The following is a 68,310-nucleotide window of genomic DNA, read 5'->3' as shown; positions in this document are numbered from 1 at the left end:
AGATCAGTAGCCAATCCACTAATGATGAAGGAAAAAAGATAGCAGCTGTCTGTAAATGTAAAAGAATAGAGAACCACCCTCCATGACACATGAATGCATAGTTTGTAGCTCTGCAGGCTATTCCTTCGTATGGTTTTGGCAAATATTTCCTAATTCCCATTCTTTAATAAACTTAGTGGACTTTCCAAATCCAATGATCGATGAAAAATGGTGCATTGGTAACACTACTAGAAGTTATTTTTAGTAGATTCTCTTTTCAAATAGATGTTATTCTTGAGTATAAAGGGTGTTTAGGAACATTTCCTCATCATAACCACTAGACAAGTAAAAGTAAGCTAGAGGTGCCTAAGCATATGCAGCTATATTTACAAGATGTTTGCTAAAATTGGGGCTGTTAATCTTAAAAGCTGATGTCTAATAAGCATGGAGCCTTCATCTAAGGATGGAGTATTTCTAAAAGCATTGGCTTAGCAAGTGAAATACACTCTTAAGGTTATAAGAGAAATGTGATCTTGAGGCTGAATATTGAGAAAGTTCTGAGTAAATTTGTTTTTACAAATACATGGATTGGCAAAACAGAAAGGTGTTAGAAAAATTATTGGTTCTCAGCTTTGGTAAATGGTAGTTTCTGATTTCTTTTTAGTCCTCACAGAGGCTGCATCAGAGATATTCTCTCTTGTTGAGCATTTTTATCTTGGCAGCTGAAATTCTTAGTAGGGACTTCAAAAAATTGATAGTGTCGTGGGTAGGTGTGTTTGTTTGTTGGGAAATTGTGTCAAGGACATTTTGATATCATGTTAGTTGTGTTGGAGGCTATATTGACCAGAAAAGGGGTACTACCCTGTCCTTTCTATTACTTGTATGGCATTAGATGCCTTATGTAGCTGAGTTTGGCATCATGGGTTGATCATGAGAGGTAGTGGCATCTGACGGTCAATTATCCAGCTATTCATGAAAGAGAGATGGCTCGATGTAGAGACTCTTAAATGGCTTGGTTGCAAGAGGGGAATTACTATTATTTCCAAGAGTTTGTGGGATGTTCTGATCCCTATTTGTTCATGAATATAGATATCTACTCGTCACATTCCCAAAGAAAGTCAGACTAGGCGGCTTTCATTGATATTTGGGTGTGCATATATACATTAGAGGCCACAGTTTGGCACAAGTTTTTAATTACATATATGAGAAAAGTTTTTAATTACATATATGAGAAAAGACTATCTTGTATTGTGGCTTTGGACATTCTTTGGTCCTTAGTTCTTCGTCTTTGGAGTGTCCCAACTAAGAAGGTTGTGATAGCTTGGGGTGTACATGAATATTGTCTGTGTCGATAATGTGATGGGAACTCTCATGCTCGAGAATCGAAGTCACTATGGTGGGCATTACCCAAAAAAGCTAAATCCCTCTGTGCCTAGCGTTAAGATCACCGGGTCTGTGCCTGGCTATATGCATGGTCGTGAAAGAGGCTTTACCGTGGGTTATTTGCACCCATAGTTGTTTTTATGGCTAATGGAGAACTCCTTACTAGACATAGGAAGTGTTGGAAGTCCTGCGCTATTATGCCTCCAACTCTAAAACCATGGTTAAGAATAACTCTAGCCTTGGGTTAAGAGATGTGACTTATGTTAAGGCATTAATTTTAAACATTCAATAATACATTAGACATTCATCCAAACAAAATAAGAAGAAACTTTATTCAAGACTTAACGATAATAATAATGTCAACCATCCACTATTAAAACTGAAATTTGTCTCATTAAATAAAAACTTAAACTGTTTAAGCGTCATCCCATTAAAAACAAATAATAACTAAAGTAAATCATCAATATTATAACCATAATCGGGCCAACCTTGGAGAAATTTGACTTACTTCTTAGTCTATATTTTTCATCAATTAAATGTTATGAGGTAAAATTACCTAGTGAATAGTTCTGAATACAAAAATAGTTAACAAAATTTTTAATATAGCATTTAAAACAATAAGTGAGAAAATATTTTCAAAATAAAATCAACATGCATGAATATTCCGCATCTCAAGTTACGGTTTTCATTATAACACTAGGACTAATTCATTTCCATTTGGTATACAATTTCTCATCACCCATCACTCAAAATCACTCTTCTCTAGTTGGACACATAGGTGCCAAAACTGAAGTAACATTGGTTGTCTAACATGACACTACGCTATGCGGAAACTTACAGAGTTTAAAAGTCCTGTGTGTGCAGGGGGTGGGGGACAATTAACATTTAGGCTTCTAAGCCATGTGGGCTCATGCACATAAACTACAAGAGATACACCAAATTTAGTAATTAGTCTATGATGTAAGTTATGAAAATAGTGTGCTATAATTAACTGCCTAACATACAATCTATTTATGTATTCATAATACAAAAATTGAATACAAGCATAAATAGAATTGCAAACATCAACAATCGAAAACACAAGTATGGATAGTGGTTCGGTTAAATACCTACTCCACTCCCGGTGGACGCACTCTCCTCGAGTGTACCAGATTTCACTATATCGAAGGTTTCCAATAAGTTTATCTCTAACATGTAAAATGATTTTTAATAGGCTCACCACAAACCTTTGGTCCTACATAAGAACCTACACACACTCACCCATGTTGGTGGAACACATACACACCTGCGTCGGTGGACCATGTTTCCACCTATGTCGGTGGCTCCCGTGGAGACTTAGTTGGCTTTCTATTGGTTCACCAATAACCCTTATTGTCCTAAAACAAGGACCTACGTATACTCTCGCCAGAAGCTCCCTTGGAGACTAACATATATGCACTCGTGTCCGGTGGTGATCCTACACAAGAACTTATACGAGTTTGGGTTACAAAATTAAACTTACACAAGGAATGAGTATATGGACTCTAATAAATGACAACCTTATTTGTCGGATTGAGCTCGTTGATATGCCTTGCTAGAGACTATTAGACCCGATTCGAACCGTGTATATATATATATATATATATATATATATATACTACTTTTACCGCTTAAGCTTTACGTTCGGCATTAAAAAATCCCGCCCAATGTACACCTGAGCCTGTCAACTCTATCTCTCTGTCTCTCTCTATATCTGTGATTTTCTCTCTATATCTGTCTCTCTATTTCTGTTAAAGAAGAAGGCTAGCTAGATGTCTCGTAGATCAAATCCTTTTCTTTCTGTGGTTGGGTTTTGGAGCTTGGATTTCTCTGTTGGAAGAGAGAAAGAGGGAAAGAGAAAGAGGACTGCAGACAGACATGGAGATAAAAAATAAACGACAGAAACTAGTGGGAGATGAGACAGATCACGAGGTATGTTTTATATCCGAATCGTCCATTCATTTGGTGATCTCATTTTAAGGCTTGCGACAAAAAATAAGACAGATCTAACTATCAATTGGACCACACTGCAAAAACTAGTGGGAGATTGAACGTCTACCATTAAAACCCTTTTCAGGGTCACAGAAGTTTTGGATAATATGAAATTGGTTTTTCCTCTTCATTCAGGTAAGTGTGACATTAATGAAATTTATTTTTCCTTTTCAATCAGGTACTTGTGACCTTATGAACAGATTGGATGTAAAATAAACGTTATGGTGTGCCTACAAATTTTTTAACGGTGAAAATCATTATCTCCACCACTATTTGTGGTGTGGTCCAGATGATCTTTGAATATGATTCATTTTTTGGATAATGCTCTAAAATGATCTCCAAAAATAGATGAACGGTGTAGATATAATAAATACATCATTGTGGGGCCCATGTAACTTTGATCTCCTTTGAACCGTTCTCACAACTTAGAGCTTGAGGAGTGTCCGTGCTGTCTTCGCACGACACGTGCCTAGAGCAGCTAGACAACTGGTGCTAGCTACGGGCTAACTACAGCCTACAGACAACTTTACTTTGATAAAGCTTCTTCAAGAAGCTATGTGAAGCTTCTTCAAGAAGCTATGTGCGGGTGTAAAGCTTCTTTAAGAAGCTATATTTTTTATCTCTCCAAGTAAATCACGTGGGGCCCATCTTAAACTTTTTAGTTTATCCACACTGTCCATCAGTTTTTTCAGATCATTTTAGGGGTTGATGCTAAATTTTAAGTATATTCAATAATTAAGTAGATCGCACCATAGAAGACTGAGAATAATGATTTCCACACTGTTGAAAGAAATGAATGAACCAAATCTTACCAAATCCGATCCGACTCGATTTTCTTGACCGAGTCGGAATCAGATCGATTCAGGCCAGTAGGAGTTCGGATCGGTTCGGGTTAGATGGCCCAGACTCGGTCCCGGATTGGATCGGGTTCGGGTCAGGCCCTGCAAATTTCGAACAGAGTCAAGTTGGACCCAATCCGATCCGACTCAGTTCGGTGCCCAGCTCTACTTTGAAGTCAATCTTCTTCCACTCTAAGAATCGGCTACCTTAAGGATGTGCCTATGAAGCGAAAAGGTAGTAGGAGGATGGTTGAATCTCCTACAACTATGGGATAGCTGGTTCCAAGTGGAGATTTACTTAGATGGGCATTTTCTGGAGAATGTTTAGATAAAGGGTTTACTTATGGGATTGCTTTTAATCTCTAGAGAATGCTTAAGATCATGTTGTACTTGTAATGAAGCTTGAAATGCTCATTAGAGTGAAGAATCACGAAGAAAATATCATAAATCTCTTTGGGATAGAGCGTAGGAGTGTTGGTAAAGCTTAGGATATACTAGGTTTGTAAAATACTAAATTTCATCATTTTTGTAAATATTTGAATGCTAATTTTATAAAGAAAAAGCTCTAACAGATCTATAATGGCCAGTATTAATCAATTGAGCGATCCTTTGATCGATCAAACTTAAGTTCAATTTAGGGGCAAAATGTTGATGGACATTTTTGCGTACCTTCAATTGATTGAATGAAGGGCCTTCAATTGATCGAGACCGATTAAAGGTTCGCTCGATTGATCGAAGATCAATCTATGTATTATATTTTTCATTCTTTCCACGCACTTTACACATGATTTAGCTGGCACACACTTGATGAATAAGGGTTTTCTTATATGGAGCAAGTCATGTAAAGAATATTGTTTTGCAACTAAAAGGGTCGAAGGCTAGGATTACCAAGGCACCTCACTTCTATCTGTGTCTTCAAGACTTAATGCTTCGAGTTTTTGAATCTTCGGTCTTTCAATTGGGGCTCAACCGACTCAAGATTCCCTAGCTCATGTCATTAACAAATCGATGCACTAACAATCTCCTCTTTTGTGAATTACGTGACAAAACTAAACTAGACCCTATCATGATCCATACCAATGACGAACCTAAAAAACTCAAATTATTACATGTCAATATTACAATAATTTATAACATAAATATAAGACGTGACATTTAGACACTTGTTATACTCCCCCTAACTTCATCAAATCCCCACGACGAAGAGAACATACAAAATAATATTCTTTAGTTTTGTGGGATCTTGATTTCTCCCCATTTTTTATAAGTAAATAACAAAGATACAATTCCATAGATATGTTAATAAATATATAAATATGGAAATCTTTATAAGTTATACATTTACCTATAAAAACATACTAACAAGGGAATGTATAAAGGGTGCATATAAATATTAAATTTATGGAGCATGCATAATATGGTCATTTAAAAGATATACCTATCAAGAAACATGACCAAAATAGTTTAACAATGATAAAAATAAGAATGAAACAACTTAAGCTAAATTACCAAAATGAAAAAGATGCTACAATCCTCAGATATACCTATTAAGCTCATATAGATCTCTATGGATCACCTATCATTTTTTAAAACATATATGGGTGCGAATTTCCTAGGACCCTGATTGTTTTTGAGAGGAAAAATGATTTTCCTAGATTCATCTCCCTTGGGTGAATTTGTAATTGGAGATCTATGTTCGGTAGAGGATTTACCTATGTGTTTCCTACCTTAGTTGTTATTGTCCAAATTAAATTTTTTTTTTTCATTTTCTCATTGAGAATCACAATTTACTTTTTCAACTCCATCATATGATCGGTCATTTTAGGAGTTGAAAACTTCTTTTCTAATGATCCTCTAAGGGGCTTCTCCATTGGTGTGTTAATGTTTTAGTCATGATATATTTACCTTTTCAGTTTGAAACTGAGGTGGATTGTGACCTTTTAAAGATAATGAGTTCAAACTTCAAGTGGCCTACATCTCTACAATTGTGACACATAGGAGATGTTATTGATCTACTTCCTAAAGCAGACGAGTCATTTTGGATCACCAAAGAGGTAGAGGTTAAAATATGAGGTTTCTATTTTATTCAAAACCTCTCATATCCCCCAAAGGCTTATCCACACTAAAAGATTTTCCTGTTTGTTCTTCTACTTAGGCAACCTTAGCATTAGCAAGATAAGATTCAAGTTAGCTAACTTGAAATTTCATGCCTTGACTTTTAGATGTAACTTATGAAGTTCTAATTAAAAAACCGAACATCTCCTTAAAGTCTCCTCAATGTCAAAATTAAGATTTTCTTGTATTTGAATCAATGGGATATATTTATATTCAACTTATTATAATTGGCTAGCCAATTGAATCTTTTCAACCTTTACCAAACCTAACTTGTTAATGATTTTCAAACTTTTAACATAAAGTCGATTTTAGATTTCTTGTAAGTCCTCATCTCCTTCATCTTCATCCTTTTCATTGGAGAATGACTCTTGCTTTTCTTCTGAGGTGTCATAGTTGGGATCTTCTCCAATGTCTCTAGGGAGAGAAGTAGTAGTGGAGGTGTGGAGTCTGGAGGCAGATTAACAAGACATCGACTCTCTTCTTTACATTGGTTACCTCGCTCGAGGGATTTTGTTAAGGTGGTAAAAGAGTGTGATATTTGACTAGAGTCGCCATTAACAAATTGTTACGATTCTATAGTCGGTTAGACCCTATAGAAATGCTTAAGATTGAGAACTCAAAGATCCTTAACAAGAAGATGACTTGAGATTTTACTTTCCAAAGATTCCAAGTAAGGGACCACAGTTATAGAGAGGGAAGGTATTAGGAACCAACTCTGCCTGTATGGATATTTGGTCTTTACTTCACAAAATCTGACTAATTTATGAAGAATAGGGGTAGTTCTCGCGTGCAGAAAATATAATGTGATGCAATAGAAGTGATGATTGACTAATCTGAATTTCTGATGGGCATGATTCAACTATATCGGTAAGCCACAAAGTATACGTTCGAAAGATCAACAGCGGGGTGTAAAGTATATATTGATGGGATGTTTGATGCTGTATTGATGCTTATGATAAAACGACGGCCAATCGACTAAGATTTCTAGTAGACCTAATACGATTATATCGGCATGCCGCAGAACATGTGCCCACCAGTCAGATACATGAAAACGATGAAGTGTGATGTATATGCTAAAATGACAGCTAATTGGCTAGGGTTTTTGGTGGGCAAGGTCCGATTATATCGGCAAGCCTCAGAGCATACGTCCGTCAGTCAGATGTGTGAAAACGATGAAAATGCACTATTATGTTGATGTATATGAGCAGGGGGTTGAGAAGGGAATGAATATTTCACGATGCTAATGCGCTGATTTAATGAAATTGATTGAGGCTTGAATGACTGGATAAACGGTAATGTCGTAAGGCTAGATTGAGTGACTCAGGTTTGAACTTGGGTGGCTCAGGAGGCTTGGACTCTGTCTAGGTTGGGCTAGACCAGGGTTGGGCTCTCTCTCACTCTCACTCTCCTTGGCAGAGGAATGGACCTTGATGGGTGTGGTCTCTGAAATGAGAAGGGAAGGTTTATCATGTTTCTAGGATGTTTGAAATGAGAACGGGAGGGAGGGGGCTATTTATAGTCTCCCAACTAAGTTTTTTGGTAATTCCTAGTGATCATAGGGGTAAAAAGTGGTTGAAGGTCTGTGATTGAAGATTGCCACATGGCTTCATCTCATGGGTTAGATGAGCTGGTAAAAGGTTAATTTTAGGTAAGGAGATGAGCATCGGAGTAAATGCACATAAACTGCACACTTAAGATTTGAAAAAGGAGAATTCAACATGCTTGAGGGATGCTTCTTTAAAGAGGGGAGTGCTATATAGCTGGCGACAACCTCGCTGCCGTCGGCTCGCACTTGGACTCCCTGCTTTAGCAGGCAACATCCTCCAAGCGTATGGAGGCTCTACTGTGAGGGATGCTACTTTGATGTTTTTCCCATTTCTCCGATTGGGCTTACTTTTAGGCTTGGGTTCGACCTTGGTTTTGGGCTTAATTAGGTGAGTTGATTGGGTTATGGGGTTCGGTAGGCTGATCGGATAAGTTGACTCAATGAGATGACCTAGTGAGTAAACTCGTTGAGTTGACTCAAGGTTCTAGGGTTTTAGGATCATAGGGTTTAGGGTTAGGTTGACCGGTTTGATTGGGTTGAGTTTAGGGTTTAAGATTGGGGTTCATAAGGTTTAGGCTTCTAGGGTTAGGGTTTAGGATTGGGGTTCGGTTGTCTATCCATTAGTTTAAACTTAATCAACTTATCAGCATGGGGTAGGGTGTCTACATGAGGCTATTAGAACACATAAGTGTTCAAGGTCTTCATCACTAGGGGAGTTTCCTGAAACTTATTCAGACTCCTCCGTATTGTCCCATATTGTTTTCATAGCCTTTCCTTTGGATCTTGATTTACTTATACATTCCGTGACAACATGACCATACCTCTCACAGTTGTAACATTGGACTTCTTTAGATTGTTTAAAAGATTTACCTATATATTCGAGTTCAACTAATTTTTCCTTCTTATCATAGCCATTCCCTCTACTAATCTTGATGAATTTATTAAATTTTCTAGTCATTTCTTCATCCTCATCTTCTTCATTACTGTTATCTTCATATTAAATTTTTTTTTTTTTTACCAATATGAATGCTTGTGTAAAGATTTAAGAGCAATGAGTTTCTTTTTTCTAAATGGTGTTTCTCTAAAGTGTAGTTCAAATGTTTGTAAGGAACATATAAGTTCTTCTACTTTTATCACATCCATATCTTTGTACTCTTTTATTGATGTTATCTTGTGAGTAAATATATTTATAAGGGATTTAAGTATTTGCTTACATATACGACCCTCCAATATCTTTTCTCCTAAACCCCACATGGAGTTGTAAATATCATTCAGCTTACTATAGAACTCCATGAAAGTTTAATTCTTTTTCATTTTAATATTATCGAATTGTCTGGTCAAGAGTTGAAGCTCGAAACATTTTACTACGTTAGTTCCCTCGAGGGTGGTTTCTAAAATATCTCATTCTCCTTTTCTCATTTCACATGTACAAATGCGTTTAAATTCATCAGGGGAAACGTCATAGTAAATCGCATTGAGAACTTTGGCATCATAGCTATGTCTATCACAACTTGTTCTATATGCATATCCCATCTTGTTCGATAATAACCCAAATCATAGAGTCAGGGAATTTCAAGAATACCCTTATCCTAGCCTTTTAATAGGCATAGTTAGATCAATCAAAATAAGATGGTCGTGAGATGGTACTCCCCTCTTGGGTAGACATCATTCTAAAGCTCCTATAAATTTTACTATAAACTGTTAACTCCTGGAAGAGAAAACCGTTCTGATACCAATTAAAATTGTATCGGTTGTCTAACACGACACCATGCTACGCGGAAGCTTAAAGAGCTTGGAATTATGGCTAAGTCCTGGGGGGATAGGACCACCTAAAATATTTGCCAATTTAAAACAACTAACGCTTAGGCTTCCAAGTCAAGTGAGTCTAATCACATAAACTACAAAAGATACATCAAGTTGAGTATCTAGTTTATGATGTGAGGTATAAAAGTACAATTGTGTGTGCTATAATTAAATGCATGGCATACAATCTATTTATATATTCATAGTACACAAATCCAATACAAGCATAAATAAAATTACAAATATCAATAATCACAAATACAAGGATGTATAATGGTTTAGTTAAATACCTATTCCACTCTCGGCAGACGCACTCTCCTCAAGTGTACTGGGTTTCACTATCTCGAAGGTTTTTAATAGGTTTACCTCTAACTTTTACAATGGTTTTTAATAGGCTCACCACAAAATTTCGGTTAAACATGAGAACCTACACGTACGCACCTGTGTTGGTGGAACACGTACACACCTATGTCGGTGGACCACGTTTCCACTTGTGTCGGTGGCTCCCTCAGAGACTTAATTGACTTTCTGTGGGGTTCACTAACAACCTTTATGGTCCTATGTTGAGGGTCAAATATTGCATATCAGACCCTATTTATTACTTGGCTTTACGTACATGATAATGCTTAAACGTACCATTTTAATCATGTTTTTGTTGCAAGGTGAATTTAGGAGCTTGGACTGAAAAGGGTATTAAAAGCATAGATTTAACGTTAAAAAATCACCAAGTTAAGGGGACGGATCTTAGGGACTGAGATCGAAGAATTTACATGCCAAAGATCCGAGAAACCTCAGTTATTGAAGTTAAAGGGGCCTGAAAATAATCTTGAATACAAGATCACAGGGTTCCCTCCATCTGTTTGGCTCAAAACGTTATATCTAGCTTGAGAACCTTAAATTAACCTTACACTTCGAAATTTAGCTCTTAGATCATTGTGGAAGTGGTCCAACGGATAGATTAGCCAATAAATCACTGATTTGGGGCTCACCTGACATCTGCATATGCTTCAATTTTGGTTTCAACCACTTAAATTTGATAAGAAGACAAGTGGACAGCGTGGATTATCACAAAGCATCTAGGTGGGACCCACCTCATGTCGTTGGCGTATATAGCAACTGTGCGCGCGCAGTGCACAGGATTGTGAATCTCGGTCAAAGGAGGGTTGACCCGACCCAACTCTCCTCGCATAGCATCCGCACAACTGGACGCTGTGATGGGTTGTGGCCCACTGTTGAGGGTCAAATATTGCATATTAGACCCCATTTATTACATGGATTTACGAACATGGTACTGTTTAACGGCTCAATTTAATCGTGATTGTGATGCAAGGTGTATTTACGAGCTTGGACTGAAAAAAGGTGCTAAATGCATGGATTTGATGCTCCAGAAGTACTAAGGTAAGGGATGTACCCCAAGGGAGTGAGATCGATGGATTTACATGCCAGAAATTCGAGAAAATCGAGAAACTGAAGCTCAAGTGGCCCGAAATTGGTCCAGAATGCAAGATCACAGGGTTCCCACCATCTGCTCGGCTCGAAACTTCATACATGGCCTGAAGACCATGAATTAACCATACACGTCGAATTTCGACCGTTCAATCCCTGTAGAAGTGGCCCAATGGACAGATCAACCCCTTAAATCCTTAAGTGGGGTCCACCTGATCTCTGAATACTCTTCAATTTTGGACTCAACGCCTTAAATGAGGCGAGAAAATGGATGAACGGTACGGATTTCTCACAAGCATCACAGTGGACCCTAAATATACAATGAATGTACATAGTGTACAGGCACTGGATGTGCACCGGACGGTCAGCCCGGTCAAAGACGGGCTGACCCGTCTTCTTCTTGGTAGGAACAGCGGACGGATGCTATCTGTCCATTTTTCAGTAGTGGGGCCCACTCATCATCTAGTTCGATGATCCGAACCGTTCATTCGTTCCAAGGGTTAGCCACAACCGATGCCTAGGTATCCTTTCTCCTTTATGCAAACATACGTGTGAAGATCTCAGCCGCACGCAAGATGAACGGTAGCATAAAAGATCGTATGCGTTACACCGATTTCATTCCAAAAACAGTCCTTTCCGAATGGTTTTTCGAGATAATTCCAATGGACGGATTGGATTTTCCTTTATACCCTGATCATTGGCCCACAGAATTTCACAGCGTCGACGCGAAAGCTCTGTTTCGCAACAGAGCTTATGATTTTCCTTTGTGGGCCACCATTATGATGCGATGTTCTGATCCGGACCGTCTATTAGAATTTTATGGGTCAACTGGCCAAGGCCTAAGTGTCAAGTTTCCAAGAAATAGTGAGGATATGATTTCAGCCATTCAAACGAAGGATGGATGGTGTAATGAAAAACTCCGTGGGCCACACTAAATTTAAGCCATAACACGTCATTCCCGATTGGTTTTTCGAGGAAAAACTGTTGGGCGGGGTGGATTTCTTAGGGAATTGCAATAATGGGGCCCACCATCAACTCAGTGCAAGAGACTGACAGTTTATATCTCTGGGTGCGTAAAAGCTACGTACGCATATTGCTGTGCGTAAAGAGAGCTTCCGCACCGACCTCTTCATCTGACCGACCTACTTATCACTATAAAAGAAAGAGAGGAGAAGTGAGAGGAGGATCCAATCTTGGCTGAGAGCATCAGATCTGCTTGGAGCATGGGAAGAAAGAGAGAGAGATAGGTGGTTTCTTTATTTTCTTTATATTTAATTGAGATTAGCCTCATTATGTTTATGTGTGCCTAAACCTCTTAGCTAGGGCTAAGAGGTGAAGCTTGTAGCGTAATGGGAGACTTTACTTTATGCCTTTGATTTAATTTTAATTTGTGAGCTGAACTTGATATTAGTTTGATTATTAAGGGAATGTTTTTAGTTTTTAATGGTCTGTTGTGACTAAAATTACAATGGGTCTGCGATAGCTTTGAGCATGGTACTTTCCTTTTTGTGTTTAGGACGGGAGGAAGCCCTGTTGTTCGTCATCGTCTCCTGGGCATGGTCGGATGATGGTACCCTTCCTAACCTTCATACATTGTTGATTAGTTGTTAATTAGTTTAATTCTGTTGTTTACTTTGTCTCTTGGGCATGGTTTGGTGATGGAATCCATTCTAATTCATATACCTTTCATCTCTTTAAAATTATATCAAAAGAAGTTCAGTTTAATTTTCATGGTTACACCCTTTAACTGGATGAAGATGGACTCTAAGTCCAGTTGAGTTTTTGATGCAGCCATAAGATCTCCCTGATCTCTACAAGTGGATCCTCTAAATCCCTAGTTTCTTTTCCCTGAATTCTTTAAAATTTTAGATAATTATTTCATCATTATTCATCAAATTACATTCGATTTAGATTTTATCTTAGTCTAGTTCTAGTTCTACTTAGTTTCAGATAACGTACAGGTATCAGTCTCTTGGGATTCGACCTCGGTCTCACCAAGTTTATTACTACATCACAACCCTATACTTGGGGAGTAAACACCCACCATCATCACTCAGACGGACGATCTAAACCATCCATTCGATCCAGGGCATGGGGCTGATCGTAATCATGCTCTCCTTTTGTTCCCATGCACGCACACATATGAAGATTGTATGCAAACGCAGGAATGGACGGTAGAAGCAAAGATTCAATGGGCTGCACCAAACTCGAGCAAAAGTACCCATTCCTGATTGGCTTTTCGAGGAGAATTTAATGAACGGGGTGGATTTCTTCGACAACATCACCGTGGGGCCCACCGAGCATCTCAGCATAAGAACCTTGCATGCGTTACGCACGTCCAAGACCTAGACGATTCGGGCCGTTTTGCGACCATGACTAGTATCAGTCCAATGATCCTGGCCGTTCAAAACCTTCACAAGATGAGGCCGACCAAGCCCAAGGAGTCTGACTGGAATGGAGCCGCATCAGATCTGCGTTTTTTGCTAAAAACTTGTCGCTGCACAAGGAGTGCATGCTGTTGCTGCATAAAGAGCTTACACACGCACTACCTCTCTTTACCGACTCCAGCCGACCTCCTTGTGTTTATAAAAGGGAGAGAGGAAGAGAGAGAAAGATATCTTTGAACGTGAGCAGCTGTGGAGGCGTGGAGCAGGCCGGCAACGAGAGTTTTCCTTTTTCCTTTCTTCTGAGTTGTTTCCTCTTTTGATTTTTCTAGCCTAATCATGTCTATGATTGGCTAAACCTCTTAGCTAGGGCTAAGAGGTGAAGCTTGTAACGTGATTGGGATGTTTGCTTTATTTTGATTCATGTTTTGTTAAACTCTCTTGGATTCTAGTTTGATTATGAAGGAATACTTTTAGTTTTTAATGGTTTGTTGTGACTCAAATTACAATAATTTGCGATGACTTGAGATATCTTTTGTTTCCTAAATTGGGATTGTGAAATTAGTAAGCCCCGTTGTTCATCATCGTCCTATGGGCATGGTAGGGTGACAGAATCCTTCTTAACTTTCACAATTCTCTTATGATTGATTTTGGGTTTTGTAAATTGCTTTTGTTTGCCATAGTCTCTTGGGTATGGTTAGGTGATGGAATCACTTCCAAATCTTCACTACTCTTATCCATTGATGATTAGATCCATGATAAGTTCAGAGATCTGACTAATCTCTTCTTACCAATTGGATATGATAGGACTCTGATTCCAGTTGTGTCTTTGAATCAATGCAAGGAAACTTCCCAATTGCTACAAGTGGATCCTTAGCGCCCTACTTCCAACCTTTAATTTTATTAGTTCTAATTGTTTAATTCACCATTACTCTCTCAATTATTTTAGAATTAGGTTTCCATCTTCTTCTAGTTCTAGTTCTAGTTACTTTTAGATTGCGTACAAGGTTCAGTCCCTATGGATTCAGCCTTGGTCTTACGGAGATTATTACTACATCGCGACCCTACACTTAGGGTTGTGAACATCCTAAAAAAAAGGACATATGTATATTCCTACCGGAGTCTCCATTAGAGACTAATACATACGCACCCATGTCTGGTGGTGGTCTTACACAAGAACCTATGCGAGTAAGGGTTACGAACTCTATACTCAATCATACACAAAGAATGAGTATATAGACTCTAACAAAGGACACTTGTATTTATCAGATTGAGTCCCGTTATTGCGCATTGCTAGAGAATTCTTCAATATTAAATCTAATTCTCTTATTCCCCCGATATTTGAAGTCAATATTTTTCCTCTTTAAGAATCAGTACCATGACGATGTGCCTATGAAGTGACAAGGTATTGGGAGAATGGTTAAATCTCTTACAAATATGGGATAGTTGGTTCTAAGTGGAGATTCAATTAGATGGGCATTTTCTAGAGGATGTTTAGATAAAGGGTTTACCGATGGGATTGAGTCTAATCTCTAAAGAATGCTTAAAATAATGTTCCTTTTGTAATAGATCTTGAAAAGCTCATTAAAGTGAAGAATCACTAAGAAGATATCATAAATCTCTGTGGGATAGAGTGTAGAAGTGTTGGTAAGGCTTGAGATATACTAGGTCTTTAAAACATCAAATTCCATCAATTTTGTAAATTTTTGAATGCTAATTTTATAAAGAAAAAGCTCCAACGAATTTATAATGACTAGTATCAATCGATTGAGTGATCATTCGATCGATCAAACTTAAGTTCGATTTAGGGGAAAATGTTGATGGACTTTTTCACGTACCTTTGATCAATCGAGCGAGGGGCCTTCAATCGATCAAGTCCAATAAAAGGTTCGCTCGATTGATCAAACTTGTGTATTTTAGTTTTTATTCTTTACACGCACTTTGCACATGATTTAGCTGGCATACACCTGATGACTAAGAGTTTTCTTATATAAAATAAGTCATCTAAGGTATGTTGTTTTACAACTAAAGGGGTCTAGAGCTAGGATTACCAAGGCATGTCACTTTTACCTGTGCCTTTAAGCCTTGATGCTTCAAGTCTTCGAGTTTTCGATCTTTTAATGTCTTCCAATGGGGGCTTAACTAACTCAAGACTCCCTAGCTCATGTCAATGACAAATCAACGAACTAACATAAACTCCCGACAACCCTAAATTCCACAAGGGAGTCACTCTTCATTCATAGAGATTTCAATCCTGAGGACCCATAGTTCCCTCATTATTTTCATTCATTCATAATCACTCATAAACAAATATTTTCACTCATAGCATCACTCATGATAAATCCTCACCTTGGCTCATATCACTCATAATAACTCATTTTCACCCATAGCATTACTCATGATAAAGCCCCACTTTCACTCATAATAAAGCCTCACTTTCACTCATAGCATCACTCATGATAAAGCCTCACCTTCACTTTTATTATCTCTCATAAATAAGCCTCATTATCGTTCATATAATCACTCAAAATCAACCTCAGTGCCTCTCATATCAATCTCGCTGTCTCTCGTGTTGGTGTTTTGAACAAGTAAGAATGCATAGCTTTCCGAAAATAACTTTTCTCAAAACCTTCTAAAATTAGAACTTTTCATAAATAGAATTTTGTAAAAATAAGTCTTTTAAAATAAAATCTTTCCAAGTATATCACAATTAGAAAACACAAGTATCTTGAATTTAGAACCACGACCAATATGTTTCCACACACACTCATAAGGCACGTCCATCAATGTTCTTGGAGTATATTGTTTCATTTTCCTTTTATCTTTATCTTTTCTTTCTATAGGTCGGTTTATAATTCTTTTGGAAATGATCTTATCATTCCATTCTAATCTAGGGAACTTACTATAAATAAACTTTCCTAATTGGAATTTCTTTCCTAAATTATACTTTCCAGAAGAAAGTCATCTAATCTAACATAGACTTGGGTGTACTGGCGATCCATTAGTGCGACCTCTGAGTAGTCTTAACTTTTCTTAAGTTTGTTGCATTTACATTAATCACTTACATGAATTGCTCCTATATCAAGTTAGTCTAAGTTAAGTTATTGGCAGTCAGGTCTATAAGATAGCCTACATAAGTCAAGTCTATCATACCACTTAACATGAGCGGTCCACCTCTCATGAGAGTCATAATTAGCTATGGAAAAACATACGCTTTGGTCTCAGGTTGGTCTATTGGGCCATTAGTTGACTTTTACTAGAAAAGTAGCCCAAGACCACATTAAACCTGATTTACCATTGCCCTCTTATGTGGAATTTCAAGTGGACATGCACATATGATCTATGTCCCACTTTCCAAATATTCCACTTAGGTGGGGAATTCCTTATAAATCTATTAAAAGCCCAATATCACAACACTATGCTCAAAATTGATAGTTTTATACTTAACGGTCCAATTATAACATAGTAAATAATATTCCTTAAATCATGCACTTAGGTATACCAAAATTCCCAATTATGATGATTGAAATACTAGTGAGTCCTACTCCAGCCTATAAAGTCATTTAGGCCCATTTTAAAGGTTAAGCCCAAAGTGGCTCAAAACACATATTTTATAAGATGTTAGTGGGCTTAACTTAGGCCCATTGGATGGTGTCATGGGCATTCACTTGCTAATCTATATTGGGTTATATATTTCCATATGCATCCTTCAAAATGGGGGCTCACTTTAGTGTCCAATAATTTCAACAAAATATAGTGGAAGAAAAGTTTCTCTTAAATAACCCTTTATGCGCTAAATTCTCAAGCCCATAATTAACTTTTATGGGCATTTTAGGACTATTGGCGGGCCCCACATTGGGCCATACAACAATTCCCTTGATTTAACCCAAAAATCACTTTTATCGAGTTGAGACCCGTTTTACTGATTTCTTTAACATTGGCGGTGAATGGATTTAAGCCACACATCCAAATCCATGATCCCATGGTCCACTTGATGACTTAATCTTGAGATGATCATGGTGGGATTTATCATGACCAAGTGGGTCCCACTTTAGTCTTGTATATGCCCAAAAATCCAATTTTACAAATCTAATAATTTCATGCTTTACACATTAACAAAGCTAATAAAAAACTCAAAATAGGGGGTGATATGTTGTTGAATTTCTGAGATTAATAAATGGTCTTTTATGTGCCCCATATTTCATATACACCAAGGCCACAAGGGCCTTTGATGCCTTATCAAGAGGGGACCCGAATCAGGCTAAAATCAGTCCAAAACCGATTGCACGGTGGTTCACACGCTGACCACTATGGGCAATGTGGGCTGGACTCAAGGTCACCATGGGATTCTGGTCCCTACCACTTTAGCCTCCCATGTCATCCATTCATCCGATACACTCGGTTTTAATTTATTTATTTTTTTTAAATTTTTTTTTTAATCATAACAATCCAAACAAGAGGGGTTTCTCCATCAGTAGGTCCCATGGGCCAAGGACTCTCATCTAAGCATAATTAAAGGCTTGGATCGATCCTTAGATAATATAAAAACTCTAGCTTTTATAGATCAACTCGTAAACCATGCATGGGGAATAAAAAGGAAAATAACTACATGTAGTTACTATCTAAAACCATAAAATGAAGAAAGTTACTTGAAGGGCTGAGATAAATTGAGAGTTTGGGCCCCACGGACGATCAAGGGAGTGGATGAACTACACTCTTACGTAATCTCCAATCTCCCTATCCTCCTTGTATGAATGGGTTGTACTGGTACACTTCTATTTTTAGAGAAGAAAATAGATTTTTACTATTTTGAGAGAGAGAGAGAGAGAGAGAGAGAGAGAGAGAGAGAGAGGTAAAAAAATATTCTTTTAATGGCAAGGGCCCTTAAGCTAATAATTGCTTTTAAAAGAGTAAAAGAAATTAATTAGGTTATTCTCTTGGTTTTATGGTATTATAGTAAAATAAAAGAAAAAAATTGCTTAGGATTTGAAAGCATAACCCCTTATACCCTCATTCAAGCCTTTAACCAAGCAACCAAAGAGATGTTTTAAGCTAACATCTCGACAAATAAATATTTAACTAAGGCATGACACGATATCCTTCTACATAAGGCAACTATTGTTTTTATACACAAAAACACTGTTGATCACAAGATTTTATCTACTCCCAAAATCAATGGGCCTTAGGAATGAATGATCCGTAGACAATTTGAGAAATAATATGATAGGTTCACCTCAAATAGGTGATTTTTACTAGAGTTTAACCAAGGATATCATACGTACTATCTATAGAATAAAAGAGTAATGATTTGTGATATTTTCTAAGATTCATGATTGTGTGGCTCACATGCACCAGATGGTAGATGGAGGTCTCAAGTTTATAAACTCATGAGTAAAATTCAATTTTATTCTTTTGAGATTGAAATTATCTAACTAGGTTTTAGATTTAACTATGAGAAGTAAACTAAATTAAGCAGGTTATATAGTTGAAAGTTTTTTAAAAGTAGTAGGTTACCAAATATAGTAGGTTTTTTTTTTAAAAAAGATATTACATACGTAAGGGGAGAGATCGATCCAAATAGAGTATGATGTTAGTGCTCTAGTACATGGTGCAAGGGTCTCCTGTGAGAGGGGTGGAAGGTTCAACATATTAAGGCTCACCTTTGAGCGTCGGTGCATGAAGGTTTTAAGGTTTCTCTCCGTCTCTCTATCTAAAGTCCAGCAGTGTCTAAAGTTCTACTGTGTTTGAAGTGCAATGGTGTTCAAAGTCCAATGGTGTCCGAAATCTAATAGTGTCCGAAGTCCAGCCACTTTTGAATGAATGATTTAAGGTATTTATAGGCATGGGTGGGTTTGAGATTCTCGATGCCTACTCTTTGTGATGAGGATATCGTGCGCACGCCGCCTACACGTGCATACACGCCACCCCCTACGCATGTACGTACGCAGAAGGAGGGCCCCACCATTGATCTGGTTTGATGACGACGTCCAGGGAGGGCCTCCTAGCTAGAAGACAAAGTTTTGGTTCAAAAGGGTGGGCCCGATAGTCAAGAAAATCCCCATTATGGGACCTCATGATAGTGGCCCACTTATCAGATTGATGTCATATTTTAGGTTTTTCTTATTGTTATTATTTAGAACATCATGAATGCTTTGGATTTCGTTGTTTGATTTTTATTTTAGTTTACTTCATCGTCAGGTAATATGTTGCGCACATGGTGCGAGTTTTGGGGTATACGATTTTTCCTATAAATAGGCACCCTTTGTAGTTCTTTTGATTTATTCAAGCTTAATAAAAAAAATTTCTGCTTTATTTTTCTGCTCTCTTCGTGAGTTGTGGAAGAATTCAAAAGTGGGTGTGAAGCCCCTTTTTGAAAGTCAAACTACGTGGTGTGAAGCCACATCTATCCTCATTCGTCCCTACCCTCTCCCATCCATATACCTCATCTTTTATCATCATTATTACTTTGAAATTTCCAACCTTTGTAGCTATTCATCCTCCTACAGACAGTTTCCATAATCTGGACCTGTAAGAGGGCTGAAACTTTGGCGGAACACTACGACTTGACTTTATTTCGGATCGTTGTCAAACTTGGAGGGATTGGAGGTCTCCCCTGGCCGACCAAGGCCTAAGTGTCACTTTGGGGAGACAGGCTTCCATCACACGTGCAGTCAGCCCACCCGCGTACGTGCGTCAGCTCCGGGCCACCATCTGCACGCAGGAGCTTTCTCCAGGTTAGGTTTTCCTATTTTCATTCATATTTTCTAAACCCTAGCCTTAGTTTGCATTAGCCCTAATTTATTTGCCCTTTTTTTTCACCCTAGGGTTCCTTGAATTGAAATTGGGGAATCCCTTAGATTAGGGACTGATTCTTATGCATGTGTGGTTGATTTCTATTTCCCTTTGACATCATTTGGCTTATAATTTTTATTGGTCCAGCCCTAGCTTGTGTTGCCCTAGACCCGCATAGATTCCCCTTTCATTGAATGTTTGGACTATCATGTGTGATGTGGATTTTGTATAATTGTTTCTGAATTGGTAGGATTTAAGCTTGAATTCTTGCACATCATACTTGAATATCATGTCCTACATCAAATTTTGTATCAGAGCCTAGGGTTCTTGTAGGGGAATACATCACATATCTAGGGTTTTAAGTCTTTCATGCATCCAGTTCATCACATATAGCTGTTTAGAAGACCGTAGTCCATAATATTAGTTGCTGAAATTTTTGGTAGCAGGAAGTTAACAATTTACATTACTGTAACTTTCTGTTAATCCCTTATTTCGACAACTATATTACTAGATTTTTAGTTCCTCTACATAGTTCCCTCATATAGAGTCTTATAGGATCATTTAGTCCTATTTAGTTGCATATATTCGTCCTAGAAAGTCCTTAGGTGAAGTTAGCAAGTGTATACCCATACGTACGGGTCGTGGTTTCAGTTTGCACCCCACACTAAACATGAAACAATTGCAAGAAATGGTGGCCAAGTTAGCCCAGTAGGTTGAGTCCTTAAGTAAGCACTTGGAACAATGCATAGATAGACGCCTGGAACAAATAGAGGCCTCCTTAAGGGCAAACCCCACCACTGGGGAGGATGCTCAATCACATGCAGTTGGTTAGGAGGTTAGACTAAGGAATGGTGGCGGCCGAGGAGCTAGTCATGGGCACGCACCTGTGCACCCACCCCGTGAATGACATCATGATCAATATAACCCAGATGCACAACTCTTCAAGGGAGTTAAGGTAGACACCTACATTTAATGGCCACTTGGACCCTAAAGCCTTCCTAGACTGGTTGGTGAATATGGACTATTATTTTGAGTGGTATGACATGTCGGATGCTCGACGAGTTTGGTTTGCTAAGATGAAGCTTGTGGGCCAAGCAAAGAGGTTTTGGGTAACGGTTGAGCGAAAGAAAGAAAGAGCAAGGGAACTCCCAATAATCCATTGGGGAGAAATGAAAGAAACACTTAAAGAAAAGTACCTCCCTTTCTCTTATCGCTTACGGTTGATTGAGCAGTGGCAGTCTCTTCAATAAGGTTTCATGAGTGTTGCGGACTATATCGAGAAGTTCGAAGAGTACTCGACCCACTGTGAAGTTGATGATGACCCAATACTTACCCTTGCTCGTTTTAAAATGGGCCTCCGTCCTGATATTAGGAGAGAATTGCTCCCTAAAGACATAGACACTATTAGATAGTTATACTAAGTAGTGTTAGACGTCGAGCAATACCTTAAAGCATCTGTGAGAAGGCGGTTTGACTTTTGTGAATCCGGTGCTAAGGCCAACTCCTCAGGGGCTAAACCTAACACGGGATTCCAATATAAACTTTCCACTAATATTCAGTCCAGGCCCAAGGATGATAAGGGTAAAGAGATTGTCGGGTCTAGTTCGCATGGAAGCAAGGCCACTAGGTGTTTTAGGTGTTAGGGGTTTGGTCATTTTGCACATTAGTGCGGCATAAGAGAGGGCACCAAAGTACTCCTTATTGATGGGTAAGTAGAAGTAGTGCCCCCAAAGAGTGATGGTGAGGAGGAATATGAGCCAGTCGAAACCCCTAATGATGAGGAAGAGGGAACGCAAGAATATGCGACCCTCGTAATTGTACGTTGCACTTTGGCTCAAGCCAAGAGCACCGATGACTGGCGCCGCAACACAATCTTCTACACTTATACAAAATGTGGGGAAAAGAGCTGTAAGATAATCGTGGATAGTGGTAGCTGTGCCAACGTGGCAGCTGTGCCAACGTGGCATTGACTAGCACTGTGAGTCGTTTGGGTTTGAAGCTGGAAGCCTATCCTTAAACCTACATAGTCTCTTGGGTTTTTACCAACGAAACTTTTACCGACGATTTTTTTTTCGTAGGTAAAAAGGACTTTTACCAACGATTTTTTTTTTCGTTGGTAAAAGTTTACTTTTACCGACGAAATTTTAATTTTGTAGGTAAAAGTCTACTTTTACCGACGAAAATTGTAATTTCGTAGGTAAAAGTGAAGTTTCGCCGATGTAAATTTTCATTGGTAATGGTTATTTTTATTTATTGAAAAAAAAAATCGAAAAATTTACTTTTACCAACGAAAATCAATTTTCGTAGGTAAAAGTGTTATTCCCGACGGACATAAACCGTCGGCAAAAATCTGGTATGATCTAATTACCAACTAAATATATCTTCGTTGATAAAAGTGTTTTTCCCGACGGACATGACACGTCGGCACAAATCTGGTACATTGTTAGTACCGATGAAATCTGGTTGCATGTTGTTGGCAAATGTGTTTTTACCGACGGACATCAATCGTTGGCAAAAATCCTATACAATTTTATAATCGACGCAAAGCATTAGTCGTCGGTAACAGTGTTTTCCCGACGGACTAGAAGCGTCGGAAAAAATCTGGTAGGATGTAAATACCGACGAACATACGCATCGGTAAAAATATGTTTTCCGACGGACATCAACCGTCGGCATAAATCCCATAATCTCGTAGCTCAAAGCATGACCATTTTGCCGACGAACTAAAACCGTCGGAAAAAGGTTCCTACCAAAGCATGTTAATTTTTCCGACGAACTAAAACCGTCGGGGAAAGGTTCCCGCCAGGGACCAATGATTCCCGCCTTGGCCGAAAGTATGACAGTTTTGCCGACGAACTAAAACCGTCGGAAAAAGGTTAACGCCAGGGCTCAAATATTCCCGCCTTGGCCGAAAGTATGACAGTTTTGCCGACGAACTAAAACCGTCGGAAAAAGGTTCCTACCATGGCATAATTGTGCCGACGAACTTAAACCGTCGGGGAAAGGTTCCCGCCACAGTTTTGCCGACAAACTAAAACCGTCGGGAAAAGGTTCCCACGTCGGTAAAAAATATTTAAATTTTTCCCGACGGCAGATAACCGTCGCTAATGTTTTTACCGACAAACAAAAGCCATTGGTAATAATCCTTTGTTTTTATTATATATATAGAAATGCTCACACACACTAGTTGGACATTGCATTTTCGTCCAACTAGTTGATGAATTCAAGGACCAATTAATGCTATTTAATATTAAGAAAAGTTATTTCTAAGAGGAAAAGTAGACACCAGTGGTGGCCCCACTTTAGTGTTAAAGTGAAATCCACCCCAACCATCCGGTGAGTCACCCGGTGTTAGAACCATGGGTTAAAAAATCAGCATCATCTATGGTTCAAATGGACCACATGATTGAAAACAATGTACAAGTAAAACTCACTCTCCAAACTATTTTCATTGGTTTGGCCCACCTGAATCACGTATGCCCCTAATTTTTGGACATTAGGCATAGATTTTTAGTGTGTCATCTTAATGGTTGAAGTGGATTTATTAACATTAGTTGATATCCAAAATAGGCAATGGATTTCAAGAGAAAATGGGATGAATTAGGAAGCTGCACACATGTAATATATTTATGCATGCAGTAAATGCAAATGAAATCTAGTCCATTAATTAGGTAGGAGTTCTTTTAAACGTGTGAAGGACATAAATTATTATTTTTAATGATTAATGGTATGATATCTATTTACAAAAAAAATGGAGCTATTAGAAATTCATTTTAGCCGTATACATTTAACTTGTATTTGTGGCTTCATTGATGATGATCGTTTATTAAATTTTAATAGATAAAATATAATTAATAGGCCTTATTTAATGGACAGGCCGGATCTTTGACATATAATTTCTATCATACTTATGTAAAACTTGATATTACGGATCTCACATGTGGTATATTACTTGGGATAGAAAGTAATTTTTTGCTGTTATAAATACACAACTAGTTGGACCAATTTGATTTGTCCAACTAGTTGTGTGTGAGCATTACTCATATATATAGTTTTTATATCATGAGTGGAAATTTTTTTGTTTTTTATAATTAAAAAGTAATATTTAAATGATTTGTAATATCATGTGAAAAAGAATATTGAGAAGTTTAAAATTTTAACAATGTTTGAGAAAAATTTTGAAAATAAAATGATGCTTTTGAAGAAAAGAAAATTGGCATTTTGAAATTATTGAGAAAATATTTTGAAAATTTGAAAATAAAAATTCAGAATTTGTATTAAATTTTTTTTTTGAAATAATTTATAATAAAAATGTTTTTTTGTTAAAATGTTTTCAAAAATACACATTTTATAAAAGAATGTTATTTTTAAATGGAAATTAAAATTTATGTATGAAAAAAAAATTACTAAATTATTAGGCACATACACTAATTGTACCTTCAACCATTTTTGGAAAATCTAATCAGTCTAGATTGAAGAGTAAATAACTTTAAATGTTTAAATCAAATTTCATTAAAATTGTTGATCAATCTTGTATGCTCAATATCTTTTTCATATGTAACCTGATCGGGACAAATAACTAGTGAAATTGAGTATTGATCAGAAAAATATAGTGAATAGACCAGACAGTAAAATGGGGCAAATATTTTGGTCAAAATTGTGACCAACTTTATTGACCTCATGAGAACCTAAGTGTTGATGTAAGTTTTGTGGGCCCCATCATAATGTGTGTCGAACATCAACACCATGAATTTAATGTGTCCCCTTCAGGTTATGAGATATGTAAAAAATCATCCGTATACGAAACTCTGGTGGGCCATGCCATCTAAAACCATGTGAAGACATCCTAAAAAATATAAAAGAACTTGGTGGGGCCCATGTGAGTTTTGGATGCGGCTGAAACTTGGTCTGACCCCTCATCCAAGTGGGACACACATAATGAATGAGTTAGATATCTGAATCATATTTAGGCAAACCCAATATATGATTATGAAAGGAAACCCCTCTCCACTCTATTTAGGTGATTTACTAATTACCCTGAGTTAACTTTGTGGGGTCTACCATTAATTATTTATTTTATCCACTCCATTCATCCATGTTAACCGATGATTTGGGGTCTAAAGAACAAAAAGGAATCATGTTCAAAGCTCAAGTGGACCACACCACAAGAAATAGTGTGATTGAACCTCTACCATTGAAAAATTCTTAGAGGCCATAGAAGTTTTGGATCAAGCCGATGTTTGTGTTTTCTCTTCATTCATATATTTTTGATATTATGAACAGGTTGGATGACAAATAAACATTATTGTGGGCCCAAGGAAGGTATCAACGATGGAAATCATTATTTCACATTGTTTTGTGTGGCATGGTCTACTTGAGTTTTGGATTTATCGAAAATTTGAGATCAACCCACACCGTTCATTCATTTTTTGAGATCATTTTAGAGAATTATCGAAAAAATGAATCATATCCAAAGATTAAATGGACCGCACTACAAAGAAGGGGAACATATTGGCTACTTCTCCTGACACTAGCCAATGGCTAGTGGTTGGTGCTATGTGGGCCCCACCATGATGTATGTGTTTAATCCACACCTTCCATCCATTTGTAGAGATCATTTTAGGGCAATATCCAAAGAACGAGTTAAATCTAAAGCTCTAGTGAACCCCAGTACACAGAAAACAGTGGGACAGTGACGCCCACCATTAAAAACTTCTAAAGGCAGTAAAAGTTTTATATGAAGATGATATTTGTGTTTTCTCATATTTCATGTATTTTTATACTTTTGAACAGGTTGGATTTCAAATAAACATTATGGTGGGACTTAAGATAGTTTCAACAGTGGAAATTACTATCCCAGTTGTTTTCTGGTGGGGTCCACTACAGATTTTTATCTGCCTCATTCTTTTGATCATGACTTAAAATGATATCTCAAAATGGATGGACGGTGTGGATATAACAAATATATCATAGTGGGGCCCACAAAACTTGGTGACGTCACGGACGTAGGGCGTCCAAGAGACGCCCACTGTCAGTGATGGAAACGGATTGGCTACTCCCCCTGCCACCAGCAATTGGCTGGTTGTCGGTGGTCTATGGGCCCCACCATGATTTATGTATTTCATCTGTCCATCTATTTTTATAGATCATTTTATGGCATGAAAGAAAAAATGAGTATATCTCAATCTCAAGCGGACCACGTTACAGGAAACAGTGTTGAATGAACGTTGAACATTAAAAATGTTTTGGGGGCCATAAAAGTTTTGGATCAGGCCGATTTTTATTGTTTCCCTTCATCTGGGTTTGTACTACCTAATCAACATATTGGATGTCAAATAAACAGTACACTGGGCCTTAGGAGGATTTTAATGATAGATATCCAATCATTGTTTTTTTTCCTATGGTGTGGTCTACCTAAGATTTTTATCTCTATAATTTTTGTATAAAGCCCTAAAATGATCTGTAAAAATGGATGAACGGAATGGATGAAACACTCACAGAGTACCGACCACCAGCAACAGGGCCGGTGCCAGCGGGAGTAACCAATCCGCCTCGGGCGGATTTCCAGCGGAAGCCTTTCGCATGACTTCCGGCGCAAGGATTCTAGGTGGGGCCCGTTGCGATGTTTGTGAGAAATCAAAGCCGTCCATCTGTTTTCTGACCTCATTTTAAGCTATTATACCAAAAATGAGTAGGATCCAAAACTCAAGTGGGCCATAGGAGATGAAACAGTGGGGAATGGAATGCCTACCGTTGCAACCTTCCTAGGCTCTACCTTGCTGTATATATGCCATATAAACCGTTTACAGCATCTAAACCGTTTATAAGGTCATTTTCACTCAGATAAAGTGAAAAAATGAAAAAAATTATATCGTCAAAAACTTTTATAGACATATAAATATTTCAACGGTGGTCACTAACTATCCACTGTTTCCTCTCGTGTGGCCCACTTGAGTTTTTGATCCTCCTAGATTTTGGTCCCACGTCATAAAATGATCTTAAAAAACGGATAGAGGGGTTAGATTTCACACAAACAACTAAGTAGGACCCACACAAAATTTTGTGCAAAATTGTCTTCCTCGTCTTCGTCAGCGACTCCTCGCTTATCTCTCTCTCTCTCTCTCTCTCGGTCCTTTCTCACGCATCCTCTATCTTTCTCTGTCTCTCTCGGCCCTCTCTCTCTCACGCATCCTCTCCCCTTCAATGATAACAACACTTCCAGGCTAGAGTTATTACAGGAATTCAAGTCCATGGGAGTGAAGATTTTTCAGGTACATATATTTTCACTTGAGTTTCAACTTAGAAAAATGAAAGAGGAATTACAATTTTCAGTTGGCTTGGTAGGCCCACCTCCTCATGATCTGACCTGATCGTATGGTGAGTGAGCGTTGAAATTGAATAGGGCGTGAGACATACATCATCTTTAAATTCACTTCAGTCCCTTTCTTATTTTTTTTTTTTTTGTCACATGCCCTAAAAGATATGATAAATAAATGTATGGACTTTATCAATCTATTTTTTCTGTGGTGTGGTCCACTTGGGCTTTGGATGTAACTCCTTTTTGGGATCATGCTTTAAAATTATCTTAAAAAATTGTTGGACGGTGTGAATCAAACACAAAAATCATGGTGGGCACGAAGAAGTTCTACACATTAAAAGTTGTGTTGTGCAGTAAGCAATTTATCTCAGAGAGAAATCTGGTCTATCTTGTGAACTGGACTCATCAAATGGCATCATGCAATGATAAGTGCCGGCATCGAAATTTCCATCATATGCAATCCTCACGTCCTCTTTAGATCCAAATAAATCAGACCAATCTAAAGCGTTGGTGGGGCCACAACATGTAAAATCATACCCAAAACCTGTAAAACCAAGTGGTATTGCCAACCTCAGTTTTGAAATGGCCTGATTTTTGGAGTACTCATTCATCCGGATGGGATAAATCTTATTCATGGGTTGAATGGCATATGTAAAACACGGTGGAGCCCAAACACAATCTGAAATGTTTTAATGGTGGGTGTCAATGTCCCAGCCTTATCCTGTGGAGTGACACACACATGTTTTGGGTCGGCTTGATTTTTATTAAACGGTGTTAAATTGAAGAGATGCACCTTATGTACGGAGTGGATTTGGACCCTACATCACGGCGGGCCCCACACACAACATCATAGAATAAGCCGAGAATCTGAAGGTACTGTACAACCTCTTGTCTATTTTATTGCAAAACATCATTTTCCCGCACAAGCAATCGTTGTTGTCTGTACCATGTGATAGACCACGAGATTGCACCACGAGATTGCAACATGTCTTTAAAACCGATGTATGGTATCCAAAGGACGTGTCCACCACATATATTACATTATTTCCCTTTACAACTAGCAATCACTAAATAAGAGTCATGAACCACTACAACTTCTCTATAACATTATTTCAGTGCAAATCTACATGTAGAGCCCAGGTGGGCCCACATATGATTAACAAAGACTTCAATTCACTACATAATAATAATAATAAATTTTCACCGGTGCATGTCTTCTGTGCCATGTGTTTGAAAGAGGTTAATTACTCGTATTCTAGATTACACTTTTAAATTTACTGATTTAATATTTGTCAGTAGCCACCTCAGTCTCTCTCGCATTCTCTCTCTCCTCTCAGTGATCGGGAACCCAATTTTTGGCGTGGACTCGTGATCGGGGCTCCAACTCAAACTCCTCTCGTTCTCTTCCTCAAAGCTCGAAAGGTAAAAATCCTAACCCTTTATCTAAGCTCCTCTCGTTCTCTTCCTCAAAGCCCGAAAGATATGCAAAGAAAGCAAACCAACTTTACATCAAAATGACTAATTTTTTAACATTATCAAAATAACTAATATGTACATCCTGAACTAGATCCAACTTTCAGTTGGCCCACATCACAGGAAACAGTGGTGATTAACCATTAAAAACTTCTTATGGTCACAAACGTTTTGGATGAAGCTGATACTTGTGTTTTCCCATCGTCAAAGTTGACCTCATCAACTGATTATTGGGAGGGATCAACAATCGAAAGTAGGTCACAGATGATGATCGGTTCATAAACATTATTTGACCATTCAATGTACTTTATTATATTAGTTTGGGCCATCCATTTTTTTTTCTTTAGATTGATTGGATGGTTAGGATCATTAGATCATAGTGACTTTTAAGAGACTCAACAATCAGAGGTGAGATACAAATGATGGACGATCGAGATCATTGATTGGACCTTTTGTAGTACAAATAAATGGGAGCGGATTTATCATTGATAATGCCTTTTGCAAATTTTGTCTATACATACCACAATCCCAACCGTCCAAATCATTGAACCCACCATGGTAGGGTACAGAAGAAATGTAAAAGTTGGTAGGAGGATTATAACCATCTGATTAGTGAACAATTTTCTGTAAATATTGAGTGTTTTTCCTTTTAACCATCCATTCTATGGCCACCAAATAGACGGTTAAGATCTTTCATTCAATTTGATTACTGGGTCTGGCCCATATTCAAAGAGGGTCACAAATTGGGCCATTTGGGGTGGGGTACATTTAATGCACGTGTACAGAGAAAATGGCATGCGTGTGATAGGCAATAATACTACCCTTTTGTTCTTTTGCTCTTTGCCTTTTTGTTTCGTCAACGAAATGGATCCAAGAACCGTAATTATTAAAGTATAATCTATTAATTTAATACGATAATAAGTTAATGATTAGTGATGGCGTCCTTTCTCCTAATCAGTTAGCTTTGGAGTTTTTTCTTATAATTTTTTACACGTTTGATGGTCCAACTAGAGTGGGGGCATCAAGTTGATCAACTTTTACCGGACTGAGTAAATTCAGTTAGGCCCACCTTGAATGTATGTGGTCTATGTCGCCCGTCCATCCGTTTTTCTATCTAATTTAGGGGTTGAGCCCAAAATAGGAGAATATCCAAAGATCAAATGAATCATACCACAGTAAACAGTGGGGATAATAATTTCCACCGTTGAAACCTTTATAGGCCCAACAGTAATGTTTATTTATCATCCAACCTGTTCATAATATCTACACCCTACACAATCCACTTCCCTACTATCCTACTGTGGTCTTTAAAAACTTAAAGGAGGGAGTGGGTTTGTCAGGGATATCTCTGGGCCCCACACAACCCTCTGCGCCAGTAGGCACATGCATTTCGGTCTTCTATATATATAGCCCTCTGCGCCAGTAGGCACATGCTTTCAAACTGCCCTTTAAGGCACAAGATACATATGTACACGTCAACGTTTGACATACGTGGAATATCCAGCTGCCACAAAAGGTGGACCACACCATGATGGTGATAACATGGTAAGAAAATTAGGCTGATCAACTTATGAGGTGGGCCACACCAGTACAATGAATAATGCCATTAGCTGTCTAATGTCCATATTGTCGTATCATGCTAAATGAGTGGATGGGCCTAATTTAGGCGTTACATCCTTTAGGATCGGATATAGGAGGGCTGGTATTTGGAATGTCAATGCATCCTGATGGGGCTCATCCCATTTTTTTTCTTGGGGTTGTTAAGTAAATCCATTGCCTTCTGTCAATGTGCATATTGTTCCATTGCCTTCTGTTGCCTAAAATGGTCCTTGCAAACCTTAATGAGCTTGTATATTACATTTTTTATCTTAAATTATTATTGTGATTAGTTAGTTTATAGTTGTGACTTGTAATTGTGATTTGTAAGTTAGATAATTAGTTACCCGTTTGAGGATTTCTATGTGGCCATACATAGATAAAGTGTGTTTTTGGTGGCATAGAAATCGCTCAAATTGTCCCATTTTGGACAGAAGGTTAGATGGATAGTATGCTTTCATATAATCTATTTAAATGTTCATGCCTTAGACCTGTTGGGGACAATGCCAGGTTGTTTACATCGGAGGTCGGTGTCTTATGTCGATCTCTGATCCCTACCACTACCCCCCGTTGGGTAGACGTGACAGATGATGTGCGGCAGCACATCCATCAGCGCCTTACGGTAAAATATAGTAAATTAAATTTTGTTTTGTAAAAGTTCATTTATGGCTAAGTTATTTTCTTAATAAGTTTATTACCTTAATCCATTATTTACAAAATTACAGGATAAATTTGTCTTGGATTTGAGTGTTCCGAACATGTCTCATGCCATCGATGAGATGATCAAGGAGCGGTTTAAGGAGTACCGCAGTGATTTACACCAGCGGTACAAGCGGTGCAGGAGCCTCGAGGAGGCCGTACTGACCGCACCACCGCACGTGACCATTGACGATTGGCGGATACTCTGTGAGAGATTTTCGTCTGAGTCTTTTCAGGTAATATTTACATATTTACGATATCTTAAGGTAACAATTAAATTCGTAATTAATAATAATGTATTATGAATAATGTGTTCAGAAGAGGAGAAAAATAAATTCTACGAACAGGGGAAAGTTGGAAGTGAACCACATAGCTGGTTCAAAGTCATTTGTACAACTTCGTCGCGACATGGTAAGAAGATACTGGTTATTATTAAGTTGATATATTTTTTCATGCATTTATATTAGCTCTATTGTCATTTTGATTGTGCAGCGAGATTCCATCACTGGATAGGAGCCCGAACCAGTAAACTTATACAGAGAGACTCATTGTCGGTAGGCAACGGGATCTTGGGTACATCCTACAACCAGCGAGAATTGGGTAAAAATCGTTACATTGTAAAATTTAATTGCATTGAATTATAATAATGTTATTTGTTATGAAAATTCATGTTTTCATTGCAGGCGGCGATAAACGCCATACGCAGTTAGCCCACTCCCGATGGTACTCAGTGGAGTGAGCCAGAGATCCTGAGCGAGGTGCTTGGCACCCGTTCTGGATATGTGCGTGGGCTTGGCCATGGTGCCAAGCTCATGGCACCCGCTAGAGTTGCATCCAGCCAATCCGTCGCTGGCGAGAGCACCATACGCCGAACTGATATTGCAGAGAAAGAGGTTCAACATCTACGGGGCGTCGTCGACGACATCAAAGACCAACTGGCGAGGCAGAGGGAGGAGCATGAGAGGCAGAAAGAGGAGCAGGAGAGGCACAGGGAGGAGCAAGAGAGGAGGATGGAGGATATGCGGGTGGAGCATGAGCGACGAATGCAGGAGATATTACAGGTTCTCGCTGCACGCTTACCCATCGATGCCCCACCACCTCCGCCTTCATCTTTGTAATTTGTCATATTTTATTTATGATTTATTTTATATACGAATGTTAAACTTATATGTATTTGTGCGTGGATGAATGTAATGTGGATAAGACTATTTGTGTATGTATGGATGTGATTTTTGTTTGGATGGATGTAGTTTGTGTTTGTTTGGAAAAATGGGAATATGAATATAATGAAATATATTGTAACAGGTGTATAACAAGAATTTTTGCAAAAAAAAAAGAAAAAAAAAAGAGACTTTTACCTACGAAAATTTTCGTAGGTAAAAGTTTCATCGACATTTTTACCTACGAATTTTTTCGCAGGTAAAAGGTTCATTCACATTTTATTACGTACGAATCATTTCGTAGGTAAAAGTTTTATCAACAGTTTTACCTACGTCAAATTTCATAGGTAAAAAGTCTTAGCACAGTTTGTACCTACGAAACCTTTCGTAGGTAAAAGTCTTAACACCGTTTGTACCAATGCAAAATTTTGTAGGTAAAAGTATTAACATAGTTATTAGCTACGAAAACGTTTATAGGTAAAAGTTTTAATACAGTTTGTACCTACGAAACATGTCATAGGTAAAAGCTTTAACAAAGTTTGTAGCTACGAAAACGTTCGTAGGTAAAAGTCTTAAAACCGTTTGTACCTACGAATAAATTCGTAGGTAAAAGTTTCAACTAAGTTTATAGCTACAGAAACATTCGCAGGTAAAGGTCTTAATACAGTTTGTACCTACGAAACATGTCGTAGGTAAAAGTTTTAATGAAGTTTGTAGCTACGAAAATGCTCGTAGGTAAAAGTCCTAACACCGTTTGTACCTATGAAAAAATTCGTAGGTGGAAATTTTAACAAAGTTTTTAGCTACAAAAATGTTCGTAGGTAAAAGTTTTAACAAAGTTTTTAGCTACGAAATGTTCGTAGGGAAAAGTTTTAACACTTCGTAGCTAAAGTCTTAACAAAGTTTTTAATTTCGTTGGTAAAAGTCTTCCCATTGCCAACGATGACATTTTTGCGTCGGTAAAAGTCTTTAGCCACGGCTTTTTACCAACGAATTTACCGACGTAATATTTCGTAGGTAAAATTCTTTACCTACGAAATAATATCATTTACCTCCGAAATTTTTCGTAGGTAAAAGTAAAATTTCTTGTAGTGACATAGTCTCTTGGGTTGATGAAATATCCATTCCAGTCTCGCACCGTTGTCTTGTCCCTATTCAGTTTGGATGATATAAAGACATAATTTGGTGTGATGCTGTTCCTATGGATGTGGGCCATATCATTTTGGATAGGCCGTGGCTCTATGATAGGGACGTCACCATATTTGGTCGTTCAAATGTGTGTACGTTCTGGTTTGAGGGCAAGAAAGTCAAGTTAAATCCTTTGTCACCCAAAAATACAATTGGAAAAGAATCCACCACACAGAGTGGTGCGAGCGGCCCAAAAGAAGTAGAGTCGAAGTCCAAGTTCAAACCGCTCTATATTTTGAATGCCAAAGACTTTGAGTGAGAAACGGAGGTAGACTCGACGATATACGCCCTTGTGGATAGGGAGAGTGTAATAGAGACTAGCTTAGAGTTACCCACTGAGGCCATTCAAGTAGTACATGAGTTTCGTGTCTTTCTTGATGATCTACCGAATGAGCTTCACCCTATGAGGGATATACAACATGTCATTGATTTAATCCCTAGGGTGACTCTACCAAACCTCCTGTATTACAGAATGAAGCCAAAGGAGTACGCTAAGTTGAAGAGGCAGATTGATGAACTCCTAGAGAAGGGTTTCATTCGAGAGAGCATGAGTCCGTGTGCTGTGCCCGCCCTTCTTACACCTATGAAGGATGGCACATGGAGGATGTGTGTTGATAGTAGGGCCATCAACAAAATCATATTCAAGTATCAGTTTCCCATACCACGTCTTGATGACATGCTAGATAGATGGCCAATGCTACTATCTTCTCAAAAATTAACCTCAAAAGTGGGTATCACCAAATCCGTATATGCCCTGGTGATGAGTGGAAGATGACTTTCAAGTCGAAAGATGGGCTATATGAGTGGCTAGTTATGCCTTTTGGGTTAACTAACGCCCCAAGCACTTTCATGTGTGTGATGACCCAAGTGTTGAGGCCCTTCATGGGAAAGTTCCTGGTCGTATACTTTGATGATATCTTGATTTATAGCATGACCAAGAAGCAACACCTCAACCATTTGAGGGAGGTTTGTGGGATCCTTAAGGTCGAGAAGTTGTACGCCAACCTAAAGAAGTGTGCTTCCTTGTCTAGTAGTGTGATCTTCTTAGGTTTTATTGTGTCAGCTGAGGGCGTATCGACGGTTCCCGAGAAGGTTAAGGCTATCGTCAAGTGGCCTGAACTCCGCAATATTCATGAGGTGCGCAGCTTTCACTGCTTAGCCACCTTTTATACGCGGTTCATTCAAGGCTTCAGTTCCATTATGGCTCTCATCATGGATTGCATAGAAAAGGGATAGTTTCAATGGACAAAGGCAGCTTCAAAGGCCTGCAAGGAGATAGAGGTAAAGATGACCGAATCTCCAGTCATGCGGCTTCCAGATTTTTCAAAAGCTTTTGAAGTCGCATGTGACGCGTCAAGTGTCGGTATAGGAGGAGTACTTAGTTAGGAAGGGCACCCTATTGCCTTTTTTAGTGAGAAACTGAATGAGGCGAAATAAAGATATTCCACCTATGACAAGGAATTCTACGCGGTAGTGCAATCACAATGCCATCGGCGTCATTATCTATTACCGTAAGAATTCGTCTTATTTTTGGATCACGAGGACTTGAGATACTTGAACTCTCAGAAGAAATTAAGCCCCAAGCATGCCAAGTGGGTTTAATTCCTTCAAGAGTATACTTTCATGCTTAAGCATAAGGCTGGTGTAGAGAATAAGCCTGCCGATGCGTTGAGTCGTCGAGTCGTATTACTCAACTCCATAAGCGTTGAAGTTACGGGCTTTGAGCGCATCAAAGAAGAGTATTCTATATGTTTAGATTTCGGAGTTGTGTACGCATCGTTGTTAGAGAGTATGTCAGGAGCTAACATTGAATATTTAATTTTGAATGAATATTTGTTTAAGAGTGACTGCTTGTGTATACCACGCACCTCCCTCCACAATTTTCTTATTTGAGAATTACATTTAAGAGGGGTTGCAGGTCATTTTGGTCGTGACAAGACCATTGCCCTAGTGAAGGATAGGTTTTATTGGCTAAGCCTCAAGCGAGACATGGCAAAAATTATAGGACAATGTCATACTTGTCAACTGGCAAAACAAAGGAAACAAAATACACCATTATACACACCTTTGCCAGTCCCATTCATCCATTGGTAGGACATCAGTATGGACTTCGTGCTTAGACTTTCCAAGACTATTCGGAAACACGATTCCATATTGTTGTCGTGGACCGTTTCTCTAAAATGGCCCACTTCATTCCTTGTTCTAAGACCTTCGATGCATCTCATGTTGCTAAGTTGTTCTTTAGTGAGGTCCTCAAACTGCATGGATTATCAAAAACCATAGTGTCTGACTATGACGTACGCTTTATGATTTACTTCTGGAAGACACTATGACACATGATGAATACTAGGCTCAAATTTTCTTTTGCCTACCACCCTCAGACCGATGACCAAACTGAGGTGGTTAATAGGAGCCTAAGGAGTTTACTTCGAGGTTTAGTGGGGGAGCATACTAGGACATGGGACACCGTACTACCCATAGCCGAGTTTGCATACAATAGTTCTGTCAATAGATCCACAGGTCTAAGTCTTTTTGAAGTCGTTATTGGTTACAAGCCTAGGAAGCCTATTGATCTTATCCCCATGTCATTTTCCCACAGGCCATCGGAGTCTGCAGAGTCTTTTGCGCATCACATACATTCATTGCATCAAGAAATCAGGCGAAAGATCACTATTAGTAATGAACATTATAAATTTTCTTCAGACCAACATAGACGTTTCAAAGAGTTCAATATCGGGGACTCTGTGATGGTCTGCATCAGGCTTGAGCGGTACCCTCCAGGGGCCGTTCATAAGTTATACGTGCGTACCTTGGGCCCTTCAAAATTATAAAGCGAAACGGTTTCAATGCGTATGAGGTAGATCTTTCACCTTCCATGGGAATTAGTTCCACATTCAATGTGGAGGATCTAGTTGTTTTTCAAGGACTCACTAATACTTTGTCTGGCCTTTCGCCCACCCATCCTGATTCCTCAGATTTACACCTTAATTCATGACCTCTTTCCGACCTTTTATTCCAGCCTCTGCCTCCCATACCTAACCTTCACACACCTAGAGAGAAAATAGAGGATATCTTGTACCACGAGATAATTTTTACGTCAGATGGTGGGTTTCAGAAGTACCTAGTTAAATGGAAGTCACGCCCAGCTTCAGACAACACGTAGTTCACTGAGGCGGAGCTTCAAAGACTTGATCCTGACATCTTGGAGCAGTTCAGGAGTTTTATTTTGCCAGTGGCAAAATCTTCACAGCTGGGGAGAATTGATGAGGACATCGTGCGCACGCCGCCTACACGCTCACGCACAACCCCCCCTACGCACGTACGTACACAAAAGGAGGGCCCCACCATAGATCTGATTCGATGACAATGTCCAGGGAGGGCCTCCTAGCTAGAAGACGAAGTTTTGGTTCAAAAGGGTGGGTTTGATAGTCAAGAAAAGCCCATCATGGGACCTCATGATCATGGCCCACTCGTCGGATTGATGTCATATTTTAGGTTTTACTTATTGTTATTATTTAGAACATCGTGAACGCTTAAGATTTTTTCGTTTGGTTTTTATTTTAGTTTACTTCACCGCTAAGTAATAGGTTGTACACATGGTGCGAGTTTTAAGGTATAGGATTTTTCCTATAAATAGGCACCCATTGTAGTTCTTTTGATTCATTCAAGCTTAATAAAAAAATTCCTGCTTTATTTTTCTACTCTCTTCGTGAGTTGTAGAAGAATTCAAAAGTGGGTGCGATGTCCTCCCTTTTCGAAGGGCTAACTACGTGGTGTGAAGCCACATCTATCCTCATTTGTCCCTACCCTCTCCCATCCATATACCTCATCTTTTATCATCAGTATTACTTTAAAATTCTCAGTCTTTACAACTATTCATCCCCCTATAGCCAGTTTCCATAATTTGAAACTTCGGCGGAACACTACGTCTCGACCTTACGTCGGATCGTCGTCAAACTTGGAGGGATTGGAGCTATCTTCTGGCCGACCAAAGCCTAGGTATCACTTTGGGGAGGTGGGCTTCCATCACACGTGCGGCTAGCCCACCCGCGCACGTGCGTTAGCTCTAAGTCACCATATGCATGCAAGAGCTTTCTCTGGGTCAGGTTTTCCTCAGGTTTTTCTCTTTTCATTCCTATTTCCTAAACCTTAGCCTTAGTTTATATTAGTCCTAATTTATTTGCCCCTTTTTTCCACCCTAGGGTTCCTTGAATTGAAATTCGGGAATCCCTTGGATTAGGGACTGATTCTTATGCATGTGTGGTTGATTTCTATTTCCCTTTGACATCGTTTGACTTATAATTTTTATTGGTTCAACCCTAGCCTGTGTCAGCCTGGACCCGCATAGATTCCCCTTTCATTGAATGTTTAGACTATCATGTGGGATGTGGAATTTATGTAATTTTTTCTGAATTGGTATGATCTAAGCCTGAATTCTTGCACATCATACTTGAATTTCATGTCCTGCATCACTTTGTGCTCACTTTGGCTTCTTAGCGCTCTTGTCTTTGCGTTGATTATGGTGTGGTCTTGCATGTGGTGTTAGGCTTCCTTCTAATTCTTTCTCCTTATGATGATGTGATGACATCATTTATTGACATAATGTTACTAGAGCTGAAGTAGTATGGCACAATGGTGCCTGTAGATTCGTTGAAGCTCATTTTGGCTAAGTGACAAAATTTTGCATGTCAATAGATGCCCCCACTTGCTTGATGTGATGAAGTGTTGTTGGTGCCTCTGGGATGTTAGAGCATCGTGCATGTGTCCAGTGTCAGTTATCGTTTTGTATTCCAATCGTTGGTTATAAATATTGGCTCATTCATCACTTTTTGTACTGTATTTTTTTTTTCTTTAGAGCTAGTGCCTAAACCTTAGATAGTGTGACAATGAAGTCATTTGAGTAAGCATGCTCATAGCAATGAAGGCTCAACCTTCTTCCGTAGTCATGGCTAAGGCCTTAGTGTAATAGCCTTGCCTCTCTAGGGTTAGCACTAGAGGAAGGTCAAAAGGCGTTGACGCTATTAGAGGTCCAGACAGAGACACACGGATGATGCAAGAAGCAATAAGAAAGGTGGAGCATGTGGCGATTTGGTGCAGGAGAGAGCGTTAAGAGCTTAAAGGAGTTGTGAGTTGCCTGCATTCCATTGCTACAATAGAGAAAGTTGGCGGTGTTGGCTCTTGCTTGTGGAGGACCTTAGCCACATGTCCTAGCTATGTGAGAGGTAGCACTGGGGTTGTTTGAGGCTTCAGTGACAAGTCGCTGGCTTTTGCAACTTCTTTAGGGGTGGTGGCTACAAGCTCATGGGCAAACTTTGGCAAAGGCCATGAAGGTAGCGGAAGTCTTGAGATTCAAGACGAAGCTACAAATTGATCACTCTATGTAGGCTTCTCCCTTAGGAAGCATTGCTCATCATGGGTTTCACCCTTATACCCACTTGTGGGGTAACGCTTCACCCAACATTACCCAAAGATCTTATCTATCCTTGTAAAAGGGAATGATTAAAGACATCTCAGGGTCTGCTGGCCAGTGTTAATCTCAGGGGTAGGGTGCATGGGTGTATTTTACCCATATATGCCCTTCTCCTATTTCTCTGCTTCAAGTCATTCCTAAACATCATGTTTTATGGTGTCTAGCGTTGCCACTAACCTTCAATTTGCTTCCTCTTGTGCTCTTCCTTGAAGCTTATTGTCGAAATGGTATCTTCAGGCTTGAAGAATCGATCTCTTACTTTGAAGTAACTTGATATACTTTATAAGATATTTGAAATGAAAAGAATCTTATCTTCTTTTCTTCGCTTCCTTCTTGTGTTTGCTTGTACTTGTAGCATAGATATGTGACGCAGGGATGAACGTGATGAGGTTGAGCACCGTCTCCCTCAAGAGGATAACTGTTCCGAATCCACAGAACTTCTCTGGAATCCTCATAGAGGCTTCTCAAATCCACAAGAAAGAAAGCAAGCAAAATAGAAAATAAATTCTATAAAATTCAAAATTGATTAATGAATGAAATAAACGAGTTCATAACCCTTTAAATAGGATACCAAGCAATGAGAGAGAAATCAGAAGCAAACTACAACTAAAACTCTTAGAATTCTCAACTTACTATAAATAGTAAACTTACTATTTATAGACAGTCATGATGTCTACTAGTGTGCAGGGTTTTCGGCCAAAAATAGTATCTTATTTGGCTTCACCAAACCATTCTCCTAATTATTTTAAGCTCTTTTCATGTTGGGCGCAACTCCTAAAGCCCAACGGATGAAGAGTTATAATCAAACTAAAACTTACTATTTATAGTAAAAATGGAATTGAAATAAGGAAACGACCATCGATCTAGGGGTATTTCACAAATCCGGCTAAAGTAGCTCGTTGCCATGAAACTGTCTGCGACCCACTCTACATCAATATGTCTATTATAGTGATGTCAAGTACATAACAGTTGTATGCTTCTCATGTGATGGCCTAGACTATAATCTCACAGCTTTCACTATTTGGGGTGATGCGTGATCAATATACATTGTTGAGTATAACTCATGGGTGTAGTAGGGTGGCATGCTTTGGCATAAGCGAGACAGACTCTTAAGTCTATTGATGTTGTAGGTGCAAACATGGGTCATGAGACTTAGTATAGCTTAAAGTATAGGAGTTAGTTTAGGACTCAAGTCAAGATTGGTGCTAAAAAGTGTGAAAGAGTCTTTGCATCTTCGATGACTTCTTAACACATGAGCATCCATTGGGGTTGCTCAGCCAAGCCTTTGAATTATAATGTTGTATGCGGATTCTCTTGTATCTGATGGTTGTATGCTTGGCAGATGCTAGAGGAGGGAATAGTTATATCTGATTGTGTAATTTATCCTCATGTAGGAGAGTGAGAGTTTTGCTAAGGATTAACTCATTAGAGATTTTTTTTAGCCTAAAGTGCCTGTATGAACCTCTTCTTTGCGCCTCAATGGGGATGGTAGGAGAAGTTATCCACCAAGGATTTAACTAGGGTTAGACCACTAGATAAGCGCCAATGATGTACGAGTGATGTTGCATTTTGAGGCTCTTACATAGCTTCAAAGTGTGACTTATTCACCTGAAATAATAGGAGTATTCGTAGAGGACCACAGAGGCTACTATAGTTTAAGCTCATTTATACTTTGGAGCAGGAACACAATTTAAGCTTGTAAGTAGCTAGAGCATAGATGACCAAGTCCGTCTGATGGTTGCACGATGGTCTTATAAGGGTTGACATAGTTTAGGGCTCGTGCGTAGCTTTAGAGCAGCATCACAATTTAGGTTTGTAAGTTATTGGAGCGATTACATAATTTAGGCTTATAATTTATTAGAGTGATTACACAATTTAGGCTCATAGGTTGTTTGAATGATTACTCAATTTAGGCTCGTAAGTTGTTGTAGTGAGCACATGATTTAGACTCATAAATTATTAGAACGAGTACATAGTTTAGGCTCATAAGTTATTGGAGCAAGCACACAGTTTAGACTCATAAGTTATTGGAGTGAGTATACAATTTAGGCTCATGAGCTATTAGAGTGATTTTTCTATCTGCCCTTGGGTGGGATAGACTTCTGAAGTCAGGTGATCATCTACTATTCTGAGATGGTGTTTGGCTTTATCGAAAGGCAAATTGGCTCTTGGAAGAGAGGCGAGCTAGTCGCCTTCCATGGCTCTAAGGGAGAAAGGCACAAAAGGATGTTGGCACAAGTTTCTTTTATGTGTGATGAATCTCAGGCATAGGGCCCAATTAGGTACAAACTAGTATTGGGGTTGTTTGATGCTCTATGGGAGGCGACTCATTTAGGGGCAATGGACATTATGGTGGTGCAAGCTCATGGGCCGATCTTGGCGGAGGCCGTGGTGGCAATGTAACTCTCAAAATTAAAGAAGAACCTATATTTTGAATCGACATAGACTTCTCTCTTAGGAAGCATGGCCCGATATAGGGAAAATATATGAAAGAATCTTGCCTATTTATATAGTGGGTAAGGGCTTCTCCTGTTGCTTGTATCTAATACCTAAGTTGATTGTGGACCTTGGGCATCCTTGGTAATCCATGTAAGGTTTCATGGTGTCCGAGATAACCACCATCCTTTAGTTGCACTCTCCTTTTAAGCATGTTGCTTTGAGTGATGTCTTCATGTAGTTTATCCTTGTGTAGGAGAGTGAGAATTTCATTGACAATTGACCTGTAGGGGATTTTCTTTATAACCAATGTGCTTAGATGTGTGTCTCTTCTTTAAACGACTCATTGGGGAGTGTTAGGAGAGTTTATTCACTGGGGTTTTGATAAGAGTTAGATTAATAGAGTGTGCTAGTGACCTAAGAGTGTTGTCGTAGCTTTAGGTTGTGCCTAGCTTCAGAGCGTGATTTCTTCATTGGGGATGTAAGACTATACATGGAGGGTTGTGGATGTTGTTGTAGTTTTATAGCTTAGGTCGTACATAGCTTCAAAGTGGCAATGACCAAGGCTGTTAGATGGTCGCATGATGGTCTTGAATGCTAACATGGTTTATGGTTCTTGTGTAGCTTTGGAGTAAATTATAGTTTAATCTTGTTTATGCTCATAAGTTATTGGAGTGGATGCTAATTTAAGCTCATGAGTTGTTAGAGCGAACATACAATTTAGGCTCACAAGTTGTTTGAGCGAACATAGTTTAGGCATGTGAGTTTTTAAAACAAACATCGTGTAGGTTCATGAGTTATTGGAGGAAACATACTCAAATCCCATTCTCTCCATTATGCTTACCATTGACAATGTGATTAGTGCTTTTAGGAGGCGATGCATGATTCTCATAGAATTTGATAGGCTTAAATGTGTACAGCCTTGGAGGTATGTAGAATGTTCGAGGCATTTCTTAGAATGGCTAGAACATTTCAAGTTTGGGAAGTGGGATTGTGAAGTCTATCTTTAAAGCTTCTAGTGTCTTGAGTGATACTAGAAATAAAGGAGATTGTCCTTGCTGTAATCTGTTACGGTATCAAGTAAAAGTTCTTCGGTGGCTTAGACTTTTGAATGATAGTCATTTTCCCAGAGGAATTTAGAAGATCATGGATTTTCATCTTGCTTTTGTCTTCTTTGACCTTAAAATTGTTGGCCCTGTTAGTCTTCTCTTTGTTAATGGTGATTTTTTTCTTTAATCTTTACTACTTAAGAAGGTTTTAGTATCTTTATGCTGCCTTTCTCGATAGAAGAAAACTTGTCATAATAGTGAGAGTCAAAGAAATATGATTTTTGCAACAGTATAAGGTTTCGTGTTGGTTACAACCCTTTTCTAAATGCTATTGTTGTAGTACTTGAAGCACTCATGAAGTATGAATGAACAATGTTGTAACAATGAATCCATACATGACTGAGTAATACATTATAAGTGGTGGTCGAGTCAATTACTTGGCTTGTGATCTTTGTAATTGGCTCGCTAATTTCAAGGATGAGGGTGATGGCCCCTAGAGCATATTGTCCGTCTTGGTTGAAACTTTGAATCATGAGATTGTTGCTTTATAGGTTATGAATCCCGTAACCCAATTTCTTTAGCATGTTGATGTGGACACTAGATCGCGGGTGGCAGAACGCGCTCACATGTGTGCCTTTTCATTGGTGTAAGAGGGATGCTAATTTGAATGGAGTCACTACTAGCCAATTACTCCATTCCCACAATTGTCTAGACCCTAAAGAAATATTAGGAGTAAGAATCTGAAGGATCTCAGTACTAAAATGACTCATTCATCTGCGACTGAAATTTTCAAGTTAAGGACCATGATTATAGACAGGGAATGTGTTAGGCATCTGCTCTACCCGTACAAGCGTACAATCTCTACTTCACAGGATCATACAAACTATTAAGGATCAGGGTTAGTTCTTGTGTACTAATGATGAAAAGTGTGTGTGATGCCTTATTAGATGTTAAGCCTATGACAAGCTGTAACCTAGGCTGGATAAATCCACCTTGACTCTCCCACTTACCAAAGTAATAACTAGCCAATCCAAATTTCTGATGGGTGGGGTCCAACTATCTTGGTAAGCTATATGGCATACGTTTGAATGAGTTGGGTGCTATGTATGCGATGCTAAGTATGTAATGTTATATGTGCGATATTATAAGTGTAGAATGTAGTGTTGGATACAACGCTTATAACAAGCTAGTGCCTAAGCTGGATAAATCTGCCTTAACTCTTCCACTTGCCAAAACAATTACCAATCAGTCCAAATTTTTGATGGGTAAGATCTGATTAACTTGATGAGTCATAAATCATACATTTGAATTGATTAGGTGCACAATGCTATGACTGCAATGCTATGGATGGGAAAAAAATGGGGTTTGAGAAGAAAAATGGTGTTGCATGATGCTTATGCGAAGATGGATGAAGTTGATTTAGAGTTGAACAACATGATGGGCGGATTTGTCGTAAGGATTAGGTTGAGGGGCTTAGACTAAGTGTTTAGGTTGCTTAACTAGTTAGGGATTTGGCTAAACTAAACATGCCTGGGCTGGACTCCATCCCGCTCTCTCTTCTCCTCGATGAAGGGATGGAAATGGGAGGCTAAGGGGGCATCTGGGATTTGAGAGGTGTTGTGGATACTTCTGAATGCTTGAAGTGAGAAGGAGAGGGGGCTATTTATAGCCCCTAAGCTCATTTTTTTTGCAACTCTTGGCAAGTCTAGGGTTTGAAGGGGGTGGAAGGTTTGGATTTGAAATTGACTCATGATAAGGTCTCCATGGATGGATTGGATGGCATGGATTGCAATTTAGCCTCAAGGGAGGGGTATTGGGGTCGTTTCAGTTCTCTACACCATTACCCCTCGCACTAGGAGAACCCCATATGCGTTGCACCTCTCCCAACCAAGGCAGGGTAGTTTCCACATGGAAGGTGATACCCAGGGTTTTGCATAAGCCACATGAAGCTCCCTGCTTTGGAAGGTGAGCACCCACACACGTGTACTGCCTCTAGTTTATTAGGTGTTAGGTTGGTTTTGAGTTAGTTTTAGGCTTGACTTGATAAAGTGGGTAAGTTGACCAGGTGACCTGACTCAGCCGGTCGACTAGGTTTGACTAGGTCAAGTTTAGTTGGGTTTTGACTAGCTTTGATTAGGTTATAGGGTTAGGGTTTGGATTTAGGTTTACGTTTTCGTGGAGTTTACATTTACATTTAAGGTTTGGTGAAGTTAACTCGGTCTAACTTGATCAGGTTGTCAGCTTAGGGTGGAGTGTCTACGGTTTGAGTGGCATGAGTTAACTCTAGAGCCACTATCTAACATAAGTTAATTAATGAGGACATCTTGGATGTAGCCAGTGACCATGGGGTCTGTTTTGTTCTTTCTTTTCAAGTATCAGGTCTTCATCGGTGGAGGTGATAATGTCCATACACTTAGGCATTCTGTAACGTTTTTGTGATATCACCTTCATCAAGAGATTGGTTATGATCATGCTCCTCTTTTTTAAGCTCAATAAAGTACATATCTTAGGTATCGTCATCCAAACGAGCATAAACTAGTAGTTATCAATAGGGTCAATATGGACAATCTCCACCATCAGGGATATGACTTAGTGTAAGTGTACCTTCTTCCTTAACTCACATATAAGTGTGAGTGTACCATAATATAAGATATAAGGTAAGACCTTTGGGACATTTACATTAGATTGATTAAGTTTAATTCACTGATGTGGCGAACCACTAGACTGAATCAGATGGTCATGATGATCTTAACTTGATAATGCATGAAATTGATTAATCCTTTGACTTGATGATGTGTAAGGGTCACAACGCTGACTAGTAGGCTTTGACTTTTCTTGTGAGGCTACCTAGAGGCTATTAAAAGTTGACATGCTTATGTACTTTCATTAGAAACCATTGATTCTTGCACAGGCCATTAAGGAACTCATAAGGTTTTACCTAGGAACTATTTAATGGCTAGATGTATTAGATTATGGATCGATCAAGTGATTTTTTTTCCACTGGGCCCAATACTTGAAATATTTTAATCCATTTTTTAAAGATTTTTTTTTTGTTGTTGTTAAAGTTTTGTTTTGAAGGTTAAAATTATTTGAATGTATTTAATAATAATCTAATGGTCCATAATAAATGGTCCACCATTTGATCAATATAGGATATGAATATCTGATGGATGGTTAAGGTGTAGTAAAAGGAATAAATTGTAAGTATATGCATAGATTTGGCGGATCGATGTACTTTCACAATAGGTTACAAAGTTATGTATATGATAGTGGAGCGCCATATTAGGATTCCTTGAAACCCTAACCTCCTTTTATATAAGATCATATCCCAAATGGGAGGCATTCAATTGAGAGAGCCTTGGATGTTGGGAAGAAGAAAAGAGAGAGGGAGAGGAGATATACTCTATCAACTTCTCTTACTTCTATGTGTGGCTCATCTTATGGATGCTCAGAGTCATCCTTGATACCTACTAGAATATTAGACTTTAGACAATCTTGACTCTCCACATTGGGATAGATCTGGAAGAGATTTCCTAAGTTACAGGATTTTTATTAGTTCCACAGTATTCTAGACTATGAAATCTTTATCACAGGTATGATCTAAACCCTCCATGTTTAGATTCTTTTTAAAATCTTATGTACATGTCATTGAGAGATCCTAGATTATGGGATTCTTGTGTTTTGTTCATAGAATAATTATAATTCTACTGCATTCTTCATCAAATCCCATTATGTGCGTCTACCTCAGTGTCTACTAGAGGATTTATACAGTGATCTCGACTCTTTACGGTGTAATAATCAATGAGAGGCCTCTTAAGTAGGAGGATAAGAATCAGTATCGAATTATTTTCTACCGTATCGGATCATTAAATTACATATAATATGAATCGTTTAAGTTTATATTTAATTATAAATATGATATGATTGTCTGTGGGAGATCTTGAGAGACCCACGAGTTTGTTTTCATGATTCAGAGAAAAGTTTTATTCTATTGCATTCTCTAATAAAAACTTAATTGCTATGTTCTCCGATAATAACTTATCACAACCTTAGTTTTGGATCCACTTTATGGATGGGCAGCTTCTCGTGGTGACGTCTTAGATAGATCACTTATATCACTCTTGTCGTAACATTATTGGTTTAACATGAGACATATTGGTAAGTTTCATGATGATCAAAGTGTGTGAGATGCATAAGTTTACTATCTTAGTGGATTGTAAATTTCTCAAGTAAATAAGAGTTTTTAGGTGATTAGGTATGATGATGCGTGCTATATATATATGATAACTATAGGATTGATGTATCTAGTCTATTATAGATAGGAGTAACATTAGAGAGATGATGTGGACTATAAGAGGAATAGTATGCTTATTAATCCTCTTAACTAAGAAATCTTATTCAATATGTCTACTTTAAGGGATTGGAGAATAATTGGTTTTAGGGCAAGTGAAAAATTGATGGAGTTGTTTCTTGAAAAATCAATATGAGCCCAACCACTAGCCATATAGATATGACAATAATGATTTTGCTTGTAGATTATGATGACCAAGGGTCCTAAGTGAACAGATTGTTACATCTTACATGAATATTGGTTACACAAAAAAGTGATTCCTTTGGTTGTCCTTGGAAACTCAAGATTGAATACAACAGTCATTGACCAAGTGAGAGTTATGGTTCATGACTCTTAGTAAGTTTTTATATCGTGATCATCATATATTCCAGGATAAACCTATAGTCATTACATAATGAAAGATATGATCATCCTATGTGAGACGACTAACTTGGATCAGGATGGATAGTCTCCACCATTGGGCCTGACTTGGTGTCAGTATGCCTTTCCCCTACTTTACATAGGAGTGTAAATATGCCATGACCTGATAGGCACTTGCATCGTTGGATCAAGATCACATCACTAGTCTAAGGGCCTATATGTCTGGACTAAATTAGATGTGATGATGTATTAGAACTTAAATTAAACCTTAGACTTGAGAATATGTGAAGATCATGATATTGGTTATATATGCTTTGGCTTAATTTATAAGGTTAATAAGTATCTAATGAAATGATGTGTGGCTAAGTGCATCTATTAGAATTCGTTGATCCTTACATAGGCTATTGCTTTCCTAGGAATGTGTCTATGGTGAAGATCTAATAGAACAAAGACTCATCGAGTAATTTTTTCACCAAGCTGGTACTTGAAAGGTTTCAAACAGATTTATGAGGGTTTTAAACCATTATAGTTATGTTTGAAAACTGTTTTAATTTCATTTAATGATGATCTCGTGGTCCAAATCTGATAATCCACCATATGATCAACATCGGCATAATAGGGTCTTTGGTGGATAGATATGATAATGAAGTATTTAATCAGATGAACATGCATGAATATGATAGGATACAAGTTTCCATTATGTAGGAATTGTGAAAAATTATAAGATGATAGTGTATCATAATTGGTATACCACTATTAGGGTTGTCAATGGGCTGAACCTAGGGTTGGTCTTGGCTCGGATTTTGAACTCAACCCGACCTTATTCAAAGTTCTGATTTTACATGCCTGAGTTCGGCCTATTGACAATCTAACCACTGTAACCATAAACTTATCCTTATAAATAAGTCATATCTTAAATAGGAGAGCAAGGGGGGTCCCCCTCTCGGGGCATAACCTAGAGAGAGAATAAGAAAGAAAAAGAGAGTAAGAAAGAGAGACGTTCATTTGTCCACCCATCTTTATCACATAAACATGTGGGGTCCACTTTAGTGGTGTTCCTTGGCCCTACCCTGAGGCTGACATGGAGCTCTCTCTCTCTCTCTCTCTCTCTCTCTCTCTCTCTCTCTCTTTCCATCTAGGATAGATTGGGAGAAACTTCCTATTTTAAAAGATTATCAACAACAATGGTTAGGGATTCTACATCATGTGCACTTCATTCAGGTTTATCTAAATAGCCCTTTAGTTAGATTCGTGTTCTAAAATATGAGATAATCAAAGGTGAGAGATCCTATGGTTAAAATAAATTTAGATTTCTAAAAAATATCTTTAAAATTTCTCTGCATTTCATAAAAATCTAACACCCACTCATGATATATATTTAAGATCAATTTTATTCTTCCCATGCACCAATGAATTATCAATCATTAGCCTAACTTTTAAGAAAATATAAAGTCAGGTAGGTCACAACGATGGACTCCCTAATGGGGAGAACACCCATAGTAGAACAATATCCAACTGTGCTTCTAACCCATCGGTATTTTTCTACCCCATCAACTCATTCATAAGGCGTGCCCTGTCAAGATTAAGAGATGCCCAAAATATAAGGATGACTCATAATTCAAGTGGGCCACACACTTAAATTTAAGTATTAGGGCAAGTTTACATTCTTTTTATTGGTGTGGCCCACCAAAGTTTTGGATCAGCTTGAATTTTTTATTTTTCATATCTCAATGGCATGCCACACATGATGTGTGGTTTGCAATCCGCACACGTACATCGGCATTGGAGTAAAAATGGCACAATCTAGGGGTGTTTACATGAGATATTGTTTATATATAAGATCATCGTCTCTCTAAATCCTAGGTGGGGGATTGTTTACATTGGCCAATGCATCCAACATATCTTACCCAAACCAATTTTCAAACGTTGATGGGACTAGAACCTTCCACCCAATCAACCACAACAATCAATGGTTTGGCGGAGTAGGTTGTTGAACCTATGACACACGCACATCATATCTTCAAGATTTATTTATGATATTATCTTAACTTGAAGTTGTAGTTTTCATCAATATCTTTAATTGTTGGGTCATGTGTAAATAGTCCTAAGCCTCCTCCTCTCATAGTCGAATTTGGGAAATCAATGTGCTAAGTCAGTGGATGTGATTTTCAGTGAAGGATGGTTTGGTCATTTTTTAAAATTCAAAGTTGTAATTTTTATAAATGTAATGGAAGAATAAAGGTTTTAAAAATTTCATATTTTAGAATCCTTAAAATCCCATATACTTGTAATCAAATATTAAAAGATGGAGATCTTTCCTTAAGTTGTTTTTTACTTGAGCATTGATTTTTTGGTGATGATATTTCTCTAACATACAAGGTCTTTACCCAATCTACTCTAATGGGAAGAGAAAGAAGAGAGCTTAGTTATGCACACACTATAGGTTATGACATGTGCACTAACGTTTACAAGTGTGCATGGAGGGAAGCCAGTGATATCCTCTTCTTTCTATATTTTTCTTCTCTCTCAATAGACATCCAAGGGACTAGATATCTAATGTTTAGCTCTCTCTCTCTCTCTCTCTCACACCAGTTATGGTACTCATACAGTTTATATGTTTTACAATATTAAATGTCCGTAAACTTGCATTATCAATGACCCAAATTGACATAACCCTTAAACTATCTAGTGGCATGCCAATCAAAGAGGGTGGACTATAAGATATGAATATTCGGATATTAAAATACTTAAATTGTTAAAATAAAAGACTAATGGCTAAAAAACCTTTAGTTAAACCTGACCAAGAAAATCATTTTATGGATTGTCCAATCACTATGATCTAAGCAGCTAATAAGTTCTTTAATATAATCATTAGTTCTATATTGGAGCAAATGGACTACGGTCTCATATTTAATGCATGTAATCAAATATATTTGTTTGTCAACCACTAATGTAATCTTATAGGGTAACTTCAAGCACAAAAAACTAGGAGATCATACGCTCAATATATCCTCAGTTGTAAGGAGTAAAACCTATTGCATGATTAAGTCAATCTAATCTCTCAAATCAGAAAATTAACATGATCCTCCAATGCAATTGCTTAACCAAGCTTAAACATAAAAACATGCATCATTGAATACTCACAATCCCATATAGAGTAAGGCAAGGAACTGGTAGTTAGATCATGGAGACCTTTCATCCCAATACGTCATTGTTTCCTACACATGTGATGACCACCTAACCTTTCACTTATTTCTCAATCTTATTACTATGGTCATGGAAATAGGGTATTAAAATTGATTAAACACAAATCTCCCTTAGCTAGCAGTTGTCATACCCAAACTCACATTTTCCTAGGACAATTAGAAGAAAACCTCCAAAGACTCTTATTTCATAGCTAATAAAATGTTTTTGGATTTGAGAATGGGTTATGGTTTAGGTTTAGGAAATTGGGTTCAGGTTCGGGATTGGGTTTAAGTTTGGGTTTTCAAGTTTTGATTTAGGTTTAGGTTAGGGAGTTAAGATTAGGATTAGGTGTAGGTTTAGGTTTAGGGAATTGAGTTTAGGTTATAGGTTTAGGGAAAGGTTAGGTTTAGGTAATAGGTTTTGGGATTTGGGAATAGTTTTAGGTTATAAGTATAGGTTTAGGTTAGGTTATAGGTTAAGGTTTAGGGATTTGAGTTTAGGCTATAGGTCTAGGTTTAGGTTTAGGGAATTGAGTTTAGCTTATAGGTTTAAGAAAAGGTTAGGTTTAGGTTATAGGTTTTGGGATTTGGGAATAGTTTTAGGTTATAAGTATAGGTTTAGGTTAGGTTATAGGTTAAGGTTTAGGGATTTGAGTTTAGGCTATAGGTTTAGGTTTAGGTTTAGGGAATTGAGTTTAGGTTATAGGTTTAGGGAAAGGTTAAGTTTAGGTTATAGGTTTTGGGATTTGAGAATAGTTTTAGGTTATAAGTATAAGTTTAGGTTAGGTTATAAGTTAAGGTTTAGGGATTTGAGTTTAGGTTATAGTATTAGGTTTAGGTTTAGGTTTAGGGATTTGAGTTTAGGTTATAGGTTTAGGTTTAGGTTTTAGGTTTAGGTTTGGTTTAGGCTATAGGTTTTGATTTAGGTTATAGGTTAACGGTTTAGGTTATAGGTTTTTGGATTTGAGAATGGGTTCGGGTTTAGGCTATAGCTTTTGGCTTTGGTTTAGGTTATAGGTTTTGGTTTAGGTTATAGGTTTAGGTTTAGGTTTAGGTTTAGATTATAGGTTATAGGATTTGAGAATGCGTTCGGGTTTAAGATATAGGTTTTGGTTTTGGTTATATGTTTTGATTTAGGTTTAGGTTATAGGTTTGGGTTTTAGGTTAAGGTTATAGGTTTAGGTTAAGGTTAAGGTTAAGGTTAAGGTTAAGGTTTAGGTTTAGGTTTAGGTTAAGGTTTAGGTTTAGGTTTAGGTTTAAGTTTAGGTTATAAGATATAGGTTTAGGGAATTGAGAATAGGTTAAGGTTTAGGTTTAGGAAATCGGGTTCGGGTTCGGGATTGGGTTTATGCTTGTGTTTTCAAGTTTAGGTATAGGTTTAGGTTAGGGAGTTAAGATTAGGATTAGGTGAAGGTTTAGGTTTAGGGATTTGAGAATACATTTAGGTTTAGGTTTAGGTTTAGGTTTTAGGTTTTAGGTTAAGGTTTAGGTTTAGGTTAAGGTTGAGGTTTAGGTTATAGGTTAAGGTTTTAGGTCATAGGTTTTGGTTTAGGTTAAGGGTATGGTCCCTGCAAATATAGATATAAATACGGCCATCTGGTGCAAATGGCCAGGCCCTTCCAATGCTGTCCATAAAAAATGGACAGCTTCATCATGGTCATAATAGCGGTTCCCTCTTTCCAGGGAACCCCGCTCTTCCAAATAGCTCCGACGCATATTTGAGTCTGCTCCATTAATTTCGATCAAATACATAAACACAACTTGTCCAAATGGCCAGGCCCCTCCAATATTGTCCATAGAAAATGGACAGCTTCATTACGGTCATAACAGCGGTTCCCACCTTCCAGGGACCCTCGTTCTTCCGGATAGCTCCGACGCACATCCAGGTCTGCTCCATCAATTTTGAGCAGCGGTTCATAAATACGGCCTGTCCAAATGGCCAGGCCACTCCAATCATGATTCAAAGAAGAGAACTCGAGGGTTTTCCTTACCTTCCATTGTATGCTTCCAAGGTGCAGATGACCCCTGAAAGACACATACATCCTAGGAATCGATCGCTTCTCAAAACTGCAGATTGTTTTGTTTTGAAACTCGTTCATCTCACCTGAAAACCTGTCACATAATGAATAACTGTAACCACAATGATAACTATTGTGAATGCACTATAATGAAAAAATTATTATTATTATAGATAACTGTAATTACAACATAAATATCATGAACACGATATCACATAATGTATTGTTTGATGAACTACACATGTGCATTCTTGACAAGAGACGTACCAAATGCTTGAATCTGAAATATGCAGCTCCAATCATCCCACATGTAACATCCACCTGAAAGGAATAGAACCTTTAGAAGAAAATTTGAATAATAGAATTACCAGCTATGAGGAGTTGTCCAAGAACATCCACAATTTTAGAAACATACTCTAGCGAGTCCTTACAAAGAAGAGGAAGTCCTTAAATTGTTTGTACTCTGATCATCCCCAAAAAGTTCAGACTCAATCTCTTGTTTGATTTTCAAGATATCTTCAGGAACATCTACAACCTATAGAGACAATATTGGAGGAAAAGAAAGCTATAAATGAGTATTCGTGGAAAAGTTATGGAGATTCTGAGCAAATATCCCAAATTAGCATATAAGATGAACCTCAAATGAGTATGCTAACTTAAAATAAATAACTATAGTAGTATAAATAGAAAATAAAGAACAAAGGGAAAAACTCATGAGTTATCCATAAATGCAAACAAAATAAAATAAAAACATGTGATTTCTTATGTTTGAGTAAAAAATAGAAGCTTTCAAACATTTCTACTAAAAAAATTATCATAGATTTTACAAAGCAATTTAGCGCTCACAGCCTCACACAGATTTCGAATGAATGGTAAATGAATTTATATCAATTCCTGAACATGTGATTGTGAGAGAAATTCAAAGGTAGAGAAAGCAAACACAGGAAACACATTTCCCTCTAATATGAACCGGAAACAAGTTCCTTCATTTCCACGCAATTTTCCATGAGGTTCTCCCATGTCTTATTGTTTCTCCTCCCACCAAGCCAGATGTCTCAGTTTCTACTTCACATATTCGTCTCTCACCACAATAAACAACACCAGTGAATCGTATCTTAGCAAAGCCTCATAACAAATACAATCTCAGAAGGATGCAAGCAAAGAAATCATTTTTTGCAACAAACAAAAACATAACTCAAAAGCATACAAGCCTCATAAAAAAAACACAATGTCAGAAGCATGCAAGCAAAGAAATCATTTTTGCAACAAACAACAACATACCTCCTTAAGTTGTAAGAGCCAGTCTCGTGTGTGACGAATGCGCTCACGACCCTCAAACCACAAATCTCCAGTCTATTAAAATCAGAACAATTAAAATTAGAGTCAAACACATCCAACATTTGTGTACTCAGCCATAATTTAACTATAAAAACATGGCTCAATTAAGATCCATCTAAAGAGATCTTCTCACATGTTAACTGCTCATCACAACACAAATATCAGCCATAGATGCCCATGTGAGGGGGAATTTAAAAATAAATAAAAGTAGAACAAGGTTTTCTAGAATCCTTTACCTGGTTAACAACAGCCTTTGCCATTTGTCGGAATTCCTTCTTCATGACTGACCTATGGTACAGATTTGCAGGACAGTTTTGGTTCTTTGTCTTCATCGTTGCAAGCACAACAGAAAGATCTTTCCCTGCTGGCTGAATCAACACAGTCTTCTTGTTTGCCAGACCTGCAATACCACAAAGACAAACAATGATGGCAATGTTGATGTTCTGCAAATAACACAATCCCTTTGTTACCAACATCAAGAAGTAGCAACACTGAACACCTAAACCAATTTATTGAATTGAAACAGAACAATTTTATTTGGGACTTGTTGGTATTAAAGAAATATATAGGCCAAAACAAGAGAAGCAAATGAGATACTCGTTACCATGCCTTGGAACTTTCTTTCGTAGTACCATTAGTCCCCTTCAATTTTGCATTCTAAACATTCAATAAATGCTCAGTCAGACATAGTGGATAACAAATACAGAATGCACACAAAAACCCACCCACGTATGGAATTAGACATGTGCGTGTGCACATGCACAAAGAACACAGAGGAAAGAACGAACAGTCTTGATGCCATGAGCAAATACTAGGGAAAACATTAGCAAAACCATCGGCCTTCTCTATCAGCTCATCAATTGGCAAAGCAGCAATTGACTCATCCTTGTTCTGTCCTAGCAAAGCTGATGACGGGTACATGTTGGTGCCCATTCCCAGACAACAACCGGTTTCCTTTCCTATAGCTAGTTGATCACCTGATAGAAATCCACAAAAGAAAAATCTTTACATTTTCAACCAGTTGTATGCTACAACCCATTTTCTCATGCCTCATGAATTTTGTTTCTAATTGGACCCTGGCAGAAAATGCTTGTAAAAGTAGATTATATGTTAGGTAAACTACAACCAATTATAGGTCATTAGTTCCCTTTTCAACGTCCAGCCAAATAAAAGCAATCAATCATTGTGAAATTTAAAAAATAAAAAAATTAAATTTTTTTTTTTAAAAAAAAAGATATAAATGGAATGATTACATTGGATTATGCAATTGGACTTAGAAACTCAAAAATCCAAAACAAAACCAAATCAATTCCCTAGTAATTTTGGAAGATTTTGCTTGGATAAAGTTTTAGTAGTGGTCATAATCCATTTGCAACCTAAAAATCAAAAGATGAGTATGGACTCAAATTTACAGTATGAATCGATTCATTCTACAATGAATATCATCATACAGAAAAGTTATGCCCCAAACACTTTCTTAGTTAAATGGGGACTGTTATTTTATTTACCCTCTAGTCGGTGCATATGGCCACAAATGGAAGGTTATACTAGTCTTATCAAGAAGATTTTTGTGTTTCAATCCAACCATGTTGAGATGAAACATAAATCAAAGGTTTGCCAAACCATGGGCCACACTTGTATACAGGTGTTTCCAATTATGACAAGTGGGACCACTGGTTTGGTAATATAGACCATTGATGTTTTATATCCTAGAGTCAAAATTATCTTGGGGTCGTCTCCATCTATAATGGGGTGCAACAGATTAATGGCCTGGATTATGGACTAACTATCCCACTTACTAGAACTGAAAACCCAAGTATACTCAGTTACCACTAGCATTCCTATGGTAATTATGCAGAGTTTAAAAAGTAACTCATACTCCTCATTTGTGGCACTGATGTACAGGTTTCTGCATCAAATGGTGAATCCATTGGAAATGTGCATATTTAAATTCACACTGTTAGAGCAATCCCAACTAATGAGAACCAAAGGCCCAAAACAAACAATAGGGGCCTTAAGTACAATTCTACATACAACAGGGAATAACCCAAGGAAATTAGCAAAAGTAATATTAAAGTAGCACCAGAATACGAGGCATAGAACAGAAATGCACAAAGATATTAGACGAAACTCAAAATTCAATGAGGCTTTGAATAAACCAAAGAGCATTAAAAAAAAAAATCTCATGAAATGCACAGCGATATTAAAAGAAAATGCACAAAGATATTAGACGAAAATGCACCAAATATCATGATTAATCAGTCTAATTTCAGTACAAAATCTCAAGAAATTTTATAGTATTTGAATCAACCAATTGGGCATTAAAAAGAAAAAAAATAGAGAGATGAAAGAAAACAAATAGAAGAAAACGGAATAGGGTTTGGACATTGAATATTTGAGAGAGAGAGAGAGAGAGAGAGAGAGAGAGAGAGAGAGATACCAAGGACGACGAGGGGCTGACGGGAAGAAACCCTTTGTTTTTACCTGACGGGAAGAAACCTTCCGTCCACAAGGAGAGTGGCAGCAAGATGGGAAGAAACCCTCTGTTTTTACCTAACAGGAAGAAACCTTTCGTCCACAAGCTGAGTGGCAGCGAGATTGAGAGAGGGAGCACGAGAGAGTGAGAGGGAGAGGGAGACGGCGAGGGAGCACGAGAGAGCGAGAGCGAGAGGGAGAGGGAGGTTTTTTTTTTCTTTTTCCTTTTGGAGCGAGAGGGAGAGGAGAGAGATAGCCCTTAGGCGGCTGAATCCAAAATTTTCATGACTGCCTAAAGGGTTTGGATGGCAGGCGTTCAATCCTCCGCTGCTTTATACAGTGTGGTCCACTTAATTTTTTGATCTGTCTTATTTTTCGTCTCAAGCCTTACGACGAGGTCACCAAGTGGATAGATGGTTTGGATAACTCATACATCATGATGGGACCCACAGAACTTGGTGACATCAACACACCAAACAGCCAATCCGCTTTCCAGCCAATGCTTAGGCTATAATTTTGGACGGTGATCTCAGGAGCTTCGTGGGGGCCACCATGATGGATGTGTCTCATCCACGCAGTCCATTCATTTAGGTAACCATGGATAGGACATGAAACTAAAAATGAGGCAGATTGAAGGCCCCAAGTCAACCACACCACTCCAAAATAACTTTCACCAATATGTACATAATTTCTAGTGTTTACTATTGTGTGGTCCACTTGAGGCTTTAATATACCTCCTTTTTTGGGCTCATACCCTAAAATACGATATCAAAACAGATGGATGGCTTAGATAAAATAAATACATTACAATGGGCTCCATAGAGACCCTTATGAAACTATCAATTTAGAAAAGTGCGGTGGTGGGTGTTAGCCTATAGCTACGGATTAAATCCGTAGCTATTTAGCTACGGATTAAAGCCGTAGTTATAGACCTCTATAGTCCGTAGCCTTTACTCATTTTTTTGGTAGTGTCTACTTACATGATCACAATCATCATGATTGGCTTTTTTGGGCACACAAACCAACAAATAGTCATTAAGTCGACATGAGTAATAATTGTGATGATGATTCCCGAAGAAACCATATAGCGAGTGGCTAATATGGTGTCAGGCGCAACATAAAGTGTTTAATCTACTTCATATTACTTTTTCTACATTTTATGTGGATCATTAAGCAGTTATTAATTTGTCAATGGGCAACTCCAATGTCTAACATAGAATGCCATAACTACTACCATTATTTTCCAAGTATAAATCTGTTCGGAAATTTCATTAAGTGAAGTATTGTACAACAATCACCTAACCTCCATGAAGTTTAAGACTGATCTCTCTACCAGGCAACTAAAAATAGTTATATATATGGTCTACTCCCCAAATACCTCAAATCAACTCAAAAAGTCCATTAAACACATAATGAGCAACCTTATCTAATACCAACTTATGTGTAGGAAAATGTGTTCTCCCAACACTAAGAACCACCAATAGACACTAATTCATAATTGCAACAAACAAAAACCAATTAAATCACATAACTATTTTAACGCAGGAGTCCACCTCTCACAGAGAGAGAGAGAGAGAGAGAGAGAGAGAGAGAGAGAGAGAGAGAAACCTCCACTTATGGAATGTCATGCAAGTATTTATACCAACTCTTAAACTTAATAAACATCCATTGATTCCCTTTGCAACTTTTAATTTTAACCATACATAAATTCATTTAAAGAAAAGATACTAAAATGACAATAAACTTAAGCAATTTAAGAACCAAAACTATAGGAAACTAGATTGAAATAAGGGATTCATGGGTGAGGGGGAATCATTTTCCTCCATCCAGTGATGGGCCATAAGCATCAATGGCTAGTGAGGAGTGAAGATCTCATTTCCTCCAGCCAATGAACTCCCATTAAAACCTATTTTCCCTTCATTGTTAAAAGTGTTAATGTAGAGATACAACCTATGTCCTTGGTATATCTCACTACAAGTTTTTTACAAGTTTTTTGGATGTTTGAACCTATGGATGTTGGCTCGTTGGCCCCAGAAACAAGTATCAATATTGATCCTTAGGTTTGAAATCGATAACCTTAGGGACCAAACCTCGCGGCTTCAGCTCTTGGTTGGCCATGAACCTAACTAGCTTGATCAGGAACTTGATACATACACACAGATAGTCAAGAAAATTGATCAAAACACCTTCTAATAACTTGGTTTTCATAGCCTAAATTAATGATTTGGTGTCACCAAACAAACAATATTCACCTTAAAAGAAAAATAAACAATATTACCATTCCAATGACTTGAACTTCATTTAATTGAGACCTAGATATGTGAAAATTAACATGAAACTCTCAAGCAAAAATAAAAATTTGATCATATGAAAGCATTTTCGTTCAATTGTATCCTTTTATCAGAAAATTAAATTCCACCATCTCTCTAAATATTTCAAGCCTCATTGCATCCTTTTACAATCAGCTCTAAAATCATTTACATGAATAACTAGATTTCTTTGGTTATTGTTTACATCACCGAAAACATCAATCTAATTACAAGAAACGACATAACCAACCATATGATTAACAATATACCCAAACGCTCTCCAGCCTCACTTCCATTTTTTAACCTTTAGATATTTTAAGGGCATGTTTGGTAGAATCTTGAAAATTGTATTCATATTATTTTAGTTAATCATAATTATGTATTAGAGATTATGATTATTAGTTCTCAAGGATCCTTTTAATCTTCATTAAAAATAAATATAGTCTCTAACATAATTATGATCAAGCATCTACCAAAATGCCCTAAAGCTTCAATTTTCAAAACACGGTAGGAAAGGAATGTAAAGAACACAGCCCTAGTGAGATGTAGAGCTCACCATTCATCATGTGGGTCCCACTATGAACTTGAATTGACCCAAAATTGAGGCAGTCTACTTATTAGGTCGGCTACATGTGAATGTTGAATATTTCTCTTAGACAAATAGGCATTTACTTGTGACCGTCCATCTGCCGTATTCACTGCATGCAGTACCCTATTAATGCCTTGGATATTTTACATGTGTGTGTAGTTAACATGTATGGGGGAGACCCTTCTGACCATCTCATTCCCGTGAGTCTGGCTAGGGCCAGCTAATGGTGAGATCATATAGTAACATGGGAAAAAGAGAATCTCTTTGCCCCAAAATAGCAACTGGACCAGCACCCTTTGTTTTTCTTTCAATACTAAAATTTCTTCCATGTTTCCTATATCATCCATCATGAGGAACGCCAACATCTGTATCCAAAATGATAAGCATGCCATTTCAAACCCATGGTCAAGCAAGGGGGTAGGTCCTCCACTTCATGGTAATAGTCCTTAAATGGGATAGAAACAAGCCTCATCAAGATAAGGACATGACCTTTCCTTTATATGTATTTTGTTCATGTAGAGGAGATGCATGTGCCTCTATAATCAAATCAGTGACATTTTTTTTCTTTCATGACTTGTCTTTTTTTTTTTTTTAAGTAGTTACAAAATCGATACAATATTTAGGATCTATGCAGCATAAGGACAAGAGGCTAAGTCCTAGACTAATCAAGAGAAAGAAAACTGAGTCCCATTTTTGGACTTTGATCCATAGATATTGCCTTTGGGTGGAGAGAGGGAGAGAGGTTATGAAAATTGTATGAAACTAAAAAATAGTGGAGTATTTAGTCAAAGAGGAGAGTAAAAGTTCAAAAGTTAGGCAAGTCCATTACAACATACATATTTGACTATATAACTATTCACTGTGTAATACCTTCTCCTCATCTCATCACTCGTCAATAACCCCAACCATAAAGAAAGCATCCTTGTTTCATTGTTGCTTCACCAGAAAAAACAAGTGAAAAACAAGTAAATAAGAAAAATAAGAAAGGGAGAAAGAGAGGATTTATGTTTTTTATTTTATTTTCTAGCCTACCCTTGCAAAAGGAGAAGAAATAAGAAAGTAAAACGTATCTTATTATCAACTTGAGCTCTATAAAATCTTATATTTGTAGAACAACATCACCATGAAATTCTACTAGTATTTAATTATCTTGATTTGCAGTCCCATGTATTACTCCTTACATCTCATAATTGAACATGAAGAAAAATCCAATGGTGATTCTTAATCAAAACCCAATTTCAAATCCGATGAGCCCTCAATATTTACCAAATGATAAATAATGCTTGGATATTTCATGAATGAACCTTCTGTAAGAAAATTAAGACAACATAAGCCCCCAAACAAGTAAAATGAAAAAAAAAATGAATAAAAAATTCTAAAACTCACAGTAAAAATAGACACACAGAGGCATCCCTAAGCATGAAAGCAAAAGAAAAAAAAAAAAAAAGAAATCCCACATGCTTGAATGTACATATATTATAAGGATACAGTCAGTAGGAACAACATTCCCAACAAAATATGAAAAAAATAAGAAAAGATTATCCTCCCTGGTATCGTAGTGGCGTCACATTGAGCCGGGCAAATTTTTATGAAATAAGAGATCCAATTGCAGTTGAGGTTTGCTGTAATATGTCCCCAAACCTTAGGACTTTAGCATTTGAATCTAAATCTCGACTTGTTTAATAGATACATAACAAGCAAAATCTCTAGATGCATAACAAGCAAAATCTATTAAATTGGATTATTTCAACCCTTTGAAATTTAGCTCTTTTGCTTTGAAAATGGATGGTCATCATAGCCTTTATGTCATCAAAGTGTTGAAATATTTAATTTGGTAAATTTTATGCGTATCAATAAACAATTTGGTTCATTTATTAAAACAAAAACTCAATTTCAATACATTAAGATACAACCAAGCAAACATCTTTGTTATTTATCTATTTGTATTTTCCATGACAAGTGATGTATGAAGAGTACCATAACAAGGAGATGAAATGTGAGATGAAACTTCTATTCACAGTACAAACGTTAAGACGCAGGACACAAGACATTTAAAATAAAATTTTTATCTATATAATTTCTAGATTATAATTGGAACGCGAAGCCTCATTAGAACCATTCAAAAAAGGATTATATGATACAAAAATAAAACTACCCATCAGAAAATAATAGAACGCGAAGCTACTATCAAGGTCTATCCCCTAAGGCCAACACCTCAAGAACCTCCTACCTCACATCAAGACAAAAATAAAATAAAATTCTCCCCAACCTAAAACCTTAAAAATCTCCAACTCTCAATATTCTCCACATATGTACAACAACAGGATATCCTACCTGCTTGGGAAAATTTATCCTCACAAGTTCTAAACCATGCACATGGCATATATTTATGTCAATACAAATTGTTCAATCATCAATCTAGGAAGAAAATGTACAAAGCTACTAAAATTCGATAAGTGGTGCTTGTATGACATTTTTTCATGGTTAGATTGTTAGATCAATATGATATTTAGTCCATGGTCCCTTTGTGGAACCTTATGATGATTGAACAGTCTGGATCATGGTACAACTATGCAGCATGAATAGTATAAATAAAGAAGAACCCACATAAATAACAACTATAAAGAAAAATGAAAGAAATGATGAGGCACTCCCATAAAGGTAAAATTCAATTAAAAATAGCATACCCTTTCCGTTTCTTCAACTGTGAGATTATAGGGTTTCCTAAGGAAGCCTTAACAAGCGAACGAAGAGGAGAACCAGTGAAACTGAGACTAAGGTTTTCTCATGCTCCCACCAATGGGTGAAACTACCACATGACCTGGTTCTTTCCACAAGGGTTGTAGAAGAGAAGAAAAATCAGATCATGCTGGCAGCTTCAACCGCTAGTGGTGCACGATGATAGAATACGCACCACACCAGAGAGAGAGAGAGAGAGAGAGAGAGAGAGAGAGAGAGAGAGATTATATTTTCTAGCCTTCTTCTCCTTCTCCTTATTTGTGAAGAGAGGGGGAGAAGAGGAATATAATAGAGGTGAGAATGAGGGGTTGAATGGCTCCTATATCTTATATTAGTCTTTTGGTTTTTAGTTTATTAGCTATGTATATTGGAAAAGCTCTCTCTCTCTCTCTAAATAAAAAAGATGTGGTCCCATAAAAAAACAAAGGAGAAATTGAATATTGTCAAACCCACACCACCACCATGCAGGTTCGAGAGATGAGGGTTTCTATATTTGCTATATAATGTTATTAATGACTTTAGGAAGGTTGGAGGGAGCCCTTTCATGCATATATACTCATTTGATATTATAGTTGTGCATAACTATTTTTGTACCTTGTATACTATTATTATGCAATTGGCATACATGTACCTTAATCCATGCATTCCTAAAAATAGTCCTAATATACATTTGGTATGTCTCAATAATATTATTGACCACTTCTTCTTTTTTCTTTTTTCTTTTTTCATTTCAACCGTCCATTTTTATGGCCAATAATCCGGATATCAAATTGGTTTTTGAATGTGGCTTTTCGTGTTATTGATGGTTACAGTGGGCTCAACTATTTAAACTATATGAATAGGCTTAGATGCATGCCACGTCTATAGTGGCTGTGTGCCTGGCTATGAGAGTATGGATGTTATAATCCGGCTGAGTATCATCATTAAAGTTTTTAGCTTCATGCATCTTCCCATCTCATTCATGGAAGATATTCTCTCTCTCTCTCTCTCTCTCTCTCTCTCTCTCTCTCTCTCAACCAAAAAAAGTGCTAAAAAATACGAGAGATATAAGGGGGACCATGAGTGCATGACCTCTTATGTGTTGCATAAGGTTCACACAAAAAGAAGGAAAAAGGCATCTTAACCTAACAAATCATGTGACCCTCTCACCCTCTCTCATCCTTGTTATGTGATGTTCATTTATTTCCTTCTCGTAGGGTTCTTTTCTTTTTTCAGGGATAATGACTTCTTTCCTAACCTTAGCCTGCATTTCCTCCTTGTCAGCGACCCTATTATTATGTAAAAGAAAAAGAAAAAAAGGACTTGAGACACAATCATTAATTTGGAAGCTTTGAAAGATTAGTCTGTACCAAAATCAAATTGTAGAGGTAGTTAAGATCATAGTTTAAAATCTAAAAAAAAAAAAAAAAAACTTGACTTGATTCTCATGAGATTTAAAAAAAATTAATGTGAACTCAACTCTATTAGATTTTACCATGACTCTAGAAAAACCCGATTTGGTCAAGACTCAATCTTAAGTCAACTCAACTAGACTTGGGAAAAACTTGGCAAAGCTTGATAGAATTCAACTTGACTCGATGTAAGATGACATTAACTATATTGTGTTTAGACCTCTAAATATTACATATTTTTGGAAAAACTCAGGCCGATTTTTTCAGAAACTCATCCAAATTTCAAGTAGACAATGAGTCTGTTTTTCAAACTATGCTTAAAATAAAAGAAATGACAAGGGCCCCTTAAATGAAATCCCCTTGATTTTGATTTCCTACCGCATATATATGATAAACCTTGAATTCATTAGGAACCTTGAATTGACAAGGTAAAGAAAGCTTCTAAAAGAAAAATAAAATATTATTGAGAAATATAGATAAAATATTTTTATATAGTAGTTTATATGGCTTATATAAGCCTAAATTTATAACTTTCCATTGTAGTAAACTTTCCTAAATAGTATACTTATTAAAAATTGTAAAACTTCTAAACTAAATCAACTTCTTTGATATGACTTAAACAATGATTTTAAGGAGGCATTTGGATCATAGGAATAAGTAGCTTATCTTGGTTTCTACTTTCTTAAGAGGTAAGTATGTTTGGTAAACAATGTATCAGTAAAAAGTAGAAAAACATGTTTGATTTCCAATGTCACAAGTGTTTATCCCTCAAGTCCATTTAGTTCCCCTCACATCCAACATCCATCATGTGGGGCCAACCTTTGATGTGGATTGTTCATTATGTAGGCCTTACTTTGGATGTGGGTCATCCATCATGCGGGGCTCACTTTAGATGTGGGCAATTCATCATTATGAGCCAACCTTTAATGTGCACCATCCATTATGTAGGGCCCACCTTTGATGTTGGCCATCTATCATGTGGAGACTACCATCAACGTTATTGTCCATCATGTGGGGCCCACCTTCAATATCCATAGCTCATTATGTGGAGCCCACCTTTTATGTGGACCGTACATCATGTGGGCCCTAGCTCCAATGTGGGCTGCCATAATGAGGGGCCCACCTTGGATATGGACCACTCATCATCAGGGCCAACCTTTGATATGGACCGTCTACCTTGATGTGGATCATCCATCATGTGGAGCTGACCTTTCATGTGAACTGTCCATCATGTGCACCCCACCTTCAATGTGGGTTGCTCATTATGCGAGGCTCATCTTGAATGTGAGCTATTCAACATTAGGGACTAATCTTTGATGTGGACCACCCATAACATGGGGCCACCTCTCTAGCCATATACCTTGATTTCTCTCAATTCTAGCCCTCCGTACAATTATCCTTTTAACTTGTCAGATAAAGAATTAGTAATTGACCAGCTACGAATGGGTAACCACTACAAATCAATATTAGTAAATGACAAAACTTAAACTAAAGCGAGGTTTTATGTAATGATACTAAAATACAAGTGATTTTGAGAAAATTTTAAAAACACCCTCATGTTTAGAAGAAAATTCGTTTTTGCCATGACATTGGTGTTGTTTTGTTCTAAATTGTATCTAATTCTTTATAAGGTAATAAAGAGCCACATCATGGCATAGCTATATACATTAAGTGGTCCAAAAGTAACCATCTTTTCTGGAAAAGTTACAAAGGGATTGTCTTGTGTGGGGCCTTCTTGATGAGAGCCTATCCCCTAAGGATGCCCCCATTATCACTCCTCATGCCATCCCATCTTCCCCCGAGCATACCACATTTATAGGAAATCTGTACCGTGCAAATGGTAGACCCATCATGAATATCTACCTTCTCTGAGATCTGGCTAATCTACTCTTTAGATGGGTCACATCTTTATGTTGATTTATATGGTTGGTCGTCCCTTGTTCACAAAAATGTGGCCCACCTGATCAGAAGAACAGGCTGAATTTTTTTTGCCAGGTGATCTCCAAGGTGAGGCATACAGTTTTGATGGTACAGATTCAATACACAAGTGGCATGTTGGCGGGAAAGATGAGAGGGTGTAGGGAGCAATCATGCAGGCACTTGTAGGTTATCATTTCATCTTCTTAATTTAAGATCTTTCTTAGCTTGTTTAGTGCTCTCAACCACCAATTACCATCTGATCAGCCAGTGGTAGCGTTCGTTGAAAAAGGGGACAAGTAATCCTAGGGAGCACCCGAAATTGTGTACTGCGAGTAGGGGTGTCCATGGGCCGTGCTCGGGCCTAAAAACAGAATTTTGAATAGGCAAGGCCCGAAACAGTTAAAAATTCGGGCCAAGACCAGCCCAGGCCCGGCCCGTTGACAGCCCTAATTGCGAGACAACAACCCAGCATGTGGCCAGTCCTGGTCGATCGGGATCATTCGTTAAATAGGCCCACCTTGGAAGTACAAAGATCTGTTGATTAGCTGATAAGGTGAGCCCCACCACGGCTTTGAATTGGACAATTAAAATAAAAGGCCAACGATACATTATATGCAATTGGAAAAAAGTCAATTAATTGAGTGGTTATGATTGATTGATTGGCGTGAATTTGGCATTGCTGGTAATCTATAGTTGGGCCCACCGGATGATATTGCCAACCGCTGAAGATGGTCATATGTGTGGGTAGTAGCAATGATTTGTTGGGAGATCTACATACGGTAGAGCGGGAAGAACTGGAACATGATGAAGCTATCTCTCCACGGGACACATGGCAAAGTGATGTATTAGTTGTTGATGTTTTAAATATACAAACAGCAGGGTTTGATAATGCCATTGATAAACCACTTGATGCTATCGAGCAGATATCGGGTATTATTAATAAATACTTGGTACCATTGGAAAAATTCAAAATATTTATGTTTTATCATTGAAATGTTTCGATGTTTTCTCAATGTCATTAAAGATATTCAAATGTTATCGAAGTACCATCAAAGGTATCATCAAGTGTCCACGTAGAATTATGTAAGTTTGAGATTTATTTTCTATTCCAATTAAGATACAATTTTATACTATGTACACCGGTTGTAATTAAGATTTGGATACCAAGAGATGTATTCTATATTTTCTAAATTCATTCTTAAGGATTTCATGAGCATAGCTTGTCTTGTGAGTAGGATTCAAGGCTTATTCAAATTAATAATTTCTATAATTTATAATGTTTTGCTTTATAGTGAATTAGGGTAACTTTGTGCCGTGGTTACTCGTTTGTTTGTGTATGAACTTGATTGTACGGTTAGAGTACTTTGCTTCATTCATTTACGTGTTCTTACACAGTTCTCAACAGTATTGATGGGTCCCACCAATGTTCTCTGGCACCACAATTGATGGCTTAACTTCTAAATATATAACCCTTACAATCCTATCAATTACTTTGTTTACAGTTAGCTGTTTTTGTCTTCTACCGTCACTTTAATGGCCACAGATTAGATGGATAGGATTGTCTAACCGGTACCATTTTTGAGACAGAAGCCACCCATCCTAAGCTGTTGCATATGAGCGGACTCGATTTGAACATTACCCCGCCATGTGTAATGTACAAAGATTTTTGTACCGTACTCCAATTCTTCCAGCTTCACCATATCATCTTCCCGAATTCTTCCAGGTCCAAAACATGATGTCTTACGCTACGGGAAAACGTTTTAATAGTCCACGCGAGTAGTTCTGGGGCCTCCATTGTAGATGGGCCCCACCTTCAATCAGTGGAACTGTTCATCCTGCAGGTCCCACCATTGATGGCCCATGATGCAAAAATCCACTGATTGCATGAACTAGCCTGTCTCATGCACTCCCACTAATGGATTCAAATTATCAGCAAAAAACAAACATAAAATCCAATTGTTTACATTCTACATGCAAAAATAATCTAAATGGTCAGGAAACACCCTCGTTTCTAGAAATTTTTTTACAACATAAGCTATTCACAATGTGGGCCACTAGATGGATGGTTCTGATCGATATGGGTGGGCCCAATTTCTCAACTAAAAAAGTCTTTTGGGAACATGGATGTCAACGTCAAGGAAAACAAGGAGATGATTCCATCCCCACAAAAAAGAAAAGGTAAAACAAGGTGCTGATTGCGGTTTTAAAGTCATTGTAGCATCTTTTAATTTAGGGTGCGTTTGGTTGCACCAAATATTACTAAATTTCTTGATTTGGTGCAAAAAGATTTCATGATATTTCATGAAACTTGGTGCAACCAAACACACGATTATAGAGTTACCAACTTCTTTAAGTAGACAAACATCAAATCTATGTCTAAGGGGAGTTATAGGATCTTGCATCCAAAGATACACATGGATTTTCAATTTGTACAAGTGGGGCCCATTGTTAGATCATCCAGACATCGGTATATTTCACCCACCATGGATGGACCATGCCACATCCCCATTTTTTTAGTTGAATGTGGACCCCCTTTTTTGTGTGCTTTTCATCCTAACCGTTTATCCGCGGGTCACAAAATTGAAAAGTTAGGATTGTCCTGTTGAGGATATTTTTAAGGGCAAAGGTCCATCACAGGCCCCAACGAACCAATGATCTTGATTGCTTAATGATGGCCCCCACTTGTAGAAACTCAAAAAAAACTGATTATTCTGGTAATATCATTCTACTGTTGCGTCCATGACTGAAATGCATGCCCGGCATCATCTATGCCTAAGGATATGCACATTATTCTCAGATTTTCTGTTGGCTGTAGATAATGGCAACCGTTCAAAGATCCGTACCGTTGTTCTGTCACCTAGGTGGCAGATCATAAATTTTCAATTTTCGTCTGGAAAACCAACGGTCAAAATACGACAGAGGTCCACATAACCAACAACTGTACCACAA

General features: G+C 37.8%; 2 protein-coding genes across 3 annotated transcripts; one reads left to right on the top strand and one right to left on the bottom strand.

The window, feature by feature from the left end:
- The first annotated feature begins 31,429 nt into the window (after window positions 1-31,429).
- Window positions 31,430-31,912, top strand: LOC131249663 (uncharacterized). The gene is made up of 3 exons (XM_058250444.1): window positions 31,430-31,619; window positions 31,702-31,808; window positions 31,876-31,912. The coding sequence occupies exons 1-3, from the start codon at window positions 31,443-31,445 to the stop codon at window positions 31,910-31,912; spliced, it is 321 nt and encodes a 106-aa protein (XP_058106427.1). The 5' UTR covers window positions 31,430-31,442.
- A 21,061-nt stretch (window positions 31,913-52,973) lies between these two features.
- Window positions 52,974-56,642, bottom strand: LOC131250081 (uncharacterized). 2 transcript variants are annotated; one of them, XM_058250737.1, is made up of 5 exons: window positions 56,379-56,642; window positions 54,751-54,915; window positions 54,175-54,595; window positions 53,882-53,953; window positions 52,974-53,135 (listed from the first exon to the last, which is right to left on the bottom strand). In XM_058250737.1, exons 3-5 carry the CDS (start codon window positions 54,412-54,414, stop codon window positions 53,028-53,030), a joined length of 420 nt encoding a protein of 139 aa, XP_058106720.1. In that variant the 5' UTR covers window positions 54,415-54,595; window positions 54,751-54,915; window positions 56,379-56,642; the 3' UTR covers window positions 52,974-53,027. The 2 variants fall into 2 exon arrangements, with proteins under 2 accessions (XP_058106720.1, XP_058106721.1); XM_058250738.1 differs by having other exon boundaries at window positions 56,423-56,642.
- Window positions 56,643-68,310: the final 11,668 nt, after the last annotated feature.

This window comes from Magnolia sinica, chromosome 6 (genome assembly GCF_029962835.1).
Source record: "Magnolia sinica isolate HGM2019 chromosome 6, MsV1, whole genome shotgun sequence".
Classification (NCBI taxonomy): domain Eukaryota; kingdom Viridiplantae; phylum Streptophyta; class Magnoliopsida; order Magnoliales; family Magnoliaceae; genus Magnolia; species Magnolia sinica.
The sequence above is the reverse complement of the archived record's forward strand: the minus strand, read 5'-3'. Positions and strand labels throughout refer to the sequence as shown.

Excerpts from the sequence above, each read along its gene's own strand:
- LOC131249663 (XM_058250444.1), top strand. The coding sequence starts at position 31,443 with ATGTCTCATGCCATCGATGAGATGATCAAGGAGCGGTTTAAGGAGTAC. Across the intron at positions 31,620-31,701 it reads TTTCGTCTGAGTCTTTTCAG|AAGAGGAGAAAAATAAATTC; the intron begins GTAATATTTACA and ends TAATGTGTTCAG. Across the intron at positions 31,809-31,875 it reads GACATGGTAAGAAGATACTG|CGAGATTCCATCACTGGATA; the intron begins GTTATTATTAAG and ends TTGATTGTGCAG.
- LOC131250081 (XM_058250737.1), bottom strand. The coding sequence starts at position 54,414 with ATGTTGGTAACAAAGGGATTGTGTTATTTGCAGAACATCAACATTGCC. Across the intron at positions 53,954-54,174 it reads CAAAGGCTGTTGTTAACCAG|ACTGGAGATTTGTGGTTTGA; the intron begins GTAAAGGATTCT and ends TGATTTTAATAG. Across the intron at positions 53,136-53,881 it reads GGCTCTTACAACTTAAGGAG|GTTGTAGATGTTCCTGAAGA; the intron begins GTATGTTGTTGT and ends TTGTCTCTATAG.